Source organism: Bos indicus, chromosome 1, assembly GCF_029378745.1.
Source record: "Bos indicus isolate NIAB-ARS_2022 breed Sahiwal x Tharparkar chromosome 1, NIAB-ARS_B.indTharparkar_mat_pri_1.0, whole genome shotgun sequence".
Lineage (NCBI taxonomy): Eukaryota > Metazoa > Chordata > Mammalia > Artiodactyla > Bovidae > Bos > Bos indicus.
The window spans coordinates 43,557,452-43,629,540 of NC_091760.1; the positions used below are offsets into that span (position 1 = coordinate 43,557,452).

General features: G+C 39.5%; 2 protein-coding genes and 1 non-coding gene across 7 annotated transcripts; 1 reads left to right on the forward strand and 2 right to left on the reverse strand.

The window, feature by feature from the left end:
* Positions 1-17,195: 17,195 nt before the first annotated feature.
* On the reverse strand, positions 17,196-24,537 carry CLDND1 (claudin domain containing 1). Of its 5 annotated transcripts, none has more exons than XM_019967747.2 (6): positions 24,411-24,491; positions 23,236-23,286; positions 22,700-23,009; positions 20,232-20,342; positions 18,712-18,849; positions 17,196-18,591 (listed from the first exon to the last, which is right to left on the reverse strand). In XM_019967747.2, exons 3-6 carry the CDS (start codon positions 22,989-22,991, stop codon positions 18,371-18,373), a joined length of 762 nt encoding a protein of 253 aa, XP_019823306.1. In that variant the 5' UTR covers positions 22,992-23,009; positions 23,236-23,286; positions 24,411-24,491; the 3' UTR covers positions 17,196-18,370. The 5 variants fall into 5 exon arrangements, with proteins under 5 accessions (XP_019823306.1, XP_019823439.1, XP_019823387.1 ...); XM_019967880.2 differs by having other exon boundaries at positions 23,236-23,301; positions 24,411-24,474; XM_019967828.2 differs by having other exon boundaries at positions 23,236-23,279; positions 24,411-24,463.
* Positions 24,538-33,728: 9,191 nt separating this feature from the next.
* Positions 33,729-35,265, forward strand: GPR15 (G protein-coupled receptor 15). The gene has a single exon (XM_019967956.2). It carries the CDS (start codon positions 33,729-33,731, stop codon positions 34,815-34,817), a length of 1,089 nt encoding a protein of 362 aa, XP_019823515.1. The 3' UTR covers positions 34,818-35,265.
* Positions 35,266-47,257: 11,992 nt separating this feature from the next.
* On the reverse strand, positions 47,258-47,420 carry LOC139185367 (U1 spliceosomal RNA). Its single transcript, XR_011568994.1, has one exon. It is a non-coding gene; the product is annotated as a U1 spliceosomal RNA (small nuclear RNA).
* Positions 47,421-72,089: the final 24,669 nt, after the last annotated feature.

Consider the following 72,089-nt stretch of genomic DNA (forward strand, 5'->3'; position numbering starts at 1 on the left):
GAATCTATATCAATCCCAAGGAACTAAAGAAACAAAACTAGTTAATCCTGTTTAATGTGTTAACAAGAAAGTAAATTCTATTTTACAAAAGAAAGAAAGCCAAATGTTTATGTGGGGAAGAGTGTATTATCAAATTAGTATGCTAATTTTGGAGATATGAGTCACTGCATGCTAATATGACTTACAGATATATTTTGAAAGATTTTCTTTAGAAGATAAAGATAGAAGAATATGTATGTCATATAGAAAATTTGAAATAAAAATCCAAACCTTTTTATTAAGAGAAAAAATTACTGGGAGTTTTTTAAACTATGATTTCATGGAGAGATATGCATCTGTGTGAAACTAGTTCTTCACAAAACCAGAGATGGAAAATGAGAGGTAACACACCCTGAGACACTGATGGCCATCTTAGGGCATCTAAGCACAGGTACTTATGTCATCTACAAAGGTGGAAGTGAAGTGAAGTCGCTCAGTCGTGTCTGACTCTTTGGGACCCCATGGACTGTAGCCTACCAGGCTCCTCCGTCCATGGGATTTTCCATGCAAGAACACTGGAGTGGGTTGTCATTTCCTTCTCCAGGGGAACTTCTCGACCCAGGGATTGAACCTGGGTCTCCTGCATTGCTGGCAGATGCTTTACCCTCTAAGCCACCAGGGAAGCCCCAACAAAGGGGGAAGCTGGAGCTATATTTGGCATGTTTGCAATAAATCTGGAGATGATTATAATAAATCTTTAATAAATTAATACAATAAATTATTATAATAAATCCATAACAAGTAGACTAAAAGAGTTGCTTGACGTTATCACAGTTAGGGACGACAGGACAAATTGGTTTATCCATCTCTGGATAAAGATTAGCTGAATAGAGATTAGCTCTATGAGTAGGCAAAGAAATGTAATTTGAGGGGCTCTAAACAATTCTCCTAGTCAAAATATTTCTTCATCTCCATAGCAACGAAATATTCCACCATTAGAATGTTGAGACAAACATGGTGAATAGATTTTATCTTTCCTGACAAGTGAGCAAGTAAGAGCATGACTGAACGATTAGGGATGCTGTTCAGGGATTCAAAAATTAAATGTGTTATTCTCCCCTAGTTTAGAGGCAGCCCATGTTCCACATGACTTTCATGAAAGTAGGGGTGCAATCTGCATCCCCAGGGCCTACCTCAATGCCTAGCACCAGCTGAGGTGCTCAAACAGTATATGAAGAAAGGCAGGAAGGAAGGGAGAAAGACAAGAAGCAAAAACTTAGGATTACGGCCTTGAAAGTCCAGGTGTTAAAATGGAAATAACTTCCTCAGAAAGTGTGACTCATTTTCTCAGTAGCATAAAATCAACTCAATCTCTATTTTACCAGCTATTCAGCAGGAAACAGCCCAGAGCGGAGGAATGAGGCACAATTCTAGGAAGCGGTCAGTCCCACACACCAAGGCAAGACCGTGCCCTAAGTATGATACCTGGAAGACTGGGGCAGCCTGAGGATGCCAGGCTGCACGGGAAGAATCAGAGCTGGATGTGGCAGGGAGCAGGGCCCTGAATGCAGTTATCTTAGCTCTGTGCTGGCTGAACACAGAATGTGACTACCCAAAGAGTGCATCACCTGAGCACTCCCTTAAGAATCTCACGCTGTCACAAGAAAAAACATAAGGCTGAAATTTATCATGACAAGAAGTCTTGCAGGGCCAAGTTATGAGCACCAAGGAAATGATGTTTTTTGCATAATTTCCTCAGCAACCTGAAGGCTGTTACACTCTCCACTGTCTCCTCTTCATCTCTTCCTGTAAAGTGTGTCCTCTCTCTTCCTGTCATCATCAGGAAGGCATGCACTGAGTTTAACATTCTCTTAGTGTGGGAAATCATATAGAGCGACACACAGTGAAAAGAAATACACAGGTGCAATCTCTGCTCCTCACAAATTTACCTAATGAAGGACATTAAAATGGAGAAGGAAATGGCAACCCACTCCAGTATTCTTGCCTGGAGAATCCCATGGACAGAGGAGCCTGGCGGGCTACAGACTTTGGGGTCACAAGAGTCCAGCACAACTTAGCGACTAAGCCAGCCAGGACATTAAAAAAGAAAAGAAAATGGTATAAGCTATTTACAGTATATAAATTGAATAAAATTAACTAATGTGCATGAGTGCTGTGCTAAGTTGTTTCAGTCGTGTCCGACCCTGTGCAACCCCATGGCATGTAGCCTGCCAGGCTTCTCTAGTCATGGGATTCTCCAGACAAGAATACTGGAGTGGGTTGCCATGCCCTCCTCCAGGGGAATCTTCCCAACCCAAGCATTGAACCCCATGTCTCTTATATCTCCTGCATTAACAGGTGGGATATTTACCACTAGTGCCACCTAGGAAGCCCATAATTAACTCATATTAATTGGCTAATGTAATTGACTAATATTAAACTAAATAGTTTAATAATAGACTTTCTAAATAGATTTTCCCAGTGGCTCAAATGGTAATGCATCTGCCTACAATGTGGGAGACCCAGGTTCGATCCCTGGGTTGGGAAGGGTCCTCTGGAGAAGGAAATGGCAACCCACTCCAGTACTCCTGCCTGGAAAATCCCATGGATGGAGGAGCCCATTAGGCTACAGTCCATGGGGTCGCAAAGAGTCGGACATGACTGAGAGACTTCACTTTAAACTAAATAGGACTTCATTCTTCATAATACTTTTCCCTCTCAATTTTTTCTTCTATTTAACTAAACATATTTAAATATGTAGCCCCTACTTAGATGGAACTAATTTTTGAAATAGATTTATTACTCTCTTCCTGAGGAAATACTCACTAAGAAAATAAGTCTTATTTGAGGACTGATGAGAGGAAACGAGTCTCAAAATTTAATAATTATGTGTCCTTCTATGTACTCACATCTGAAAAAATGAGTATTGTGGTTAACCAGACTTACAAGCTTAGTTCAAATATTTCAAGAAAGATAAGACATTTATTTATTGATTCACACATCATTCAATAAATATTTGTTAAGCATTTTATTATATACTAGACACTGTGCCAAGCACTGTGTACTATGAGTTAAGTCAAACAAGACTTCTGCTCTCTTAGGTTTTAAGTAATCCAAGGAAGGAAAATGTTAAACAAAATTATTACTGTTTAATAATGCTTAAGAGGATTTAAATGTAATGTATTTTATTACTTCAGTCTCGTTTTATCAGAAGCTCCATGTTCCCTATTGAGATGTTAGACCCCTGAGCAGGATCTGCAGGGGGCAGTCTAAAAACAGATTCTTATAGCATTTAGCTCATCAGTCCCGTCAAAGATCTGTAAATGCCCTGGGGAGTCATCAGAGTATGGAGAAATAGGAAACAGACATCTCTGGGGAGATAAGCTGAAGGCTCTGGGCTTTCCCCCGTCCTACCCACTGTGGTAAGGAGGGGCTTGCCTCCCCCTCATTCTGCTTAGTCCCTTGAGAAGGGACACGTGCCCCCTGGAGCTTGAGGAACCTATGGAAGAATATCCGCTCCACCTTTGAAAAGTTAAAAGCTGTAAGGACTTGGCTAGATGAGGCTGGGCGAAGCCGCGAAAAGTTAGGTTGAGTTGGGAGAGACCTGCATTTCCACTGTCCAGGTATCCATTAGCCGTTCCTGTTACCTGAGGACTGAATGTCTTTCCCCACAGACGGAGCTGACCTGTGGTCCCAATAAAAGAGAACTCCTAAACAACCTGAGAGCACCAGGACCCCAACAGGGAGGAACCAGCCTGCCAGGAAGCCAGGCACTGAAGGGAGAGCGGTGAACAAGACAGCTGAAGGAGAGCACTGACTTCTCACGCTAAAGGAACCACACTAGAAAAGTCTGTGGAGGGCGGCGTCTGAGAAACTCCCCACAGCGGCCCTTAAAAGAGAAAGAGCAGCCCTGTGTGTGGGCCTCCATAGCCCCAAGGTCAGAGGACACCTGAGGCAGCCATACAAAACTGTACTTATTCCTAGTCTACTCTTCCCACGGTTTGACCACAGAGGAGTAGTCGACTGAGGAGGAAAAGTGACTGAGGGCAGAGAGAAGAGGCCGGTCAAGTCTCCTCCCAGCCAGAGGCAAGACTAAACCAGCAGAGCACGGAGTTTCAACTCGGAATGGTGTTTTAGTTTTAATATTTCACGGATTAGACTGATTATCAGACTGGACTGAACTTTTTTGGGTTGCTATCAAAAAGAACTACTTCATTAATTATTTGTATGTGCTCAGGTGCTTAATTAATTGTGTCCGACTCTTTGCGGCCCCATGGACTGCTGCAACACACCAGGCTCCTCTGTCCAGGCAAGAATACTTGGATTCTCCAGGCAAGAATACTGGAGTGGGTTGCCATTTCCTATTCCAAGGGATCGAACCCATGTCTCTTGCGTCTCCCGCATTGGCAGGTGGATTCTTTACCACTAGTGTCATCTGGTAACCCAAAAACCTACCCTAGACTTAATTGATGTGTGGGAAGAATGGATCAGTGGAGCTTAAACAGAGCGATGATAAATAGTCACTCTCAAACTTGGACTTTACTGCCTCCCACATTGAAGAAATTCAGAGCGCTGTGAAAACATAAGAGAGAGGATTAGCCCATGATAGATGGTCAGGAAAAACTTCGCTGAAGAAATAAATATTAAGTAAATTTTGATTAGAAAAACAAATAAGAATTCTTCTAACCAAGGCAACAAAAAATTATAAACATTTTCTAGTACAGCACTTCCCATGAAATGTGCAAAAATCACAAAAGCCTAAGTGGTTAATTTGACAAAAAAAAAAAAAAAAAAACTGCCCCCTCTTCCTCTGTTAGTTCTGCTGCTGCTAAGTCGCTTCAGTCGTGTCCGACTCTGTGCGACCCCGTAGACGGCAGCCCACCAGGCTCCCCCGTCCCTGGGATTCTCCAGGCAAGAACACTGGAGTGGGTTGCCATTTCCTTCTCCAATGCAGGAAAGTGAAAAGTGAAAGTGAAGTCACTCAGTCCTGTCAGACTCTGTTAGCTCGAGGCAGGCGGGGTGGGGGGGGAGTCTCAAAGTTATCCTGAAGGATTCCTTACAGAGCTTTCTCTCCAAAGTATTGAACTTGAGCTTTTATCTATCAGTTCAATTTCTTGCATAGATAATCTAATTTCATATATACACTGTAAAGTAGGGTTTTCTAATAATTTTAAGGGTTATCCAATCAGAAACTTCCCTCTTGCTTTCTGAGGGACTGCTCTTTGCAAGGCTATGTGGGAGATGTTGGGAGATGCAAAGATTAAGTGGGCAATAAAATCAGGAGGGAAGATACTATGTATAGTAATCAATGTTAAACAAGGCAGAAAGTGACAGAAGCCACAGAAGGGGGCTACTCAGAGTGATATAAATGTTCAAAAGAATAATACATTTGAGGTGAACTTTATTCTATTTGGCAAATAAATGGTCATGATTTTTGAAATGATATAACTTCAGCAAGCCTTGAATAAGTGGAGAATTTATTCCAGAAATACAACATAACAAGAAGCACGGATCTAAGAAAGTGCAAACTGGGTACAGTTAACAGTGAGTCTTATTAAAGTAAAAGAATGGAACAGAAAATGTTTCAAAGATGGAACTAGCTAATGCTAGAGTTTGGAGGTGAGACTAAAACTAGACAACACCAGATTGCTTCTAGAGGAGTCACTTAATGTTTTCAGTAAAAGGTTGATGTGATCAAGTCTATGCTTTTGCAAATCAGACCAGCAGAATGTGTAAAATGGATTACAGGAGAGAGAGCTGGCAGAAAGGCTACTGTCACCATCCAGCAGCCTGAACCAGGGGAGGCCAGCAGGCTTCCAGTGAGACAGACATTATGTAGAATCAGAAAGCTTTGGTTAAGGCAAGGGAACAGGAAGAATCAAAGATGATGTCACCACCAAAAGTCCAGCAGATGGGGAAAACATGAAGAAAATGGGAACTGGAGAAATGATGAGAAGATGAGCTCTAATCTGGATATATTAAGTTTTAGATAGCATGAAAACTTAAATATATTACGTTTTAGATAGCATGAAAATATTCAAATGGAGCTACTTTGAAGATAGTTAGAAATTTAGACCTAAGGCACAGGACAGAAGGCAAGACTGAGGATCTGAAATCGTCTGCTGGTTAATTATGTTGTTGTTGTTCAGTCGCTCAGTTGTGTCTGACTCTGTGAGCCCATGGACTGCAGCACACCAGGCTTCCCTGTCCTTCTCTATCTCCTGGAGTTCACTCAAACTCATGTCCATCAAGTCGATGATGCCATCCAACCATCTCATCCTCTGGCATTTCCTTCTCCTCTTGCCTTGAATCTTTCCCAGCATCAGGGTTTTTCCAATGAGTCGGCTCTTCACATCAGGTGGCCAAAGTCTTAGAGCTTCTGTTTCAACATCAGTCCTTCCAATGAATATTCAGAACTGATTTCCTTTAGGATTGGCTGGTTTGATCTCTTTGCAGTCCAAGGGATTCTCAAGAGTCTTCTCCAACACCACAGTTCAAAAGCATCAATTCTTTGGTGCTCAACCTTCTTTATGGTCCAACTCTCATATCCGTACGTGACTACTAGAAAAACCATAGCTCTGAGTATACAGACTTTTGTTGACAAAGTGTTGTCTCTGGTTTTTAATAAGATGTCTCTGGTTTTGTCTAGGTTTGTCATAGCTTTTCTTCCAAGGAGCAAGTGTCTTTTGGTTTCGTGGTTGCAGTCACCATCCATAGCTAATAATGGTTACCATTTACTGAAAGTTTCAGATGTGCTAAACACCATGCTAAGTGCTTTACATGTGTTATCTTACTTAAGCCTCACAACAAACATGAAAAGTGAACCCACTGAGACGTAAGAAGTGCTATAACTTTCCCAAAATTTCTCAAGCAGTAAAAAGAAGAACTGAGGTTATGAGCAAATGTCTAAATCCAAAGCACATGGTTTAGATGTGAAAGTCATGAGTTAACTAGAGAGTAGCTCTGCTAGGGGCTTCCCTGGTGGCTCAGAAGTAAAGAATCTGCCTGCAATGCAGGAGACTTGGGTTTCATCCCTGGGTCTGGAAGATCTCCTGGAAAAGAAAATGGCATCCCATTCCAGTATTCTTGCCTGGGAAATCCCAGGGACAGAGGAGCCACATGGGGTCACAAAAGAGTCCAACATAACTTAGCAACTAAACAACAAGCTCTGCTTGTTTATCTAGAAGGTTCTCCAGTACCTGGGGTGGGGAATTCCTACCCACCTTCTGTGGTGGAAGGAGAGAGAGATCACAGCACCTTCTACTCAAAGACTCAAGGCCTTTCCCTCCCCTTCCTGCTTCCAGGCATCTTCTTACTGCAAATGGGAAGGGAGGGGCACCCCTGCCGTGGAGGTTGGTTTATAGTTAAGATAATGAAATTGGATTCTGCTGCCCCTAAATTGGTCCTGGAAGAAGTATTAATCCCAAGTGTTTGAACACCTTCTAGTTGTTTTTTAGATAATTTCCTATCGTTCGTATCTTTGAATGTGCCTTTAGGTCTTGAGCAAGAAAAATGCCACTCTGCAACTTATTTTAAGTGTTCATGAAAAACACTCATGACTGGCCCTATGGTGTGTGTCCCTGAAATCCACTGCCACCCTCAGTACTTAAAATGAACCGTCCAAACCAAATTGCATTGCATGTGGTAGCAGTTCATTTCAGGAGCCAGAGGACAAGCCACAGGAACCCAAGTTCCTCCTGTTCTCTCAAAGGACCTGGATCCACTCTAAACGAGATAAAGTCAGATTTTTTTGAGGCAGCTAATCTTAAACTGGCACCCCACTCCAGTACTCTTGCCTGGAAAATCCCATGGATGGAGGGGCCTGGTAGGCTGCAGTCCATGGGGTCGCTAAGAGTCAGGCACGACTGAGCGACTTCACTTTCACTTTTCACTTTCATGCATTGGAGAAGGAAATGGCAACCCACTCCAGTATTCTTGCCTGGAGAATCCCAGGGACAGAGGAGCCTGGTGGGCTGCCATCTATGAGGTCGCACAGAGTCGGACACGACTGAAGTGACTTAGCAGCAATCTTAAACCAACAACTGATGTTTAGCAAAATCATTGAAAGACAAAAAAAAACCCCTCAGTGGTGCAGTCTTATTTGGGAAAAAGCATAAAAACACAACTTTTTAGAAATTCTTCCATTTTGAGATGCAAGAATGGTCTATAATGAAGTGCTGTGTTTTGAAATAACCTTAACTGGAAACCAGACTTGCCCCAGCCCTCATCCCTGCTGGCATGCAGCCACAGGACAAGCCATGACAGCTCCACTCCTGCCCAGACTGGAGCCTAACCCCACAGGCCGAGCAGAGGCTGCCTCCTCCCCGTGGGCGGCCTTGTTTCCAAACAAAACCTCATAGTGTCTGAGCTCTTATGCTTTGGGAGCTATGTACCTGCTTATTAATATTTAACCTGCACAACTGTCTATTCTCATCTTTCATCCTCAAGCATTTCTGGCTTGTGTAGAGGTTAACATCAGTCTCATATCTCTGTACTTTCTGGTTCTAATCAAAAGAGAAGGAATGCAGTGAACTGACAAGCAGACAAGGATCAAAGTATTCATTTTCTCTATGGAGGCCTAACACCCTATGGGCTTCCCAGGTAGCTCAGCTGGTAAAGAATCCACCTGCAATGCGGGAGACACTGGTTTGATTCTTGGGTCCAGAAGATCCCCTGGAGAAGGGATAGGCTACCCACTCTAGTACTCTTGGGCTTCCCTGGTGGCTCAGATGATAAGGAATCCACCTGCAATGCGGGAGACCCTGGTTCGATCCCTGTGGTGGAAGATCCCCTGGAGGAAGACATAGCAACCCACTCAAGTATTCTTGCCTGGAGCATCCCCATGGACAGAGAAGCCTGGCGGGCTATAGTCCATGGGATCGCAAACTGTTGGACACGACTGAGCGACTTAGTACAGGACAGCACAATCACCCTACAGTACTTCTACTGGGGGTGGGAGTGGGGTGTGGGGGTGGGGTGGAGGGTTGTAGGTGGGGGTGGTGAAAGTACTCAATTAAAGAAACTAATTTAGAATGAAGCCAAAAGAAATGAGGCTACCTGTTAACTCCAGCCAAATCTGAACCTTAGGACCTGGACTGGAGGTCCTGGAGGTCTGAACTGGAGTGTCTTGGGCCAGCAGGCAAACCCTTTGTACATCCTTAAGCAGCAGTGGTATGATGGATGGGGGCCCATCTCAAAGAGCCCGGTTATCAGCAGAAGAGAGTGCCTGAAAGCACAGGAAAGAAATAGCTTCTAGAAGGCAGGCACCATGCCAGGTCTGTTTACAGAGCCTGTAAACACTGTCTCCTTTTAACAATCTGCCAAGAAGAGAATCTGATATCTTGCTTTTAAATATGGCTTTCAAACACAGTTTTCAAACATAGCTACTCACTGGAATCACTTGGTAGGGTTTAAAAAAAATTATAGTGACCTGGCCACATCCCAGATCAACTGAATCAGAACCTCTAGAGAACAAATCTCTATTTTCTAAAGTTCTCCAGGCAATTCCAATATGCAGCCTAGGCTGAGAACCACTCCCTGGGTTGGCCAGGTCATTACTGGCAAACCCATCCAATCAATGCAGCCAGTCGTAAGCATTTTTGAGTGACTTATTTATGCTGAGAAATTTACATAATCCTCATTACAACTCTAGGAGGTAGGTCTGATAATCATAGCATTTCACAGATGGGACAAGTGGGACTTGGAAAGGCTAAGTGACAGACCTGGGATGACATTTTAGTATATTGAATCCTGAGCTGGATAGGATTCCCTGACAGCTCAGCAGTAAAGAATACATCTGCAAGGCAGGAGTTCCAGGTTCGAACCTTGGTTTGGGAAGATCCCTGGGAGAAAGAAATGTCAACCCACTCTCGTATTCTTGCCTGAGGAATCCCAGGGACAGAGGAGCCTGGAGGGCTACAGCCCACAGGGTCACAACAGTCAGACTTGGTGCCTAAACCACCAGCACTCCTAAGCTGGATATTTAAACATCATATACTTTGTTGCTATCATGCTTCCAGCAATCACTCCAATCAGAGAATACATTTTTTGTTTGTTTTTCTTTTGTAGAGAGAAGTATGCAAGTGTTGGAGAAATCGAAAGGGTTTGTTCTAATATGCTCTCCATAAAGAGAACAAAGTTGAAGAGGAAGAGTACAGGTTTCCAAAAACTAACATTTGTAGAGATTTGAAAAACATGTGTTATGGGACAATAAATAAACAGCCAGCAACAAATGTCAAATGGCAATTTTTAAAAACAGAATCAGCTTAATAGTTTTAAGCAGCCCTCCTTGGTATATTGAGACTAAGAAAACTGGATGGCATAGTTCTGCTGTGGACATAAGAGAAAGAACCATGAAGGTGCCATGAGAGATTATGCGAACAAGAGACTCAAAGCTGCTTGTGTATATCACAATGACAATACAAGCTGATCAGAGATAAACAAGAACAGAGGCAGAAAGACTGGGAGAGGCTGAAACACTGTAGAAGTGAGATAAAGTTCACATCTGAGACACTGAGTCTGAGGATGGAAGGTGATACAGCACCCCAAAACTCAAATATTTTAAAAGGTGAAGATGAGAGGGTAACAGGCAGGAAGGCCAGGGGTCTCCAAACGGAGGAAATAGCCTGCAAGTGTCTGACATTTTTATCTCTCCTAAGCAGCAGGAGGAAACAAACTAGTGATACTTTTTTCCTTCTCTATACAAATTTAAAAGGAGGTATCTCTTAAAATACTGTGTTGCCATAATGACACCTGGTTTCACCTGAAGTTAACTATTCTCAAACCTTGAAATAAACAATGCATTTTTCTTATGGAAATGTTTGCCTTAAGCTATGCTAATGTGCTATGATTTACCCCAAACTTTGTCTTCAAGTCAGTTCCAGCTCATGGCTCAGAACCCACTTGACAAACCAGTGTTATACTCAGATATTGTTCCCCTAATCTATGTAAATAAAACTATTTGTATGGTTTTATTTTCTACAAGATTCAAGTTAATCATTTTATGGCCCAGGATGAACCATTTGGTGCCAATATTATCCCAAAACACATCTTATGGGTAAGAGGCCTGGTGCCATTCTGAGTTTTAAGACATTCCTTTATGAACAGACTGCTAATGACTATATAACATCCAGCTGAAGACTAGCAGGGGGGTACTCTTTCTGTCCCCTTCTGATGCCTATGTCAGAAGCTTTCTCTATCTCCTTTATACTTTAATAAAACTTTATTACACAAGAGCTCTGAGTGATCAAGCCTCGTCTCTGGCCCCAGATTAAATTCTTCTCCTCCGGGGGCCAAGAATCCTGGCGTCTTTTTTCATTCAACAACAATCTTTCATCTTGGGGGCTCGTCCGAGATCCTTCAGGACAAGGTAAGGATGCTTGGAGCTCTAGTTCTTTGTTCTCTTAGCGAACACATTTTCTGCTGTGCTTTACTAACCCTATGGTGTGCTTGTGTGAATAAATGACATGCCCTGCGCTAAACAAGTGAAGAGCCCTGCTCTGCGGTTGCACGGTGATCTCATACGGCTTATGACAAAAACCTGTTGGGGATTTACACTGACCTGCCAATCCCAAGAGGCACCCAATGTCTCCTTCGGGAACCGACCAGAAATGGGCAAAGTGTGTAGACCAAACTCTCCTTTCTTGGTCAAGCTTTTTGGTCTCTGACCATTTCATAACTCCTTGGAAATTAGAAGTACTAACCTAATCTATCGGATCATAGGCTTTCAAGGGACTTGTGATCTATACTGTTACTGTGTACTGTGGCTTAGGTCCCAAACGGATTGGCAATCAGAAAAGTGCCTAGCCTCACTAGGAATCAAAAGTTCAAAAGCTAGATAGAGCTCTACTCCAAAAACATCTCTGAGGTTAAGGGTTACTCAGATTGGGACTGCAATGGTTTTTTCCTTTGGTAACGCTGGCTCTTAGTGGACCAGAGGAGGCTCTTATACTGGTGTGGTGATGGTTGGAAGGAACATCTCAGTTTTATGTTCGTATCAGTCTTATTGTGGTCAGGAATAAACTCAGGGTCATGCACAGGTACTCAGGTGACGAATGTTTCCCCCAGAGGTCTTAACTTGGGAGGCCTTCAGGAAGGTTACTCTGATTGCACCCCGGGTGGCATCAGAGGCAAGCAAGGTTAATGGTGAAGAGCTGGACTTTAGGTAGGGATGCTATCAGATCTACCCCTGGTACATCCCCACCCCATCTCGGTGGTAGAACCGGGAGGGACAAGGATGGTGCCTGCATCGGTAAGGGACAGACTAAGTCCGACCAGGAAAGAAAAGCTTTTGGTGTAGTCTGTCTACACCCCCATCTAGAGCAGGGAGGGACACCTCCGGTAGAAAGATGGCACTGGTCGCTTTTTTTCTGTCTTATAGAAGAGAGCTAATAATTCTAGCCTCACTCCTTTGAACTGTATCTTGAAAAACTGGGATAGATTTGATCCCCAGGACTTAAAGAAGACACACCTGGTCTTCCTATGTGATACTGCATGGCCACGGTATCCACTGGAGGACGGCGAATGGTGGCCAGTTGGAGGGTCTCTTAAGTATAATACTGTTCTACAATTAGACCGGTTCTGTAAGGAACAAGGGAAAAGTTATCTTAAAGGATAGATTTCTCACTCAGTCGGCTCCAGATATCCACCATGAGCTATTAAAACGGGTGTATGGACCAAATCAGCCTTTAGATACTCTGTTACAACTGGCTCAGACAGCCTATTATGGTAGGGACTATGAGAAAAAGAAAGAAAGGCAGAAAAAGACAAAGAAAAAGGAGGAAGCCTTGGCAATGGCTATGAAAAACAGCCTGAAAAAGATGCCCAGAGGGACCCAGGTGAAAAGAGATGGGCTTGCTATTACTGTGGAAAGGAGGGACACCTCAAGCGAGATTGCCCTTAGGCATCTAAGCCTCCCTGGCTCCATGTCCAGTCTGCAAGGGACCACACTGCAGGAGAGACTGCCCCCAGAGGCGCAGGTCTCCAGGGTCAGACTCTCAAAACAATCAGGACTGAAGGCGCCGGGGGGGTCCCCACACAAGCTCCCATCCTAATTACACCTCAGGAACCCCAGGTATTAATAATTGTGGGGGGCCAATCCGTCAATTTCCTTTTAGATACTGGAGCAACTTACTTTGTGCTTACTGAAGCCCCTGGCCCACTTTATTCCCGATCTGCTTCCGTAATGGGACTGTCTGGACGAGCCAAGAGGTATTATTTCAGTTATTCTTTATCTTGCAACTGGGATTCTGTGCTATTTTCACATGAGTTTTTGATCGTGCAAGAATCTCCCTCACCACTTTTGGGAAGGGATATACTGAGCAAGGTCCATGCCTCTGTTTTCATAAATATGGAGCCCTCCCTTTCTCTCCCTTTAGTTGAACAAAATGTAAATCCTAGAGTATAGGCTGATGGAAAATCTGTGGGTCGAGCACAAAATGCTATTCCTGTAGTTGTTAAGCTCTAAGACCTGCAAGTATTTCCACATAAGAAACAGTATCCACTAAAACCTGAGGTTAAGGAACGGTTAAAACACATCATCGAAAATTTAAAGGAGCAGGGACTATTAATTTCCTGAAACAGTCCCAGCAACACTCCTATTTTGGGTATAAAGAAATCAAATGGCAAATGGAGACTAGTTCAAGATTTACAAATAATAAATGAGGCTGTAGTTCCTTTACACCCCATGGTGCCTAATCCTTATACTCTATTGTCTGAAATTCCTGAATGAGCCAAATATTTCTCAGTAATTGATTTAAAAGATGCCTTCTATTCAGTGCCTTTGGCGGAGGAAAGTCAATTTCTATTTGCCTTTGAAGACCCTACACAGCCAGCTTCTCCGTTAACTTGGACAGTTTTGCCCTGGGGATTTCGTGACAGTCCTCACTTATTTTGACAAAGTTTGTCATGGGATCTACAAAACTTTAATAGCTCTAAAGCGGTGGTGTTACAACATGTAGATGATATTTTGCTCTGTGCTGAGACAGAGGAAGCTTGTTCACAAGCCTCAAAAGGTTTCTTAAACTTTCTGGCAGACTGCGGTTACAAGGCATCAAGAGAAAAGGCTCAGCTTTGTCAACAATCAGTTAAGTATCTGGGCCTAATCATATCAGAAAGGGACTAGGGCCATTGGCCCTGAGAGAATTAAACCTATACTAAATCAAAGACAAAAGAGAATTCTCTCCTTAGTTCATATTTTTAAAATGCTGCAAAGATAGAAAATAATATAAATTGGACCTTACAAGTTTGCTGAAAGTGTGCAAACGTTAATGTCAATGCTTTAATTTTGCTAACAGAAATTTTAAGACTAAAAAGGATTTGAATGACTCTTCTTGAAGAGAGCAAATAATTATTCTAATTCTTTATGCAATTTAGAATTTTCACATAATTTGAACCAAGGGAAAAATAAATCTCTTTACAACAGTGTGTTGGAACACCTGATGAGCAAAAGAAAAAGAATTCCTATACATAACTGTGTTTTCTTGTTTTATTTCTCTTTTCAAAGTATGAATCATCACTCCTTTATGAGAAGGGGGCTGAAAGGAGGACAAGAGACTCCACCTACGTGTGCCAGGACAGAGGTGAGCGGAGTTTGTGAAATAATAATTTTCATCTTCAGAACTGTACCCATTACCTACTCCTTTAGCTGTTGGGAAACTTTTCAAAGTGTTGCAGCTGGCAAAATCAGCTTAAGACAACAGGTTGTTTTCATTTCTGGTGAAAGCTTGTTGTTCCATCACTCAGTTGTCCGATTCTTCGTGAACCCATGGACTGTAGCCTGCCAGGCTCCTCTGTTCAAGGAATTTTCCAGGCAAGAATACCAGAGTGGGTTGCCATTTCCTTCTCCAGGGGATCTTCCCAACCTAGGGACTGAATCCATGTCTGTTACACTGGCAGGCAGATTCTTTACCACTGAGCCACCAGGGAAGCCCCTTCATGAGGGTTAAATTTTAAAATGCCCTCACATTATTTTACAGTAATTGAAAATGATTGGATCTATATTATATATGTTTCAACAGTGCTAGCCTGCAATTTAGCAATATCTCTGGGATAAAGAAAAACAAACTCTATTTATTTGGTGTATAGTCATCTCATTCTCACTGGGGTCACCAATCAGTTCACCTGTGACTTAACTCCATCTATCCTCCCTGTGCAACCCCCAGCCCCATACACACACACACACACACACACACACACACAACTAATACTTAGGTCTGGTAAAACTTGAACACATTACAGTTAAATTCTCAAGACCTTAATGTATCATGACCTAGACGGTAGGCACACAATGTTAATTGAACAAATAACTTCTGCCCTTTTTATTGCATCAACTTTTAACTGTGTTTATGTCTATCCTTAAAAATTTTTCTAAAATGAGTTTTTGCTCTAAAGGATATAGAAGACATTATTCATATCATGAAATGAGGTTAGGAACCATAAAATTAAGATCTTAAAACATGTTTCTTAATTCTTAAGTTGCCATAAAACTCACATTCTGAAAAATCTGAAAATTATTTTGCTTGGGGGTTGCTTTCAAAGATTAGCTGAAGAGATTAATAACACATTCTTTGGAGAAGGCAATGGCACCCCACTCCAGTACTCTTGCCCGGAAAATCCCATGGACGGAGGAGCCTGGTAGGCTGCAGTCCATGGGGTCCCTAAGAGTCGGACAGGACTGAGCGACTTCACTTTCACTTTTCACTCTAGTGCACTGGAGAAGGAAATGGCAACCCACTCCAGTGTTCTTGCCTGGAGAATCCCAGAGACAGGGGAGCCTGGTGGGCTGCCGTCTATGGGGTCGCACAGAGTCGGACACGACTGAAGCGACTTAGCAGCAGCAGCACCACATTCTTTGCGACTGATTTTATGTATTAGTTTAATCAAAAACGGTTAAATATCAGTAATTTCCTATAGTTCCACCTGATTAGAATCATCAGATAGCTGCTGCTGCAGCTGCAGCTGCTAAGTCGCTTCAGTCGTGTCCGACCGTGTGACCCCATAGACGGCAGCCCACCAGGCTCCTCTGTCCCTGGGATTCTCCAGGCAAGAATACTGGAGTGGGTTGCTATTTCCTTCTCCAATGCATGCATGCATGCTAAGACACTTCAGTCATGCCCAACTCTGCGCAACCCTATGGACAGCAGCCCTCAGGCTCCTCTGTCCACAGGATTCTCTAGGCAAGAATATTGGAGTGGGTTGCCATTTCCTTCTCATTAGATAGCTGAAAACCTGTAATATTTATACATCAAGTGAAACAATCCAAGCCTTTGTATTCCAAAGAAAAAAGCCTTCGAAGGAGAGAATGACCTTAGCTACTCTGAAATACACTAAAACTACAACACATATTCAGTACCGGGGTTTATTAAGGAAGGAATCTACTGGTGAGGCTCAGGAGTTGGGTTCTGACTGAGCTTCCTCAGTGCACGTGAAAGATGGGTATTAGAATAGCAGTTAGGTAACTCTGGGGTAACAAGAAGCAAAGATATTGTTTAAAATAAAAATCAAAAAATGTCATGTTGGTCATTAATTTAAAAATCCCATTCCCCAAAGAACGTTGTGCTTGTTCACCTAGCTTTTGTACCATCCACAAAACGTGCTGAAAGGCAGTGAAACTTCAAGAGTTAGGAAGAGGCAGAAAACTGAGTAATCAGCCATTTCACAGGCAATAATCTACTGAAGAGTAACATTGGGTTTAAGTCTGAAGCTAACTTAATTATTTTATATAGAACATAAACATCCACAGCCATTAAATGACTTTACGAAAACTAGCCATGTTGGGGCTTCCCTGGTGTCCAGTGGAAGTCCACTGGCTGACTTCAAGCAGCCAATCCACGGGGAAGGGGTTCGATCCCTAGCAGGGGAACTAAGACCCCACGTGCCATGTGGCACTGCCAAAAGATAAAAAACAGGAACAAAAAACTAGCCACGTTAGCAATGATACATAATATTATCATAATACATGATAAGTATCATAATACATGATACTTTGAAAACAGGTCTTAAAACTGAAACATTAAAAAATTGTCTCATTTTCTAGTGGGGGCATCCCACATTTTCTAGAAGAAAAAAAAGAGACCCAAACAATAGACATAAAGACAGGCCTTCAGAGCAACAATGCACTTCCCTCAGAAAATCACAGTAATCCTCATTCAGAATCCTGTAGTGCTTTTTATCCTAAGGTACTGAAATTTAATCAACTCAGACACTATACACAACTCTGAGTCTCTTCTCATTTTTTATTTTTTAAAAAAGACAGATTTAGGATTTCGTAAGAAATTACTGTTACATTTTTTTTAATCTGTCAAGTACTACAGTAATGGAATAAATAAATAAGATTTTTTTTAAGTTCAATGTTTATAGACATATTTATAAAAAAATGACTGAATTAGAAGACATTAAATAATGCTGACACACCAGGAGGGGTTTAGGCAAGGAAAGGCACATCATTCCACCACAAGAGATAAAGACCAGTCGGAAGTTAATGACCAGCCAAAGCTTTAGGTCTTGTGGTAGTTTTCCTAGCTCTGGAGGGTCATTACGGTGGAACCTTCTTTATGGTACTTAGCTGAAATAAACAGCAGTTGGAAAATTTTACTTGGTGACCTCAATGTATTATTTAAAAGAAAGCACTCTTGTAATATGTCTGGTGTGTGAGGAGGGAAGGAATAAAAATCCAAAAAGGTTTGCTGATACTGGAAATCCTATTGACATATTAAAGATTTTTTTTAAAAAGGTAAAATAAGGTTAATCGTCTTGACTCGCTGAACTGGAATTTTTGTAGTTAACAAAGTTAAAATTCCACGTAAACACTCCCTTTCTTTTAAACAGACAGTGTACAGATAAAAAAACTGCAGTATTTCACTTCAGATGAAACTATATGCCAATATTTAGGGAAAAGGATCTTAGATGATTTCCTTATTTTAGATAGCCTAAGTCCTTGAAGACAGCACTATATCTCTGGCTGACTGGCTGTCTACAATAGCAAAGCGAATATAAGTTTTGACAATGATAAGAGGTTTCCCAAAGAAACTGTAAACAGATACAGTTACATTACTGAAAAGTCTAATAGACGTTAGCAGAACTTGCTATGGGTCAACCTCCTACCACCAATTTTCCTCACAAATTTGTGCCAAGACTCTACCCATTTTTCTCTGTCTGGATTCTGAACCTAGATTAGTTTGACTAAAAGATGGAATCACCCAGGTTCCATTTAAATTTTAGTTGTGTTGAGAAACAACTGTCTGCATGAATAAATAAAATGGGTTTTCAGGATAAAATGGTATATCCACACAAAAAAAGTTAAATTAAAAACAATTCAGGGGGAGGTAACGGACAATATTAATATAAAAAAAAAATCATAAAAATGGCAACTGTAAAGCAGGCAGCTTCCCACTCATGCCACACGATATGCCTTCATTAAGGTGTACTCTTTCCGGTTGGTATGAGCAGCCCAGATGAAGAGAGCAGAAGCCATGAACTGTAAGGGAGCTGACACGCAAGCCAGGCAGAAGGACCATCCGAATTCACCAGACACGTCCTCAGGCAGCTCCAGTTTCTGGTGGAGTAGTTCAATTCCAGCAACGTAACAACTCACTGAGCCCAGTGTACACAGACCTTGGAGGAAAATTTAGGGGAAAAAAAACAGCATAGCTAGATAAGAGCATGATAAAAGGCAGCGACATGTGATCCCTAAGGCGACAAAGAGGTAAAACTAAGTTTGAAGAAGAGACCCACCTGCAAGGAGATGGAGAATGCCTGTGGCGATGGTGGGATACAAGCTTCGGCAGATACAAGCACAAAGTCCAATCAAAGCCCCAAAGCACATCAAACCTAGACTAACAAAAGGTAAAAGGAACTGGCAACGCCAAAGATCTGATTTCAAAAGAGAGAGAGAGACAGAAATGAAATGTTACCATTTCAGTTTTCTCACAATGGCAATTTCTTTCATATTCTATTAGAACTTTTCTCAAAAAGGTGAGAATGGGGTACTTTGATATTGAGGCTTTTTTCCTAAAGCACATTGTTCAAAACAGTGCTAACTTTCTTCTGACAAAAGCAAAAAGACACTAATAGTTAACTATTACTGAGGGCTTCCTATGTATCAGGCACTGTTCTATACATGCTTTGTGTATTAAACCTCCCAACATCCCTATGAAGAAGGTACTATTACCTCCATTTTATAAATGAGGAAACTGAAAGAAGATAACTTGTACAAGGTAACACAGTAAGTGGAAGAACCAGACTGGAAGCAAAACCTTCTGGTTCTACATACATATTTAAGTCCTTATAGGATCTCAAGGCAGGAATAACAAGTAAATGAATAGTGATTATAAAAGACCTGTTAAAAGAATATACACAAAGCACAAAGCAGAGGATCTAGTATATACCAGGCACTCAAAAAATGGCAGTTTTAATTATCATAAAGTCCCTCAACAACATTGGGAAAAAAGCTGATGACTTTCCAAAGCACCCCGTTACCTCTTCAAACTATATTAATTATTACCAATGTAGGAACATCAACTCTGAACCAAATTTTACCTTTTAGGGCTAGTTTTACTTTCTGGCACTACACCAATGTCTTTTTTCTAACTTCCCTTCAAACTCTGTTAGTAACAAACTTCCTATGCATTGACAATGCAAAATTGAATACTTGCCATTTATTCAACATCCCCTCTCATGAAACGGTCATTCTTCCGGGCACGTTCCAGTAACTCTAATAGCCTAGAGACTAGGTCCAAATCTGAAGATAGTATTTCCCAGGCAGCCTGACCATCAAGGAACAGAATGCTCTTAACAAGCACTTTCATTTTTGACATCTACACTTTTGATACCACCACCTAAGACTAGATCAATAGTTTTGGGAGGCCTGACACTTAAGTTGACTCATGTAAAGCTTGCAGTCAACTTTTTTCACATATCCCTAGCTGAACACAGAAAAAATGAAGTGTTTAACTTAAATATAGACATTTATATTTATTCCTATAAATTTCCTCTTTAAACAGGCCTATTAATAACATCTTTTTGTGAGTATAGATTCTGTCACCCAGTGTATTAGCTGCTCAACTTCTTATCTGCAATTTGTTAAGTACATATCTAACTTCTAAAATATATTATCAAGAAGACAGAGTTTGTTGGGATAACATTAAAGATCTTATTTCAAGTTGACACAATGTACAATGTCATCTTGTTCCAAAATCAGAGTTCAACAAAAGACATATAAAGTTATTTTCCTTTTTTCCCAACAAAGTACTCACAGGTTCGAAGCAGATCAATCCCACTATTGTGGTTTCCAGGCTCAACAAATTTCTCCATGAACTGCTCATTTAGTGTGAAACTCATGCATTTTGTGACCATATCAAATGACTCTGTAATAAGAAAAATGATTGCTTGTTGCGTTTTTGCTTGTTTTAATTTTAAACATTTAACAAAAATCTGTAATTATTCTCTGAAATAAAAGGTGACGTGGAAAAATGTTCTCAGGAGAGCACCCTCTTTGGCCCTGAGTGACACACAGGACGGACTAATGCCCAAGAGACCAACAGTTCTCAGCCGCAGGTGTGACATAGGTACAGGAAGGCAAAAAAAAAAAAAAAAAGGAGTAAAATGAATGAGAATAGACAGTAAGATGACTATGAAGGAGGAGGGGACAAAGAATAAAATAAACTTTGATCCTTCTCCCCCAAACCTATTCCATCAGTCTTGTTCCCCATCTCAGGTAAACAATAATTTCATCCTTCTCATTCCTCAGACCAGAAACTTTATAGAGTCATTCTTGCCCATAAGCATTTCATCAGGAAATCCCACAGGCTCTACCTTCAACATTTATCTAGGATCAGGCACTGCGCTCAGTACTACCACCCTGATCTGAGGCGTAACCATCTTTCACATGAACTGGTTCAACAGCCTCTTAAGTCTCCTGGCTTCCGTCTTGCCCAGCCACCTGTCTGTTTTCAACACATCTGCCTAGGTGACCAGATTATCTTTGCTCTGCACAAAGCCCCACAATGGCTCCATCACACTCAGAGTAATATCCAAAGTCCTCATCACACCTACAGAATCCTGCCTGATTTGCCCTACTCCCACTCCCAGAATACATCTCTGACAGTCTACCCAACTCTCCCCAGCCCCCTCCCTTCCAGCCTAGGGAATTCCATGCTGGTTCTTGAGTATTTCAGGCATGCTCCCACCACAGGGCCCTTAGAGTTGTTCCGTCCCTTCTAAATTAGTCTCCTTATTTCCACAATTACCCACAGGGTCAACTCCTTCACCTTTATCAAGTCTTTACTCAAGTGGTGTTTTCCTGCTGCAGCCTATCCTGCCTTTACTATTGAAGAACATAACTTATATGCCCACCAACATCCCCTTCCCTATGTACTTTCAAATCCCCTTTATTTTACTCTATTTTTCATAGCACATCACCTTCTACTACATAATTATTTATTCTGTTGATACTGTTACACCTATTTGTTGTTTATTGCCAGTCAGCTATTAGAATGTTAGCTCCCCAGGACTAGGGATTTTTGTTTTTTTCCTAACGTACACCTAGCTCCTAGGCCCTGAACATGAAAGTGTGCAATAAATATTTGTTGACTGAATAATAAATGATTGCTAAGATTCAAGTATCAAGTGTTCCTATGCTCTCATAAATAGAACTGAACATTTTAAATAAAATTCAACCAACTTTCACTCTTTCCGATCACTTTCTTTTTTGTATAAAATCACACTATCATCCTTCTGATGTACAGTATTTTGAGCCTGTTGTGCTGTGATTTGAATACAATGCTCCCCACCAACAGGCCACCAGAACTAGTCATAAATGGAAACAAATTTATAAAGCTGTTACTTGCAAAGAACTCTAAAGCTTCCATCTTAACAACTAGAAATTAAAAATTTTCAATGCTAAGAATGCTTACAAAATAAACCTGAGAGGTAGTTTCTTAATTTTTTTTTATTCTCATAATGCATATTTTTAACCTAAAAACTCCATCAAGATTGTTGTAAACAGGTCTTAAACAAGGAGATTTAAACAGAGTTGGCCAAATTAAATCCTCAAGATTTAGAGGGCAAATGATAATATCTACTAAAACACAACTACATATAAATGACTATTAATTCATATGTGTTGACTTGATTTTGGATACTAGTACTTTTAACAATTACCAAGTATTTAAAATCTTCCAAAGTACTTTACTAATTATTTTCTCATGACATGTGTGAGATTAATACAACTATTTCAATGTGTGGTTAAATAAGTACAAAGATTAAAAATGGCTTTCTCCAAGATAAGGACAGTTACTCATTCAACCAATATTAATGAGTACAATATTAATGAGTACAATTAATTAATGGAAACTGAGGAGAGAAGGTGATAGGGAAAAAGAAATACATAAGATTTATTTCTTTGGGAAGAGAAAGAACCCACAGACATTCTTGTACATAACTGGCCATCATCGTATCACTTTCTCTATTATTGAGTAGCCATTGCAGAAGACGCAAGAGATGTGAGCTCAATTCCTGGGTAGCGAAGAACACCTAGAGTAGGAAATGGGAACCCCCTCCAGTATTCTTGCCCAGAAAATACTATGGAGAGAGGAGCATGGCGGGCTACAGTCCACGGGGTCACAAAGAGTCGCCCACAATGCAGTGTGTGCGCGTGCACGCGCACACACACGCAAACACACACACACACAAAGGAGACAAAAAGTTAAAATAAGACAAATACCTGTCCTTTCTGGCGGGCTATACCAGTACGTGTTTTGGGGTATAGTGATACACCGTCTCCACAATCCCACTGTGCCATTATATCGGAAAAGTGCATCACTGTAAGTCTTTTCATCTGCCTCATCACTAGCAAAGTCATTCCAGATGCTTTTGTTCAAATCGCTGGAATTTTCTTGAACTGGACTCCGATACTCATACCAGAAGTCTGTGCCAATTGAGGCTGCCATGTAGATGGTAGAAATGAGGCTAAGTACACAAGCAATTACAAACGCTGTAGCAAAACGGTTATCCATTCTGGCATTCAGACTGCTCTGTTTAGAAGTTGAAAGAGAAGAAAAGTTAGACTTCAAGGACAAGTACAGATTTTGAAAGGAATTACGTCAAAATCACCCTTTACCCTATTCCCCATCCCATGGCTCTTTAAAGTAATGTATAATCATTAATGAATTAAAAAAAAAAAAAAGAAGCAAGCATGTTTTAAATTAAGTTCAAAACAAAACTCATTATCATGAAAGTACTTATTGAATGCTCACATACCCAGGATGCTACGGAGACAGAAGTCTTGTTCTCTAGTCTATCACCTGCACACTAAAACAGACAACACTGAAATGGACATACACATTACAGATACAAACAGCAGACATGCCCAAAGTCAGCAATGTACCTTGCATACATTTTTAATGACAGACTGCAGAGCATTAAGTGTTCTGGGTCTGAGTGTGAAAAAGGCATAGGAAAAGGAAGCAGAGGAAATCGGCTCCTCCCAGTTTCCTCTGAACAGGGAAACCTTTTAAAACAAGGTAAAGAAAAGAGTAAGGAACTATTTAGAAGACAGCTGAAAATGTCTGTTAGCCCAGAGAGAAAGGTTGTTTCAGGCGCACGGAGGAGCAAAGAGAATAATAATATGCAGTAATGCTAGATACCAATCTGCCCCTAATCCATTAAAGCTAAGCCAAGCTCCCTTCCGCTGTCAAAGTCTTCACTCCTTCCTACCTACTCGCCCCGTTCCTTATACTTTTGAACCTTCTTATCTGCAAACTAAAAGATCCTCAGCCGGAAGGAAAACTCTGAATTAGGCAAATATTAACACTCCAAAGGCGTGGACTGGGCTGAATGGCAATAGTAAATGGCCGCAACACAATGACTCAAGGCGGATCAAGCTGAGTCAAATACTGCAAATATATACCATGAACCGCGCCAAACACCTTAAAAAGGAGCTCGAAAACAAGCTCGCAAACTGGGGTTGCTGAGTTTGGAAAATGGCAAGTGACTCAGGAGAGATCAGAGCAACCACAATCGTTAACGATGATAACTCCAGAAGTTGGGTTTGTATTTTTATTTTTTTAATTATTTTTCATCCTGATGCTCTCAAATGACCTTAAAAGGTCCCGAGCACCAGCAGCGGCGGTTCTCCCAGGCCGGACGCCTGGAGCTGTCACCTCGCGGGTCGCACCCTGGGGCTGGGGGTGGTCGAGACGAGCGGGCGGACTCTGGGGCGGGGCAGCCCTGAGCGGTCCCCGGCCAGGGGCCCCAGATACCCGAGAAGGCCCCTCCCCGGAACAATCAGCCAAGGGAAAAGCCCGGCGATAACCCCCCACTCAGGACCCACACGGTCCGGGCCGCGCCCAGGGAGGGGGCCCCCTCTTCAAACTGCTGGAAACCTCGAACGACTACACGACCCCCGCCCAGCGACGTCGGCCCCGCTCACTCACCGCCCATCCTCCTGCTCCGCCAGCTTCGCCCTCAAGCTCAAACCACAGCACCCTACTCTCTCCGCGCCTCCTCTGACGCACTTCCCTGCAGAGCCCGCCCCCTCCATAACTCCCGCGCCTCCGCCTCCGCCTCCACCCCGGGCCGGGCCTGGCCCCGGAGCCGAGGGGACTTGTGGGAGTTGTAGGAGGGACAGATGAAAAGCTGCGGGGGGCGGCAGACGGCATTCCTGGCGCTGGGCGCGGCGCATTGTGGGAGATGTAGTTCAGCTTCCGAGGTGCGCAGAAGGGAGGTCTGAGCTGATTGTTTCTTATATTTTACTACGAAGGTCCACCGAGTAAGGCGAGGTGTTTCGGGTCACTACGGATCATTAATTGTGACTAATGTGACTCAGATTTTTCCAGTTGTGCTTTCCCTACCACCACCCTAATTGTGAAACAACAATGCGATTATCCTTTTAAAATATTAACCCAATAATTTTAAAACTCTCCTACAGGCTCATTCCCATTGCACCAGGTAGTCTTTCTGGTTTTATGGCTTAAGTTTAGACTAAGAAGGATGTAACCTGACAGAGTCCCTTGGACTGCAAGGAGATCCATCCAACCAGTCAATCCTAAAGGAAATCAATCCTGAATATTCTTTGGAAGGACTGATGCTGAGCTTGAATCTCCAATACTTTAGCCACCTGATGTGAAGAACTGACTCATTTCCAAAGACCCTGATGCTGGGAAATATTGAAGGCGGGAGGAAAAGGGGAAGACAGAGGATGAGATGGTTGGATGGCATCACCGACTCAATGGACATGAGGTTAGTAAACTCAGGGAGTTGGTGCAATGGCACCCCACTCCAGTACTCTTGCCTGGAAAATCCCATGGACGGAGCAGCCTAGTAGGCTGCTGTCTGTGGGGTCACACAGAGTCGGACACTACTGAAGTGACTTAGCAGCAGCAGCAGCAGCAGCAGGGAATTGGTGATGGACAGGGAGGCCTGGCATGCTGCAGTCCATGGGGGTCGCAAAGAGTCTGACATAACTGAGAGACTGAACTGAACTGAACCTGACAGAAGGCATCCAAATAGAATGTAATGACATTCTTCAGGTTTCACATGATTTTTGGCTGCTTTCTCTTAAAGGCAAATGATGTTTTCTCTTTATTGTAGTAAAGCTTCCTTTTTAAATAAATTGGTTAAAATATTAATACTAAGCATCTCAGATATGTCAAAAAAGTGAATACTTTTTAAATTTAGTATGAAAAAGACTGAATTTTGGAGAACATTGCATTAAGTGGATAAGGTCATGAATGACCTCAGAGATTGCAGGTGACTTTACCACAAGGGGCAGCAGAGGATGAGGTGTTTGGTTGGCATCATCTGCTCAATGGACATGAATTTGAGCAAACTGGAGGAGATAGTGAAAAACAGGGAAGCCTGATGCTGAAGTCCATTGAGTCCAAAGAGTTGGACACAACTTAAGCGACTGAACAACAAGAAGTAGGGCACAGAGGCAACGAAAGGATTCTAAGCCTTCAAGTACTGCATAGAAATCCACAAACAAGAAACAGCGACGTCTCTTTAGTGACCCATGTGCACCCAAGAATGTGCTCTGAGAACAGCAAAATGTCAGATTTCTCAACAGATACCTACAGAGACTGGACTTGCCAGGTGGCTCAATGGTAAAGAATCTGCATGCAATGCAGGAAATGTAGGTTCAATCCCTGGGTTGGGAACATACCCTAGAGAAGGAAATGGCAATCCATTCCAGTATTCATACCTGGGAAACCTCATGGACAGAGGAGCCTGACAAGCTACAGACCATGGAGTCTCAAAAGAGTCAGACTCAGCCTATGTACCAAACAACAATCTACAGAAACAGCCAACTCAAGGACCAGCAGGACTCTCAAACACTTCCTCATCCCCCAAATCCCTTTGAATTTGGCCACAGCACAGGGAAAAGGTAGGAGCCCCAATCTGATACTAAATTTCTACCACCCTGATAGACTGAAGGTGTATCATTTGTTTTTCTATTTTTAGCCTTATTTCTTTTGCCAGAATTGGTGAACTGATATTCACATCCAGTACATAATTAAAATAAGGTAATAGCCAAATATAATATTCAAAATTACCGGATTTTCATGTAGGATATCGGATCAAAGGAGAAGTTTGTTAGAGGTACCAACTAGAGAAAATGGTGGAGGTGCTCAGGCAAATTGTTAATGCATAATAAAACTCCTCAATGCATTTTTTCACCAGGAAATGTTTTCATCCACTGGCTTCATTAGAAATTCCCTACCTTCTTTCTCCAGTGAAATGGAACTATCTCTCTAGAGAAGTTACATGGTAAATAAAACCAGGTCAAAGAGAAGTTTGAAAAAGGAAAAGGAAGACACTGCCTCAGTTCACAAACAAGGAAACTGAGCCCAGGGAACAACTGACTTCAAGCTTGAATACTGGGGTGAGCTGACTAGTTTTGTGACATTAGAGAATTTACTTAATCTCTTTAAGTCTCAGTTTATTTTTATCTAAATTATGATGTTGACAATAGCACCTATTCCATGTGATCATTGTGAGAATTAAATGAGAAAATACATATAAAATACCCAGTCTAGAGCCTGGGGCATACTAGACAATTGCTAAACTATTAGTATTTGCAAATATTTGTTCAACACCTATAATCTTTGAATAGGGGCAATATAAACACCTCTTTAAAGCTCTCAGTTCCCCTGGAGGCCGGAAGTAAGCCGTTTGTGTTGGTCCCTGCTCACTTCAGAAGGTTTAGCAACACTGTTTGTTGTTGTTTGTTGTTTAGTTGCTCAGTCGTGTCTGACTCTTTGTGACCCTAGCCCACCAGCTCCTGTGTCCATGGGATTTCCCAGGCAAGACCATTTCCAACCTCTGGACCAACTTCCAAATGGCTAAGAAGGATGCCAGGACCAGATTTTAGGCATCCTCGCTCAGCTTCACTCAGGAGATTCCCAGGCTGGGCTCATGGCATATGAAAGTCCTCATGATTCAGGAGATGGATGTATCTGGAGAGACCTTCAAAGGAGGATGACGCTTTCATCTATCAAATCTGCAGAATGCCTAGAAAACACAACACATTTCAGTCAGCAGTTTAGCATGGACCTGGGAGTGTCTGCACACTTGAGGTTGTGACCTTCCTGCCCACTCAGCCCAGAGGACTTGAACCACTCCATCACACCCAGTACCACCAAGCACACAACCATGTTTCTGGCCTATCTTTACATCTTGGGGTTTCTGTCTTCTATCTGTGCTTGCTGCTCATGTGAATAAGCAAAATAAATACTTAATAAATTCATGCAGTTAAATTTGTTTTCATTTCATACCGCACTGTTTGGGAAACGGTAGCTTGCCTGATGTATTTTCACATAAAGATGATTTAGTGCAACCAAGTACAGATTATGAAATTTAGATTTAAAAGCAAAGTTGGGCTAGTCCTCTGGCTTAATTTGTTAAGGATGGTTCTAGTTTCAGCAAGAAGATATTGTAATTACACTCTACTTTAAATAAACCAAAAATCTAGTTATGTAGATATTATAACTTGTTTTTATTATGTGCTTACAAAAACAACTCTTTATGTGAGAATTCCCTCCAATACAAAACTCCCTAATACACTTAAATATTACTTTTAATTGTACTTTTTTAAGGAATTAAAAACTATATTAAGCAAAATATACATTCCTTGTATTTTTCTCATATAGTTTTGTCCTGATTGTTTTCATTATGAACTTTGGAGTGCAGAAATAAGGAAAATAGAAAAATATCAAGTTCTGGGCTCTAATCAATAATGATCCTCAAACAGATGTATCAATCTTTGAATTTCTTTGTACCAATTCACTATAGAACAATGCAAAGTTAATCAAGGACAAGGCAAATAAAAAGTATGTCCAAAATAGCTCTTTCCTTTTAGTAATTCCTGTCAGATGTTACACAGAAGAACAAAACAAACTATAGCTGTTCAGATATCCATGTTTCTGAAGGACAGAGAATGGACCATGTGTAAATGAGAAGTTTAATTTGTCCTTTATTTTAAAATCATCAATGTGAATCTTTGGTAGATAACCTCTTTCTGGGCCCCAGTGTCCTCATTAGTTAAATGGTTGTACTAGATGATCACTAATGTCACTTAAAGCTGTATAATTTATGAATCATAATTCTGCTAGAAGAAAATGGTTGCTATAGGTCCACAGAAGTGCAGTTTCACTGGAAAATGCATGTATTCTATACCTCCAGCTAAAGTAAAATACAAGACAGAGAGAGTGGGAAATGTAGATGGACAAAGAAAAAGGATGAAAGCTGCATGCATGCTGATTAGAAAAGATACAGCAGTTCAGACCTTTGCTATTTCAACAAAATCAGTAATGATGGAAAATGGAAGCTGTTGGAGAAGTTTGTGAAAAATACTTATTCATCGCAGATGATTCAAAACTCAAGCTAATTCAGTCAAGTTCTACAAACACTTATCGACCACCAATTGTATGCTTGGTACCAGAGACACCAGTGTAAATAAATACAGTTTTTGCTGTACACAGCCTAAACCCAGATTAAATCAACAATTATGAAGAAGCCTGAAGTGTAGGTGCCTAGAATACTAAGGTACTACTGTTTAGGTAAATATGAGATACCAAGAGAGAAAAAAATCCAACAAATGAAGTTGGGGATAATAGCAAATAGGTGCCACTTAATTTGCACTAAATATTGCACTAAACTCTCCTGTCAGAATAAAAATAAATAAATAACTCAGTATAAACAGAGATTTTAAACTGGACTATTTAAATGGTCATACATGTTATGATACTCAAATAAGAAATGGACAAGCAAGTGTTTCTAACAAATGAATATACAATCACTTTATCTGATAAGATTTATCAAAAACAAATAGTTTGCTTCATGATCTTTGCCATTTACCCTGGGACAAATCAGTACAGCATATATGAAGAGATTTCTTTCTACTAGACCATCTGCTACGTAATCTAGTGAATCCTAACTAATATGGGGGTCAGAATGGTTGATAGAGAAGAAACAGAAGTAATATATCACAGTGCCAGTTGGGGTGGCTGTATTCACACAAAACCTCCAATCCACCCGTGAAGCAGTCTGTAAGTCACAGGTATGGCTGAATGATGATAGTAGATCCACTCGGGCAGATGCCTCAGTGACAAAAACTTACTCTCTCTCCATTTTTAACATTTAAGTCAGTTCTGAACATATCTCAGGAATTAGGACACAGAGTAAGGGAGGGTTTAGAAGTCTAAATTAATTCCTAAAAATTTCTGAGATCCAGGCCAGAAGACTTCTAAGAAGTTCAAACTAAGAGGTGATTTTTAAACTTTTTAAAAAAATTAGCCAAAATAATAACAAACATAATGTATAAAGATGGTTAAGATCTGTGAATTACAACAGTGGCCCTAAACTTTAGTGTATTTAAGAATCACTGCTGCTGCAGCTGCTAAGTCACTTCAGTCATGTCCAACTCTGTGCGACCCCGTAGATGGCAGCCCACCAGGCTCCCCCGTCCCTGGGATTCTCCAGGCAAGAACACTGGAGTGGGTTACCATTTCCATCTCCAATGCAGGAAAGTGAAAAGAGAAAGTGAAGTCGCTCAGTCATGTCCGACTCTTCACAACCCCATGGACTGTTGCCTACCAGGCTCCTCCGTTCATGGGATTTTCCAGGCAAGAGTACTGGAGTGGGGTGCCATTGCCTTCTCCGAGCCACTCCTAATGACTCTGATTCAATAGCTCTGGGACAAGGTTTAGAAAGCTACAGTTTAGTAGGTATCCCAGGGGACTCTGACATGAGTAATGTGGTCTAGCATCCACAAATTCAAAACAATGACTTTAAGGGGCCAAAAAAAAGACTACAGTTGGATAACTACTATAACCTTGAGGTAGTGGAATGATATCAGATGGTCTCTGCCTTTAAGTTGCTCATGATCAGCTCAGGAGGTCAGACACCAAAAAACTTACCATGTGAGATGAGGTAATAAGTAGTTTACAAGTAGCATTGTGAAAGGTCTTAGAACATACAAAGGTGTAGGCAATAATCTCTGTTATCAGAAAGGATGAGGGAGGGAGTATTTCTTTTCTGGAAAAATAATTCTTAAGAAGTGACATGTGTGCTGTAATTCAGTTACTGATATTTATAGCTTACTCTTTTTTATTTCTGGTCATCGCCTGTTCATACTGCCTTTTCATATGCTTATGGTGTCCAGTGTTGTTTTTGAGTTTTGGTCTATTTGGTTTCTTCATGTTTATTTCAAAGGGCGTTCAAGGTTAAAAGTGATCATCATTCAGAACTTATTTAGAACTATGACCTCCCCTACTCTATCTAGTCAGCTTTTATCGTGGGTTCTGTCTTATAACAGCTTTATACTCTTTGAGTTATTAAAAGACCAGTACTATGCTGTTTGGGCTTCCCTGGTGGCTCAGCAGTAAAGAATTTGCCTGTACTGCCGGAGCTGCAGGAGACTCAGTTAGATCTCTCTGAGTCTGGAAGATCCCCTGGATGAGGGCATGGCAACCCAATCCAGTATTTTTGTCTGGAGAATCCCATGGACAGAGGAACCTGACAGAGGAGTCCTTAGGGTCACAGTTGGACATGACTGAAGCAACTTAGCATGCATGCTCACAGTATGCAATTTGTTCCCTTTTTTGGCTCAAAACAATTTTCTAACTCAAGTTCCAAGATACTGTTGATCTGTGGTGAGTATTCTCATACTGTAGCATTCTACCACTAATTACCATAATCCAAAGTGACTATATGATAAAGCAAATCATTTTGCCTACAGGTGCTTCAAAGTTTACTGAGGAAGTCAGACTTATTTGAGATAATTGACATCAGCAGGCCAACAAATTTGGAATGCTGAAAGAAAATTTAAGGCCTGAAAAATAAATGTACAGTCAAATGTGATCCTCTGGAGTATGAGCCTAAACTCTTTTCCATTGTTATAATTGTATGCAGAATTCCTGAGATATATCTAAAATTTGTTTAACATTTTAGGCCTACAATCAACATTATCTCTTTAAATAGCAGAACTTCTGGCTGAAGAATGTGAAATTCTAATAGTACAATTAACGTACAAGTAAACTTTAAAATATATATATATATAAAATTGCTTCTTTAATGCAAACACACACACACAGTGTTTAAATACTTGAATATTTTACGTTTACCTCATCAATCCTTGTCAAGTAAACATTGTCCTACTTCAAACTCACAGACTGAGTTATTCTATTAAATATTTAAGGCTTGCCCAGTGGGAAAGATTTCTATCCCAGAAATGTCAAAAAGTTAATTAGCTATATCTCCTCTGCAGCCTATACTTAGGGAAGGATATGGCCTCCCACACTCCCTCAGGGACAACACAGAGCAGCCTAGGACACAAAAGAAAACAGACTGAGGCCCATAAATCAACTCCCTAGTGACTTTCTGGAGCTGCCCCAGATCAGGGGAGCCCTCCCCCTTCCCTGACCCAGACTACAGGTCTGAGACTGAATAGAATATGGCAATAGAACATGGCAGGAGGGAACCCAGCAGGCAGGATCGTTCTCTACAATGTGTTAATTAATTGTGGAAGAAACAAAAATTCAGTGGAAAGGACTTCGAATGTTTAGCAATTATATTTTCTTCTACGCAATAGTAATATCAACCCAAAACTGTAATTTTGAGGGTGACATGAGATGGAGGGACAGTGAGAAGGACACAAGAGTGTGAGGGAGCCTTGAGCTACTTCAGCCAGTAAAGAATTTAAACAGGAGTCAACTTCAGAATTTGTCGTGTTTTACTATGGTCTTCCTAAACAAAAGGGAACAGGTGAGAGAAAAATATGATAGAATCCTTCTGCTACTAGGCTGTCCCTCAAGTGTTTTGAATGAACCTCAAATCTTCCTTTTGTAGTGCTTTCCTTTTATACTGGCCACTGTATCGTAGTGTCAACTAATATATGGTTGTCTGTTGCCAAGTCAGTCATTCCAAAAGGGAAGTTCACTGATGTGTGGAGGCACTTATTGAAAAGTCAGAGTTCAGAAGCTAAAAAATCAGTCCTATCAAAGTGAAGTGTAAAAAAGAGTAGATCAGAGGGAATCTAGAGACCGGTGGAGGATAGTTATTTGAGGGTTCATAAGGAGAATTCCTTCAAGGATATTATTCAAGGATATTAATGCTAACAAAAGGAAACCACGTTTGTTGAATTACAGTAACAGAAAACAATGGAAAAATAGCAGTTTGTGCCTTTCAAACCTGTGTTTGTAAGCTGCATAAATAACAACAGTGCCTGCAATTAAACCCCAATGAATTCATCCTTGCTAAATTATACTGGATCAAAGTAACATTTCCAAAACACCTACTAGGTGCAAGGTACTATGCTAATTGCAGTGAAAAACATTTTAAATAATAATAAAAATACGAGACGTGGTCCCAGCATTTTGGGTATTTTTTAAAACTTACTGAACAAGACAGGATCTGTTATGCATGAACTGAAAGAGCCAAATAAATGAGAAGAAATTAATTGGAATCATGTTTGCCATAGATGCAGACTGGTATGATTTGGGAAAATTTCAGTTTACTCTCCATGCAATGGAAGACTATTGAAAAGTCTTCATATTCCACCAATGATATGATTGAAAAGAGTACCTTGAGCATCACCACCTTAAAATTCTAAAAGTAACAGGAGGCTAGATCAAAAGGGTTCTCAATGTTAGAAAAGCAAAGATGTCTTTAAATTTAAGTAGGTAGGAGAAAAAAAGTTAATTCATCTCCTAACTTTTGAATTTAAAGAAATAAATTGAATACTTTGAAGAAAAAAGCCAAAGAGCACCTCAGTTTTCTGTGTGTGTATGTGTGTGTGTTAGTCGCTCACCCGTGCCTGGCTCTTGGCCGACCCCATGGGCTGTAGCCCACCAGGCTCCTCTGCCCATGGAATTCTCCAGGCAAGAGAATCCCTGGAGTGGTTGCCACGCGCTCCTCCAGGAGATATTCCTAACCCAGGTATTGAACCTGGGTCTTCTGCACTGCAGGCAGATTCTTCACCATCTGAGCCACCTCCTGGGCAAATGCAAATAAAGAAAACCATAACCACAACCACCCAACACCTATCAGGGTGGTGTTCCTTGTGGGCCCTTTCTGAGGATTGGTAGAAACTGTGTTTTTTAATCTCTGTTTTTATGCTTGTCCCAAGATCTTTTAAGGAAGGGGGTGGGGCAGGGGGAAGAGGCAGACGCTGTATAAAAGAAGCTGCCTTGAGAATATTCTAAAACACATACAAAAACTTCCTAGGTTAGGAAACTTACCAGATTTGGCAGCTGATGGACCCAGTGATGGACCCAGAAGCAACCACGGTTTATTTGGAATATCTCTTTGTTACAAGTCACAATCCTGATATTGAAGAGACCCACTCCCATGTTCCTTATACATCAGTCTTCCTTCCGGTCTTCTACACAGCTGTGTTCCTGATTGGAGTGTCTGGGAACCTCATTCTCATGAGTGCACTGCATTTCAAACGGGGCAGCCGAAGACTGATTGACATCTTTATAATCAACCTGGCTGCCTCTGACTTCATCTTCGTCATCACTTTGCCTCTCTGGGTGGATAAAGAAGCATCTCTGGGACTGTGGAGGACAGGCTCTTTCCTATGCAAAGGAAGCTCCTACGTCATCTCAGTCAACATGCACTGCAATGTCTTCTTGCTCACCTGTATGAGTGTGGACCGCTACCTGGCCATCGTGTGTCCAGCCGTATCCAGGAAAGTCAGGAGGAGAGACTGTGCCTATGCAGTCTGTGCCAGTGTCTGGTTTGTCTCCTGCCTCCTCGGGTTGCCTACCCTTCTGTCCAGGGAGCTTACCCTGATTGATGGTAAACCATACTGTGCAGAGGAGAGGGCCACTCCCGTCAAACTGACTTGGGCCCTGGTGGCCTTAATTTTTACATTTTTTGCCCCTTTGGTGAGCATTGTGTCCTGCTACTGTTGCATCACAAGGAAGCTGTGTGTCCATTACCAGCAGTCGGGAAAGCATAACAAAAAGCTGAGGAAATCCATAAAGATCATCTTTATCGTTGTGGCAGCCTTTGTTCTCTCCTGGCTGCCCTTCAATACTTTCAAACTCCTGGCTATTGTCTCTGGATTGCAGCAAGAACTCTACCTGTCCTCAGCTTTTCTCCAGCGGGGGATGGAGGTGTGCGGGCCCCTGGCATTTGCCAACAGCTGCGTCAACCCCTTCATTTACTATATCTTTGATGGCTACATCCGTCGGGCCATCGTGCGCTGCTTGTGCCCCTGCCTGAAGAACTATGACTTCGGGAGCAGCACTGAGACATCAGACCTCACGAAGGCTCTCTCCAACTTTATTCACGCAGAGGATTTTGCCAGAAAGAGGAAGAGGTCTGTGTCACTCTGAAAAGGACAGTGACATTTCAAGCTCTGTTGATGGGATTGAAGGGTTCATTTGTGCCCACGACAAAGAAAGAAGAAAAGTATTGCTAATAGTATTCATATTGCTTATGAATACAAAGAAGTGTTAATTTTTAAAGAGACATCTAGAAAGTCTCGGTGTTCATGGATATAATTAGGTTATATGCTGTTTTTTTGTTTTTTGGTTTTTTTTTTTTTTTTGGTTTGAGCTGAATAGCCTTATTTGACCCTTGCCAGTCAAGTTCACTGGGCAAAATACAACTCTCCTAAGTCTTGAACTCTGAGATAAGGCTCTTGCTTGGACCAGTTCCTTTCTTCATGGGTGTTAATGCACATTCCAGCCTTTTCCTCTCTCAGGAAACTTGATCCACACCACCCTTCATACTGGGCTCCAGAGTGGACTGCATGTAAAGGATTCCACCCAGTTGTAACTGGTGAGAAATATGGTGACAATGCAGATAGTAAAAAACTATAATATACCTGTGCTCAGTAATTACTTGTTCCTGAGTAATGAAGTCAGGTTCTGGCCTTAATCTTTGATCACGCTTAATTTGGTGATTCCATACCACCTTCCAACCTTATCTTTCACCCTATACCATTCACAGTGACTTTGGGCTGGTGAAACCTCATGGGGAAAAAATCGTTCTGTATTGTGTTTATAATTTAGGACTTACTTTACCACTTGGTCTTCAAGAATATTTTGACATAGAATAAGCTTTGACTTTTGTTTTCCTTATAAGATATATTGGTTAAAATGTATCTCATTATAATGGTATAATAACTACTTTTCAATGAGGTTTTACTGTGCTCTTGTTTTCCTTTTAGCCTTTATAAATTAGGATATGATTTTGTTTTAATTACGTTTTTAATTACCTAGTTATCTAGTTATCAAATAAAAATGTTACTACTACTATAATTGGAGGTCATCTAATGCTTAGCTACACCCTCATGCAGATTATCATTTTGTATTTTAATTAAAATGTTAATGCTGCACATTCCCTAGAGCATCATTTGCTTGGTGTATGTAATTTCACAATTTGATCTGATAATACAGGAAGACAGGATGCTCAGTATTCAGGTGAAGGGAAAAATCTGTAACAAAAATGTTACTGATATTTTATATGTAGTTTTTTGAAACTCAAAAACCTTCGAGAACTCGCTCAACTGATAAATATTTACTGAGCCAATTCATACCTATATTCCTTTCAAAACTTTGAAGTTAAAATGTAATTAGCAGCAACCACAAAAGACTTTGCAGCAGCAAGCCTACTATTGTAAATACCTTTTGATTCAAGATAAAGTAGTTTTTTTACCTCCACTGTTGACACAAATGAATTACTATTTTAGTTTTAAATGTTAGGTTTGAAAATCAGAGAAAGCTTCAAATCTTTTCAGAGACGACATAATTCAGGATCATCCTATGTACCTTAATATTAAGAGAAATCTCAAATATTGGGCATCTTCCTATAGTCTGTCTAGAAGTTTGGGTTTGATAAATTGGTTAATTTATTAATTTCTCTTAAACTTTTATTAAATAAAAATATAATTTCATTATAAAAGTGTTCATCTATGTTGTATTAATTGCTATTAACATATCAATTAACACTGATACCCTAACAGTGTTTTAACAAATTATCATAGATATAGAAATAAAAAGACTGTAAATCATAAGAAATAAATTTTCTTGGAAAACTTCAAAAGTGAATTAAATTAATTATTAATTAAAAGTATTAATTTAATTAAAAATTAAATAAGTAATTAAATAGATTGCCAAGCGTTAAGTAAAAACAAAATACCAGATATTTACTTTTCAGAAACAAATCAACAAAAGCACTGTAACTAATCAATGCCTTTGAGAAATGCTACCTTTAGAAAACAGCCCAGTCAATCAGCTGCAGTATTTGTTAGGAAATGAAAAAACCTGGGTTACTTGGTTTAACTTCACCTTTAATGTTGGGACATTGAACAAATCATTTTAATCTTTCATATCTAAATGTCCTGGGTAATATCCATGCCCATAGTATCCTTAAGTTTAAGACTAATAAATACAAGTAAAAAGTTCCTTAAATATTAAAAAGTTATGTAAAATGATTGTTTCTATCATTAATTATTGAATGTTACATAAAAATTTCCAAACTAGATTATTAAATGACTCTTAATCATTTTCATTTAACAAATATTAGAGTTTATCTTACTTCTGTATCATCCCTTTTATTTTTCCATTTTAACACTGAAGAAAATATACTGTTGTACTTTTAAATATTTTAAGTGGATATGCTGTGTGCCTTATAAAAATCTTAGCATATTTTATATTCATAAGGTACCAGTGATGGAAGGAATATAGGCATAATTCTACAGATAGCATAACTGATAGAAAACATTATAAATGTAATTAATATGTCACTATGAAAACTTACCACAGAAAAGCTCTCCATTAAAGCCTGGATAAGAAGTTGTCTGATAACTTATAATTAATTTAAAAATTAAGGCACACACAGTCACAAACACACATTTAGTCCATTTGGGCCATATAGAAAGATGAAAACTAACCTGACATTCCTGGGAGTCCCACAGTTCGTCCTCTCTAACAAGTCAAGATTACCCCAGAGTGAGAACAACACTAAGTAAGAACAGTCTTGAAGGAAGCTATGTGCGTGACTGAAAGGGGACATAAGTTACTAGGGGTCACAAGTTAATTTTTAAATAGATGCAGAAATACACAGTATGATGGGAAGCTGAGTAAAAGAAATCTTCCTCTGATTCATCTCAACTCCTCAAATCATTCTCTATCCCCCCAAGAGATATCAGAAGTGAGAAATGACTTATCAAATGTGCATGCCACAGAGAAAAGTGAGCCTCAGTTTTCCTGCACAGCTCATTCACAAAAGTCAAACAATAATAAAAGAATTACAAATTTGTTTCTCAAAGAGCCCCTGATGGAGCCTGCTATCAAGATGATGCCTCCACCATGAGAGAGAGCAGTGCCATCCAGAGGAAAAGCAGAAGGATAATTCTAACTTGTAAACAGTACTGGATTCAACTGCTTCCCACAGAGCTTGTAGGTTGGATTATCCCTTGCAAATGCCTGTTCTTATTTTCCGTTCTTTTCTTTGAGTCAACATTCTTTGCTTTTATCGATTCTGTGAGTAAGCAGTTACGACTAGACTTTACATGTCAGTAGACAGAGAAAAACTACTCCAGCTCTGACTTTTAATTGCAGATGAGTGCCTCTTGTCTCTTATCTTTGTCAGTTTCTTAACAGAACTACATTAGCAAAATGTATCTGATAAGTGGAAATTTCATCCTCAGATTGATTAAACTTCAACATTTAAACAAACCTTTAAATATCCAATGTGTCAAACTATTAGCAAAGTGAAAGTTCTTATGACAAGTTGAAATACCATAGTATATAAACTCAACTGAAATGTTCATTTATTAATCTAAAAGTGGAAGGAGATATTCTGTTACTTGACAAGCATTATTAACCTAAAAAGTTCTTGGTTTATGTATGTGAGTACCAAATTTCTAAGATTCAATGGCACTTTAAAATTACAGTGGCACCTTTTCTGAGTTGGGCACATATAACTAAGTTGAATTGTCATTGTTTTAGGCAAGTGGCCCATTTGAAGGATTCATATGATACAGTGTTCGTATTATTTTTGTAATGCTCTGCAGACCGAGTAAAGATATCATTGCAGGAGGATTCTTTACCAGCTGAGCCACAAGAGAAGCCCAAGAATACTGGAGTGGGTAGCCTATCCCTTCTCCAATGGATCTTCCCGACCCAGAGTCTCCATTGCAGGAGGATTCTTTACCAACTGAGCTATCAGTGAAGCCCTAAGATATCATCAATCTGACATTATTCAGTGATTTTTTTTCTTTTCTAATTAAGAGATTCAATAATTAGCTAGTTTACTATCACTTCCATATTAACAAGAGTTAGGCTTCCTCTATGAGTACTTCATATTTGTCAATATTGGTGGAAAATTTAGCGTTTTTATCTGCTAGCCTCTATCAACAGAGTCGGACATGACTGATGCAACTTAGCATGCATGCATGCATGCATTGGAGAAGGAAATGGCAACCCACTCCAGTGTTCTTGCCTGGAGAATCCCAGGGACAGGGGAGCCTGCTGGGCTGCCGTCTATGGGGTCGCACAGAGTCAGACATGACTGAGGTGACTTAGCAGCAGCAGCCTCTATCAATTATGATTAGAAAGATTTTATTTCCTTATTACTATTAGTTTAAATGAAATATAAAAGGTACTTTTTGCTAGAATACTTTGTATTTGCAGAAGCTATAGATATTCTTGTGATGTTCTTAGATCAAATAAAATTTTTTCATCAATAATTGTGTGAGTAAAGACTTTTAAATTTTTTTTAAAAAGTTTCTGTGGCAGAGTCTTTAGCAGACAATTCTGCTTTTTTTCCATATAGACAGTGTGTAAGAACTGTCTGTTGTAAAATGCTCACAAATTCTTAAATCTGAAAATTCCAGTATAGCATATAAAATACTCCATACAAATTTTGTAAAGTTTAACCTCTTCAGAGATACTGTATGATGTGTAGAAAATAAAGCAAAATTGAGATCTCAATTCTAAGTATTTAGCCTAAACTGCTAATTAAGTCATTACTCATCCCATCATAGGTCAGTGGTTTAATTTTATACTTTTATGCCTAGACCAGTGGAGTTTCTTGGAAAATAGTCAATATCTCAAACATCAAAGTGTGAGTGCAACGTGTCTATTGTACACAATGCATTATGACAGCCAGAAATTTGTTAATCTAACTGATGGGTTCCTCATTATAATTTATGGATTCTGAAGCAGGTGTACTGCAGTCATCCACTCACAAAACCTCTCTCTCTCTCCCCTCCCCTCAACCCCACATCTCCATCTCTCTCTCTCTCTTTCTCTGTCTCACACACACACATGCAAACACACAAACACATAATGTACAAATACAGCTGATAAATACCCACTGACTTCTGTTGCTAATATTCAGTCTAAAGTACTTGATAGAATGCAAGAAAGGGAAAAATAAGGCAAAGAAAAAATATAGTAAACATAAAATACAAAAGAAAATGTCATATATAAAAAATAAACATATCAACTAATACAATAAAATAACATAATATTATATTGTAATAAGACAATTGATATTGTAATAATACAATAAAAACACAAATGAATTAAAATTTCCTGTTAAAATTGAACCAGTAGCTCATTCTCACAGTCATCTAATATATATGTGGCACTACTAGACTCTGTAGAATGTAAAGAGATAGAGGTAAAATTTACTTCCTCATGGAGTTTACAAGCCTCTAGTTATCTTTTAAATCAAAGAATGGAGTATTACCATCCAACAAGAACTTGATATATGCAGAGAAAATGACAAGTCAAATCACTTTATATAATCTTTTCCAATGTTTAGGGAAAAACCAGTATTTGTCCATACACAAGTTTCTTCATGCAACTGCCATTTTGATATGGTTATTTCCTAAATATCATCCATATTTTCTTAAAGAAAGTGCATCCCCATCACTGGCATCCCCCAATGAAGATACTTTTACTGATCTTAAAGATTTTTAGGTGTAAAAGATTATTTTAAACATAAGAACACCTCTGGTTTCAATTTATTTTCAAACAAATTTAAAAAGTTATGTAAAGTAGATAAATCTACTCTAACCTTGCCCAAAGACCGTGATTTAATGAGATGCCCTCTCTCTTAACCCTCTGTTTAGACCAAAAACAAAACTGACAACTCAGGTGGAGAAGTGGTAAATGAGAAACGAAACTTCCCCCGTGGTTTCATGTTTAAAGCAAAAAAAAAAAACAGATTCAGAGGAGCTGAAGGTAGATGGAAATGGCAACTCTATTTCTAGTGAAAAAGATGTTCATGCAATGCAGATCTGACTTGTATGCATTAATAAAAATAGTTTAAATTAGTAAAGAATTGAAAAATGAAGTCAATGCAGAACTGCAGAACTTACACAGACTTTAGGATTTTAAATTACAGTAGTTTCACTTAGATAATTCAAAGTACTGCCAGTAAACTTATGAAAATATTTAGCATGATAATCAAAGATGACCAAATTAAAATTAAAAAAATAATTTTACCTATTAAGTTAGCAAATATTTAAACATTAAATACTGAAGCTTACCAGAATTAAAGGTGTGGAGTGTGGGCAAGACTTCTTGGGCTATTGATTGAGTATAACTTGATTAAGATTTCTACAGGATTTAGAAAATCTATGAAAAGAAATTTCACTTCTAGGATTTTACCACGCAATGTAATTATGGCAAAATGCAAAGATATAGATTCATGCATTTTTATTGCAGCACTGTTTGCAAAAGAGACTGGTACATATTAAGAGCTTGATAAATAATAGTTGATAAATAACTCCATCTTAGATTACAGATGAAGAAAACAGAATTCAAAGAAATCAAGTTTCACATAATTCTTAAGGAACTGAATAAAAAATGAAACCTGATTTCAGTCAAACTGAAGCCTATGCAATTTCAAAGCTCATGCTTTTTCCACGATGCCATATTTTTTTCCTCTGATTCCCTTACTCTTTAATAGACTCTGTTAACAACCTTCACTTGTTTATTATTTTTTCCAATGCAAATCTCTCAAATCACCAAACCCTTTGTCTGTTCTTGACTAACATTGCCTGAGGGAGAAGGAAGTTCATTTTACTGAAAGTTTGTGTGGTTTTTTTTTTTTTCAAAAGAAAAACATTTTCTTGTAACAAGTTTCCCATGATCTCTTAATTATGACGTTTCAGAAACAGCATCTTCCATCCAACAGTCACTAAAAATCCTTATCTAGAAAAACAGATACAGGCTGCATGTAAGAAATGGACAATTATCTATTTTACTCCCCCTCCCACCCAACCCCACACTAAAGGATAGTAGCATTATGACAGAGGTTTTCACAGGAAAACACTTTTTTTAAGCGTGAATAGGTACTAAGTAAGAATCATAGTTTCATTTTCTTTATCCTTCAAATGTTTCTAGTCCCAGATTTCTGAGAATATACCCATAGCAAGAGTCTGAGTGAACTCCAGGAGTTGGTGATGGACAGGGAGGCCTGGCGTGCTGCGATTCATGGGGTCGCAGAGTCGGACACGACTGAGCGACTAATCTGATCTGATCTGACCCATAGCAAGAAAAAAAGTAAATCTAATGCCAAAGCTCACGCTATAGACAGTGTGGGCAATGCAGCCTAACCTGGTCCAGAAATTGAAGTTTCACCCATCTTTCTTATTAAGTGCTATTCATTATGCCAAGAAGCTGCCCTGATCCGTGTGCAGAAGACATTCAGTAGCCAGTGCTCCTGTCTTTCAGGAACTTTGTTTACACTTTTCAGAAGGCACATTTATATAAATGGCTTCCTGATTTCAGTAGGGACTCTCCAATGTAGCTTTGAGAAACACAGAAGTTTCTCAGATTAGGAACATTATTGTTGTTGTTCAGTCACTAAGTCATGTCTGACTCTTTGCAACCCCATGAACTGTAGCATGCCAGTCTTCTTGGTCCTTCACTGTCTCCCAGAGTTTGTTCAAACTCATGTCCATTGAATAGGTGATGTCATCCAACCATCTCATCTTCTGTCACCCCCTTCTCCTCCTGCCCTCAATCTTCCCAGCATCAGGGTCTTTTCCAATGAGTCAGCTCTTCACATCAGGAGGCCAAAGTATTAGAGCTTTAGCTTCAGCATCAATCCTTTCAGTGAATATTCAGGGCTGGTTTCCTTTAGGATTAACTGGTTTTATCTCCTTGCTGTCCAAGGGACTCTCAAGAGTTTTCTCCAGCACCACAATTCGAAAGCATCAATTCTTCAGTGCTCAGCCTTCTTATAAACACTGTAAACTTACAAACATTATAAACTACCCCAAACATAAGGTAAAAATTTGATTTAAATTTACAATAAATAAGAAATAATATTTACCATGCAGCATTTTTAGGAAGGGGAATTAAGAATGTTACAACGTAAAATGATAATAAGGTTAATAATTACTGGCCCACAATTAAGGAAAAATAAAATATGATTTTTAAGCATAAGAGAGCATGGTACTCAAGTATTAAACCTGCTATTTATTTTTAACGCAAAGAATAATTACTTCAGCTTGCTTTATTTAGGGAATATATTAAAATGTTAATAATGGTTTTTTTATATAGTAGAACCAAGGACAGATTCACTTTTAATTTTAATTTATTTTTCTTTACATTTTATGAATATTCTATATTTCCTATAATGAATATGTATTTTCTTTTTTAAACTTTAAAATAAAAGATGCTGGAATAAATGGTCACATGTGGCATAAAATACACATTAATATTTTGGTACAACTTTGCGTCTTCCTCTACAGTCAAAAATAGGGATTTTTTAAATGTCATGTTCAATTTTAAATTCCTTATTCGTAACTGGGATGATTTGACTCTGGACAAAGTCTTACCAAATTAAAGCTCAGCCAAGTCGCATTTGTTCTCATATCAAATGCAGCAAGTAATTATTTGGGTCAAAGATTCCAATTTCCTTTCCTAAATTGACTTGCCCATTAAGTTAAATGTCAGCCTAGTTTGAGTACGTAGGTGCAGTTTTTACATTATTTTTTGCGTATTTTAACTTTTTGATTAAGTGTAAATTAGAACTGGTTCAACAGAATGATAGTTGACTATAGGTCTTGCCAATTAATTTCAAATGCTCTCTTTCAGAACATTTGCAAATAATATGATATTTCTGGAAAAAGTGAAAATATTTCCAAGTGAAAACTTTCTGAAATACAAGTAATGAACTTTTTATTTGAGCAGTCATACGAGAATGAATGGTGACTTTAGCATTTTTCTACTTCACTCGGATTTACCTACAAAGTATTGTAGCATCGTTGACATCTGAATATTGTTTACTAAGCTCTCAAGGAAGGAGAACCACTGGCCTAACATCAATTTTCCATTGTAACAGTACAGCTCTATTACCAAGAAAAATGCACAGGGAAGATGACTCATAATAAATATCTACAACTCCCAACGATCTATAAAGTGCTTCACATGTATTAACACACTTAATTTAATCCACGCCACCCTCCTCCCTTCCCCTCTTTTCTCATAGCAGTCAGACCCTCCATCTCAGTCCAAAGGTCTCTCCCTACCTTCTCTAGCTCCATCTCCAATATATCTCTTGCCTATTCTTGTCTTGAGGTCTGCTTCTCTGCAAACTAGAGCTAACATAGGAAGAAAACTTCTTTTTTCTTCTGAGAGAATAAAATTTTCTGAAGGTTCAAGAATTCTTTGGGGAAGTGCTTTCCTTACTGACATGTCAAAATAGAGCATGCTATACAATGGAATAACAAGCATTTTATGCATTTTCATACTTCATATATAAAATCATACATAAAGCAGAGAATTATAAAAGTGTGCCTCTGATAAGTATCTTGATTATCTGGCTTAAGGAAAGTCCTCAATGACACCTTAAGTAATAGGTAATAATTCTTAGTGCTATAATGATAAGTAATATTGTGGCTATTATTGGAGTTTTCTTGCACCTTTCTCCCACTTCCCTGGAAAATTCAAAAGAAGAATGCCTTAAAATAATGGCATAACTACAAAAGTATAAAGTAATATAGTTGGAAACATAAGGGCTTTAAAATCAGAAAATTTGAGTTAGAAACCATAACAACAGACCACTAGTAACATCGATATGAACTTGGACAAACTATTGACATTCTCTGCCTCAAGTTTTTACCTGTTAAATGAGGATAACACTGTTTTCCATGGAGTTGTTGAGATAGGTCACACAAATAAAGTCTATTTTGTTTTTATATTATTTATTGATCCTATATGCAGGAACATAAAAATATATATTTTAACAAATTTTAATTTTTAGTAATTTAATTATGAGGACTTAAAATGTATCAAGTTGTTGAAGTGTATATAAATGTCATGTAACATTATATATTAGTCATAGTATATACATACCTAAACAGGTAGACCCAAAAAATCAGCATCCTCATTCACAGCTAGTAAATTTATTTTCGCTCTTGGGCAACAAATTTTATCAACTATGTTTGAGAACTATTTTTATTCAAAGCATTATAATATATTTATTATTTAGTTCTTGCTAGTGCTATAACAGAAAATATCTTTAAAGCAAGAAGAGGATCAGACATAGATGTCTTTCCTTAGAAGTCTCTGTAAGTAAGGTTTTTCAGCTGGGTTAATTAACACAGTTGTATATGTATATCTATAACTCTATCAGAAATTATATATAAAGAGGGAAGGAGGAACTTAAGGATTTACAAAGCCACGGTTTTGCTCTGAAGATAGAAGAAAGTGCTAGCTACAGGCAAGAAGTTCCCTCTGTGAAAGTCAAAGCCTTTCTTGGCTTTGACATTTTTGATGAGTTAAAGTGCAGAAAAACCTACAAATGTAGATCTGCAAATGTTTAAAGTACTTCATCAAACAAAGATCAAAATATCACATATATTTTATTTATGTCTCTATGTAGAGAAAATAAGAAATATAGTAGTCTTCCCACTTGCCTATAATTGTGGTGCTTAACAACATTGCCCTCTGGGAGAAACAACTCTGTTTTGGGGCAGGGGGTGTGATTGGCAGAGGGACAAGTAAGGGAGTGGAAGATAGGGAACAGCATCATCATTGTTGCTGATTTTCCATTTATTTTAGCAAATAAGATGACTAGCCAGCTGAGAATGTACAGTGTTGGGAAGGCTTCTCAGGGAGAGTTAGAACAGACAGGTGGAGCCTAGGAGAAAAATTCACCTTCTCCAACTGCACTTCTGCTGCTGCTGCTGCCAAGTCGCTTCAGTCATGTCCGATTCTGTGCGACCCCATAGACGGCAGCCCACCAGGCTCCTCTGTCCATGGGATTCTCCAGGCAAGAACACTGGAGTGGGTTGCCATTTCCTCCTCTAATACATGAAAGTGAAAACTCAAAGTGAAGTCGCTCAGTCGTGTTCGACTCTTAGCGACCCCATGGGCTGCAACCTACCAGGCTCCTCCTTCCATGGGATTTTCCAGGCAAGAATACTGGAGTGGGGTGCCATTGCCTTCTCCAGCTCTACCCTATAAAGACACTGACCCAGTGGGAGAGGGGAATGACCTCAGAGTCATTAACCCCTCTATATCCTCCACCATTGGATAAGCCTGCCATGATTGGCTTACTTCAGCCACTGAACCATCTTCACATGAATGCATGACTTCCATCTTCAATTTTTCTTTAATCATTTCTGTTTTTGTGCTGCTCCACTTTCCGTTAAAGTAAAAACAGCACTAACTTTTTAACTAAATCAAAGATGCTTTAAATTCTATGAAGGCTTTACAATTTGCAAAAGTTTCACACACATGATTTCATATAATCCCATAATAATGTTTGTTTGTTTGTTTTCTCCTACCCTATGTTGCCACTCCCCTTTCCCTCTCCCCACTGGTAACCACTGGTTTGTTCTTTCTCTGGGTGAATCTGCTTCTTTTGTTTTATTCACTAGTTTGTTATATTTTTTAGATCCACATATGTGATACATTCAGAGAAGGCAATGGCACCCCACTCCAGTACTCTTGCCTGGAAAATCCCGTGGATGGAGGACCCTGGTGGGCCGCAGTCCATGGGGTTGCTAAGAGTTGGATACGACTGAGCGACTTCACTTTCATGCATTAGAGAAGGAAATGGCAATCCACTCCAGTGTTCTTGCCTGGAGAATCCCAGGGACGGGGGAGCCTGGTGGGCTGCCGTCTATGGGGTCCGCACAGAGTCGGATAGACTGAAGAGACTTAGCAGCGTGTGATACATTGTACTTTTCTTTGTCTGACATATTTCACCTAGTGTAATGCCCTCCACTTCCATCCACGTAGCTTCAATGGGCAAAATTTCATTCTTTTCTATGGCTGAATAATATTGTATCACGTGTGTGTGTATTCAATTGTATGTATGTATATATATACATACAATTGAATCTTCTTTAATCCATTCATCTGTCGATGGACATTGTTTCCATACCTTGGCAATTGTAAACAATCCTGTTAAGAACATTGGGTTGCATGATCTTTTCGAATTAGTGTTTCTGTGTTTTTCAGATATGTACCCAGGAGTGGAATTGCTGGGTCATATGGTAGTTCTATTTTTAATTTTTTGAGAAACCTCCATCATGGTTTCCATAGTGGCTACACCAATTTACATTCCCCCCAACAGTGTACAAGTGTTTCCTTTTCTCCACATCCTTGACAACATTTGTCATTTGTCTTCATTTTGTTAATAGCCAGTCTGACAGATGTGCAGTGACAGCTCACTGTGATTTTGACATGCACTTCCCTGATGATTAGCAATCTTTTCAAGTGCCTGTTGGCCATCTGCATTCCCTCTTTGGAAAAATATACATCCACTTCTTCTGCCCATTTTTTCCCCTTCGGGGAAAGTGTAAATGCAGTCCCCTCTACCACAAGTTATGCAGCCGAGTTTCCCATGTTTGGAGAAATCAGAGGGGTCAGCACACCCAGAGTGCAATGGGTAAGTCTCACCTGGGGCAAACCACATTCGTGATCATGGTAACTCCCCTGCCAGGTAAGTATCCCATTTTTCAATTTTTTTAAAAAATTTCTTTTTGTATGAGCTATTTATATGCATTTAATATTAACCCCTTATTTGTCATATCATTTGCAAAAATTTTCTCCCATAACCCCTCCTATTAAGTAGATGGTCTTTCTGTTTTGTTAATGGTCTCCTTTGCTGTGCAAAATCTTTGAATCTTAATTAGGTCCTATTTGTTTATTTTTGCTTTTATTTCCTTTGCTTTAGGAGAAGGATCCAAAAAACGTATTGCTGTGATTTATGTCAAAGACATAAATCTGCCTATGTTTTCCTCAAGGAGTCTTAACATGTTAAAAAAAAAATGAGTTTTTAATATGATAAATGATTGTTTTTCCCCCTTGCTTTACTATAAAACACAGAGTGAGACACAATAAGAGAATCCTCATGGCCTTTAAAAGTAATGTATTCAAAATTTTCAATGTAAAAATCTAGTTAAATTCAGATCCAAATTGTTAGATTTATTGTGCCAAATTTCAAATGGAAATGTGGTTCTCTGCATTTTAAAATGTATAACAACTGTTTATAATATTCTGTATAATACAGACATATCACTATGTGCATGACAGAGTTAAAGGCTTATTTATGCAATTTTTATAGAATACAACATAAACATTTCTGTCAAAAGGACTTGTAAAATCATCTACCTCAACCCACTCATTTTTCAAATGAAGAAACTAAGTGTAGAGTCTTATTCAGAAGCAAAAGTCCTTTGTGTTATTTTAAAAAATCATTAAGCTGATACACATGGGTACTATTATAAATGTTGTTAAGATAGTGATACATTTCTGTTGCTGGTGGTAAGTAGCCACCCCTGAGTACTCTAAGTGCTCACCTCTCCTGGCCTTCGGTCATCTTTCCTAGGAGCTCCTGGGCCCTTCAACATCAACCAACTAAAGGGTTAACCCTGTGTAAGCAGGAGGCCCGTGGGAGACAGGTTCCTCCTGAAGTGGTGCCCATGAAGATGCAGGCTGTTAAACAGTTGTGAGCATCACCCCTGCCTGCAGTCAATGACAGAAACTTAAAATTCCCAGCTGCATCGGACACCTGTCAATTGAGCCAGTGTCCATTCCGATGCTTTACCCCCACCCTCAGGCAGTCATCTGCTCCTTCCCACCCAGCTCATGTGTTTTGGTAAAAGCTGAACCTACTCTCAGGCCCATAGAAAAGCCTTAATAGACTTCAGCTCCTCGGTTCCTTCCACACCTAGGCCACAGCCACCACAGGGTGAGCATGTGACCAGTTAACTAGGCAGTTCAGAGTGTCGGGTCAGCATTGCTATCTCCCCAGCTGGGCTGCATGGAAACTTGCAACCACCTTATTAACAGCAGGGGGGCCAGTCAGAATAAAATTAACGTGGTTAACAGTTAAGAGACAAGACAGAAAAACAAAGCAACACAAAACAAAATTTTAAAACTGAGTTTTTACTGGCATGGCTGAGCTGCTAGTTCAATGAACCTAGGTCCTCCCTACATCTGGACTTTCCAGTCACCTGAACTTTACTCTGTTGGTTGTTTTCTCTTGTTGTTTAAGCCCATTTGAGTTGAGTTTTATTTCAAACCTCAAAAGACCTCAAAGTTCCTCCAGCAGTTTTGCGAGAATTCTACAGTACAGCACTTAAGTTAAATATATCACAAAGTTATAAAACAAAACAGAATTTCCCAAAATGTGTTCCAAAGAACATGAACTGTAAGAGAAGTTAATAGTTATTATGGTCCTGGAGAGGAACAGCTCAATAAAGTCAACTAAAATAGACCTGGATCATCTCACAAAGAAGATTTGTGGTGTACTCAAAATATAACTTTTATTTTTTATTCTTACCTAATCTTTTTCAAATGTATTCATTATAGTAATTGCCCCTTGCCTGAAGACCTTGGGAGATTTATTGACTTTTCTACTTATTTTGGGGGGAAGACTTTTACATCTCAAATCACAACATTAATTCAGAAAACAAAATAACTTTGTTCTTTTCTTCTCACCATTCACTTAATAGCCAGCTCTTTGGGGAAAGTTGGGGTGGGGTAAGTGCCAGATTTAATAGATTAAAATATGAGATGCCTAGTAATATTTGAAATTCAGACAAATGACATATATTTTTTAATATAAACATGTCCCAAATATTGCATGGGATATACTTATATTTATAATTAAAAGTGTTCGTTGTATACCTGAAATTCAAATTTAACTGAAGATCTTGATTTTTTTCTAGGAATGGTAAGTAAAAGCAAGGAGAAAAGGCAAGGGGAGTTATAGTTCTTTGCTGAATGACTATGTTCTTTGGGCATGGGGGATGGTGAAGGTGACTCATATGAGCCAACATTCATGTTCTTTAAATGTTTCTTCGTAGGGGAACCTCCCCAGCATCAATACTCAAGACTTGAGTGATACTCCTCATTCCCTCAGGATGTCTACGTCCCCTAGTCCATCAGCTGGGAGATATAGATTTGTCCGCACCAGATATAGATTTGTCCCCATACATCTTTGGCCCTACACAGCCTGGCCTCCAAAGTGGCAAAGCACTTGAAACAGTGCCTGACACAGAATATGTGCTCAGTAAACATCAACTGTTATTAATAGTAGGAGTTATCAGCATTAGTAGCAGTATAAGCAGTAGTACTGGGGTTGCCTAGGTGACAATTTAAAAATGGCAAACTGAGTTTTGATTACATTGAGACGTGTCATTTTGCAAATTCATGTGTTTCTGATTTTACTGGTCTAAAAAAGTAAATGTTTCCATACATTTGAGTATGGCTTAGTGAATCAAAATGCCTGTAGAGTCCTTAAATAATACTATAATTTTCGTATCCTCTTGTATTGAGTTGACCAAAAAGTTCATCTTGGTCTTTCCATAACATCTTACAAAAAACTGAAATCAAACTTTTTGGCCAACCCAATATTTTAGCCATGTAAAACCTTTTTTGAAATGTAGACATTTTCACATAGTTAGAAGATATATAATTAGAAATTATTTTGTATCTTTTATTTTTAAATAAAGTGAGATAAAGTGTTAGTCACTCAGTCATATCCAACTCTTTGTGACCCTATGGACTATAGCCCACCAGGCTCTTCTGACCATGGGTTTCTCCAGGCAAGAATACAGGAGTGGGTAACCATTCCTTTCTCCAGGGGAATCTTTTCTACCCAAGGATTAAACCCAGGTCTCCCTCATTGCAGGCAGATACTTTACCATCTGAGTCACCAGGAAAGCCCCATCCTCTTTTAAAGACAGGAGGGTGCTTAATCCAAAAGAAACAAATATTATTAGTAACTTTGGATAAAAATATAATCATTACAAAACACAACATTGTCTATCTTCTAACCAAATTTCCAAAAAAGTGCACTTTTGTTTTGTGATTTTTCAACTTTTGCAGCTCTGCCTGAAGCCACAATCTTATGACTTGGATCACAAGATAAGCATCCCGCTGTCATTAATTTTTAAGCAATGTCTCAGTTTCACATGCAACCCAGAAAGGGCAGAAAGAAAAACAGCAAGCCCCACCAGCATGTGCCTCAAGATCACTCATTTTAAACACACAGTTGTATCCTAATTTGCCATAAGCAGCACGCCAAGGAAAGGTGGGCTCTAGATGAGCTGGTGAAAAATCCCCATCAGAACGATTGGGTCTGAGTAGTTCAGCAATCTTGAGAAGCAATTCCATTCAACTTCAACAGACTATTTTGTCACGGTATGAGCTGTGTCCCCCTCAAAAAAGATGTGTTGCCGTCTTAACCCCCAGCACCTTAGAATGTGACCTTATTTAAAGAGAAGGTCTTTATAATCAAATTAAAATAGGGCAATTAGGGTAGGCTTTATTCCAGTATGACTGATGTCGGTATAAAGGGGGGAAATTTGGACACAGACCCAGAGGGCTTTCCCAGTGGCACAGCAGGAAAGAGCCTACCTGCAATGCAGAAGATGCAGGAGATACAGGCTTGAGCTCTGGTTCAGGAAGATCCCCTAGAGGAGGGCATGGCAACCCACTCCAGTATTCTTGCCTAAAGAATCCCATGGACAGAGGAACCTGGCGGGCTACAGTCCATGAGAACACAAAGAGTCGGACACAACTGAAGTGACTGAGCATGCAGATGGACTATGATGTGAAGTGACTCAAAGAGAAAATGGTCATCTACAAGCCAAGGAATGCCAGAAGCTAGGAGAGAAACCCCCAAACAGACACTTTCCTAGACCCTTCGGAAGGACCATGGCCCTGCTGACACCTTGCTTTCAAACTTCAGGTCTCCAGATCTATGAAACCACAATTTTCTGTTTCTCTAAGCCACCCAGTACTTTGTCATGCTAGACCTAGGAAACTAATACAGCGTATGAAAGTATGTCCTTCCAAACATCCAAATTACTAAAAGTAGCTGTTCTATACTTTTTTCTGCCAGCTTTTGATAGCTCATCAAATCTCAGGTTCTGCCCTTTGAAGTTAGTAGAAATGTATACACAAAAGAACCCTACAAAATGATGATACAAGGGAGATAAAATGAAAGAATGCCATTTCAGTATTTCTAATTTTTATTCAAATGGTTAAGAAAAGTATCTCTTTTACTGAAGGGGGTCACATGCATATTCTGCCTCTGAGATTGCTAGATTAAAAAAAAAGTACTCTTCACTCTTTATTTATTTGGGGGCAGGTAGGGTATTACTTTCCCAAGCAGGGAAACCTGTGCCCCATGCAGTGGAAGCATAGAGTCATAACCACTGGACCACCAGGGAAGTCCCCAGACTGCCACATTTAAAAGTAAAATATTAGTGTTAGAGACCAGGTATATTACATTAAGAATAAATTTTAATTATAATGAATAATCCTGGGATCCAAGGATTGACAGCAATTCTTGAACATTTATTGGCTCCACTCAGAGGATTATTTCCAGTAACTAACAGGTCAGAGCTTAAGTCCAGCTCAGCCTTGCACACACGGCCTCTGAGTTCCCCTGGAGCCCTCATTTACTGGGCGTGACTAAAGCAAAGCAGGGGAGGAAGTGCACAGCTTTCTTAAGCTCCCTGCCTCATGCATAACCCTGACTATTTGCTGAAAACATCCACACTATTGGAAAAAATAGCAAGAAGTTTTGTTGGCTGGATTGTGGTAGGATTCCTGGAAAAGCACAGTCCTCAAAGCTTACCTGAGAAAATTCTCACAGGAGTTAAAACAGTTTCCCTGTTTTGTGTTTTTCTCTTCTCCCTATTTATTCTGCAAAACTCCCCATGGAGGCCTTTGTCCCTCAGACCTCTAATCTGAATAGCATCACCTGTTAAGCCCAAAGTGTCTGGACAGAGAAATTAGACCAGGGAAAACAGGACTTCAGGTTTCTAAGACTGGGATAACCACAAGCTGTGGTGGGGCTTTGCACGAGCCCCTTCCGCATTGGCTACAGAAACCTCAGATTCTTATGTGTGAAATGAGGAAGTTGTACTACATGGCTTCAAATAACTCTTACAACTTAAAAACCCTTTGACTTTGATTCTTTTTTTTTGTTTTAATCTTTATAGACATATAGTTGATTTAGCTTCCATGGTGCCTCAGACTGTGGAGTCAGTCTGCAATGCAGGAGACCTGAGTTCAATCTTTGGGTTGGGAAGATCCTCTGGAGAAAGGAATGGCTACCCAGTCCAGGATTTTTCCTGGAGAATCCCATGGACAGAGAAGCCTGGCGGGCTATAGCCCATGAGGCTGGGAAGAGTCGGACACAACTGAGCGACTAAGCACACACACACACGTAGTTGACTTACAACGTTGTGTTAGTTTCTGCTGTACAGCTAAGTGAATCAGTTATACATATACATGTATGAATCTTTTTAAGTTTCTTTTCCTATATAAGTCATTACAGAGTACTGAGTGGAGTTCCCTGTGCTGTACAACAGATAACATATGATATCACTTATATGGATATCTAAAAATGGAATCCAAAAAGTGGAGTCTAAACAAATGATACAAATGAACTTATTTACAAAACAGAAATAGAGTCACAGATGTAAAAAACAAACTTGTGGTTATCAGAGGGCAAAAGGGGGAAGGAATAAATTGGGAAATTGGGAAATTGGGATTGACATATACACACTACTATATATAAAATAGATAACTAAATAAGGTCAGACAAATATCCTATGACTTTTATTCTAAACTCACAAGGGAGCAGGGCGTGGGTGCTACAATGATGCAATGACCTCACAACTTAGGCTAATTTTAAGAAGAAAAGGAAGAACCCTGACCGAAGAGATGGTGATGTTACCAAAGGAAAGTTAGAGGGGTTTGTGGTAGATTCCCAAGGAAAGTGCTACAGTATTAAATGATCCTACCTGGAAATAGAGAAGTAAGACTTCCAGCTGCAGCAGACCAAGCCATTCCCAGGGAGTGGGTCCCACTGAGCCAGCAGGAATCATCACATGTTGGGTGATCCACCAGTGAACTCTCTCTCTGTCTCTGTCTCTCCCTGTCTTTCCCAGATTGCTCTTACTTACAAAACTCTCACCTCACACTGAGAATGACTCATATTCTTTCATGAGCTCAAGTAATATATCAGGATTCCAGGAGGAAAAAGATGGTAACTTCAAATTAAGATAATTTAAGAGGGGCTTAATAAAGAAAGATCACAAGGTATAGGGCAGTAGCCTGGGATTGGTACCAACAGAGCTTATCCATTCAGTTCAGTTCAATCGCTCAGTCATGTCCAACTCTTTGCAATCCCATGGAGGATAGCACACCAGGCTTCCCTGTCCATCACCAACTCCTGAAACTTGCTCAAATTCATGTTCATCGAGTCAGTGATGCAATGCAAATTTTTTGGTGTGGGATAGGTATAAGTATGAGAAGTGGACGACAGAGGATGAGATGGCTGGATGGCATCACTGACTCAATGGACATGAGTTTGGGTAGACTCCAGGAGTTGGTGATGGACGGGGAGACCTGGCATGCTGTGATTCATGGGGTCACAAAGCACTGGACACGACCGAGCGACTGAACTGAACTGAACTGAAGTATAAGTATCTAACAAGATTCCTTAACCCCAGAACCCCACATTGTTCCTCCACCAGAGATGGAAGAGTTGGTAAAAAATAAAAAGTTCTAAAAGTTTGCTACTTGTTATTCTTTGTAATTAAATACATGAAAGACTGGTTTTTCTTTGGATACACTCTGTGTTTATATTAATACTTAACCCGTGACCAAACGTCTAGACTTAAAACTGGGGGGTGAGGACTTCCCTGGTTGTCCGGTGGTTAAGAATTCGCCTGCCAACCCAGGGGAAACAGGTTCAATCCCTGCTCTGGGAAGATCCCACAAGCCACAGGGCAACTAAGCCCATACGACACAATTACTGAGCCCAGGCACCCTAGAAGCCATGCTCCACAGTGAGAAGCCCATGCTCTGCCACTAAGAGTAGCCCCTGCTCACTGCAACTAGAGAAAGCCCGCATGCAGCGGTGAAGACCCAATACAGCCAAAAATTTGAAAAAGCAAAAACAAAAAACTGGGGGAATTCACTCTAGAATTCATTCTCTCACAAATGCCCAGCATTGCTTCAGGAGGCCACCAGGGTCAAACTTCTACAGTCTTACCACAGGTCTTCTTTAATCTGAGAATCTTTCACTGTGTCCTGCTTTATCTGGTATGCTTATCTTAAAACCCCAGCTGGATCAATTCTCTTAGTTGTATTTCTACCCAAAAGAATAGCAAAATTACTCGATATCTAACCTAGGATAGCAAAACGCTTCCATTCTTCACTCTCATATACGCTCAACTGATGTGACTAATCGACCGTTTCTCATTCCTGGAAACTGTAAAATATGGTACTGAGTGTCTCTGTCAACAAATTCTGCTTCTGTTTCCTCCCTTAGGAAACAGAATTTTCAAAGTGATATGAATATGTTCTATAAAAGCCTTGTTAAGACCTATTGCAATAAACCATTACCATATAATAATAGCTCACTCCCTGTAATCACCTTCTGCCAGCTTACTTATATATCATGCTTCTCCTTCTCATCTGCTTCTCTTAATCTTGTAACATCCCTGGTGTTAAGGACTAGTCACAACTAATTAACATTTATCCTTCAGGTAGCGTATGCTGTAATCACTGTGGTAATCAGTGTGTTTTCTTACCGGAACGCTGTTTATAAACAAAGGCAGAATTCTTCCACTTCTGACTGAAAAGGGCCAACTGAGGCAGGGAGAACATCGCCTAGGGGGATATAGCACTCCTCTGTGTCTTACGCTTTGTTGTTGCTCAGTCCTACTCTTTGCAACCCCACGGACTGCAGCATGCCAGGCTCCTCTGTTCAAGACCAATCAAATCAAATCCTGGAATACCAAAGCTGGGGCTGGGGCTGGGGGTGGGGGTGGGGTGGCCGGGAACCTTTCTTGATGTTAAAAAGAGGTAATTTTTAAGATAATAAGAGACAGTTAAAACAAAGAACTTGTCATGTACAATTGGTAACATAAACTAAGATTAGCTCCAAAGGAGCATAGATAACTACGTGCTGGTTGACTTCATGCTTATTCATTTATTCAGCAAATATTAAGTACTCCCAAGCCAAATATTTGCCAGGCACTGTTATCAGCATTGTTTACAGGCTCTTCCTAAACTTCAGAAGTTGTCTGGAGGGCAATCACCAGGTCATTGCACACATTAACCCTGAATCAGTCTGCATCAGATGGGTGGATCATAGATTTGCCATAACTTAATAACATTAGGAGAAGGCAATGGCACCCCACTCCAGTACTCTTGCCTGGAAAATCCCATGGATGGAGGAGCCTGGTAGGCTGCAGTCCATGGGGTCGCTAAGAGTCGGACACGACTGAGCGACTTCTTTCGCTTTTCACTTTCATGTTAGCAGCAATAAATTGATTTCTTCAATTACATAAGCATAATGCATCTAATACAAACCTTTTGATCTGAGTTATTACAAAGAATGTATAAATAGACAAAAATAAATACTGAAGTCCTACTTCTTTACCTGACTAAAATTCCGTTTTTTTTTTTAAAGGCAAATGCTTTGGAAAAATACATAGTTGGCTTTGTCTATGCTTTGTGCTGGGCTAAACCAGTTCCTCTAATATCAAAGCTTCCTTTTCCACCAACTTGATCCACTGTCCTGTTGCCCAAAGTTCTTGTCCCCACAACTTCACTTTACCCAGTCTGATGACAAGACACTGAACTCCTGCAAACAAGAAAGAATGCTTGTGGGATACTATAAGTGACTAAATAATTTCAAAATGCTATTGGTTTGTTTTCTTTCTAGAGTATACATAAACAGTAATGAAATTTCAAAGGAACTAAAATCCTTCTCCCATTCACTACATAAGTTAACACCTCCTTTTCATACAAGTGATCATGTACAAAGCTGTTCAAAAAAGTAGTTTAGATATGAGTTTCATTTAGAATTTCTCAGCTGCATATTTTGTCTTTCACCTATTATTTGACAATTATTTTAATATATACACCATTCCCAGTACTTAAAACAAGAAATTATGATTTTTTAAAAAACATAGTTAGAAAAACAACAGAGGAGAAACCGGTGGGTGAAGAAAAAGTCATTGAAACAAAATTTATCTCAAGAAGAAAAGGAAACCAACAATGCAGCATTAGCAAAAATGTCTTTCTAGAATTATACTTGTTGATGAGGAAATGACTGAAAATCAGGAGAATAAACATGCCTGCCTTCTTCTACTATTCCAAATACCTTCTCTTATACATAATTATGCAGAATCTTACCTTAAAGAGGAAGATCACAGGCTACTATATCACTGCTTTTTTGTTCAAACTAAAAATCATATCTTTGTGTTTTTTTTTTTTTTTTAAAGTTAAGTGAAATTCAGAAAGACAGATACAAGGCAAAGAGAGAGAGCAAAGAAGCCAGATTCCTGCCTGTATGTCTGAAAGAAGGATTTCTGAAAGGTTTTATTGTATTTTATTTTTTTGAAACCTTTTCAGCTCTAGCTAAAGCTGAAGCTAGCCTGAGCATCGCGTGCCATTCTTGAAGGGTCCTTGGGGCTGACTCATTTGTTTTATCATTTCTTGTGAAAACGAGAGGTGGCAACTATCACTGGAGAGCAAAGGGTGACTTGGTGACTGATCTCTTTACCAAGCTGAGGGAAGCAATCACACGCGAGGTTCAGAAGCTCCCCACTCCCTGAGAAACCCAGCAGCTTGGTAGAAAGGGAGTAAATTCTATACAAGCAGACAGGTGGTAACTGAGAATACAAACATGAAGAAAAGAAGAATAAACATCTTTTTCAGAAATATATACTGCAGTAACAATCAGAATTATTCTACTTCTCATTTATACCCTATGCTCTTAACTGTAAATAGTGCAATTTAAAATAGAATTGATCGTTGCTCTGTGTTTTAAAACTTTGCTCCCTTTCTAAATGCATCACTTCACTTTTAACTGTCCTTAGAACCTTCATAGTTTACTTCCTCTAAAATAGGTGCACTTTTAATAGAACGGTGGGGGCAAAAGTCACAAACCCACCCATAGGACCAAGGAGTGAGCAATGGGAACAATGAGCAGGGGAAGATAAAAAGTAGTAAATGCCCTAAAAGAAGTCACGGGAAAGTCAGGGATTCTTCTTTCCAGAGTCAATGGGGCTTGACTTCTGATTGAGCTGAACTTCAGAAATAGACAGTAATGTCTTCTCTCATGGATTTGGGAAGGAAATTCTTGTTGTTCTTTAGATGCTGAGTCATGTCTGACTCTTCAGCCCTATGGACTGTAGCCCACCATGGGATTTCCCAGGCAAGAATGCTGGAGGGAGTTGCCATTTCCTTCTCCAGGCAATCTTCCTGACCCAGGGATTGAACCCACATCTCCTGCATTGGCAGGTGGGTTCTTTACCACTGAGCCACCAGGGAAGGGGAAGCCCTGGAAAAGAAATGACCAAAACATTTGTGGAATACTTCTTGGGATAGGAGTGAGGACAGACAGACACTTTACAGACATATATTTTTAATCTTTAAAATATCCTGGGGAAGTAAATATTATCTCAATTTTAAGATGATAAAGTTCAGATGCATAGTTAATGGAAAAGGAGAGAAAAACAGGTAGACTGACTCCCATTGTCAATCTGCAGACTAAATGTTTCAAAAGCACATCTGCTTTCTTTGTGACTAATAACCAACATATTTTTATTAATTCAATTACTGAAGCATGTCCTCCTATAGTAACTGAATTTATCTTCATTAAAGCACCGATAGGATGTTCTCTCAGGTGAGAAAAACGAGTCTCAGGGTGTTCTCAAGATCACTCATCCTGGAAATTATAGTGCCAAAATCAGAGCATAAATCCTGTGCCCTCAATTCTTCTGCTTTTTCAATCTTTCCCTTTGCCTTTCATCTCTGCTCCCCTCCTCTCCTTATGATTCATGAGAGGGCTGTGATGTTCTTAAACTCTCACATCCACTTGCAGCCAGAATTGAAGCTTCAGCCCATCAATTTTACAGCTTGTCTCCCTGTTGAAAGCCAAGGGTCCTTACGAGAGACAGCACTTTAATCTTTCATCCATCATTTGCACTTTAGTATGACAAAGGGATATCAGTTTGTCTTTAATAGACTTATTTCTTAGGGTATTTTCAGGTTCACAGCAAAATTGAATGGAAGGTCCAGAGATTTCCCATGTACCCCGTCCCCCACCCATGTTATGTTTTCAACATCCCCTACTAGCGTGGAACATTCGTTACAATTGATGAACATAAATTAACACATTGTTATCACCCCAAACCACAGTATACATTAGAGTTCACCCTTGGTGCTATATATTTTGTAGGTCTGGACAAACGTATAATGACATATATCCACCATTATAGTATCCTCCAGTGAGGTTTCATTGCCCTAAAAATCCTCTGTTCTCCGCCTATTCCCCTTCCTTCACCCTAGCCTTTGGCAACCACTGATCTTTATACTGTGAAATTAGTTTTTGATGGGAGGGGGGAATGAAAACTAAAACAAATGAACAATCAAACACAGAAGACAAGAGCATTTAGACTCAAGGTACACGGGTTGATGTGAGTGGGGAAACTGAAGACCTAGACAGAAACTCAAGCAACTTTATAAGTAAGTTAGACACACCTTTCGCTACCCCACCCATCCTCACATCTTGCTGAAGACTCAGCTCAGTGGATTTGAAACAGTTTTAACAGTGAAAACCTATGTTGAAATAAAAGCTTATATTTTTATACATAATATAATAAGAATGTAAATGATATATGTTAGCGTGCACATTCAGCAATTTTAATGAAAGTTATAGTCTTACATGCCCCCCAACATCTACCTCAGCTGACAGCATCCAGTCTATTTTTAAAATTTCAATTTAGTTTAATGGTATTGAGATTAAAATCCAATTCATAGTAACAAATATTTGCAAATGGTTCTTTAAAGGAATTCACACTGCAGTCTAGGACTACATCCATTAAACTGAATCAGAAGTTTGGAACAGCTCTAACAACTTGTTTGCATTTTTTAGTATAAACATAAAAGTCTAAGACACGCCTAAAAATGTACAGTCAGTATTAACAGCATTTATGTCAAAATATTATCAAAATATGACCAAGTTATGTGTTCAGTTGCTTTTATCCAATTGTATCACATTGCACGGGAGACCCTGGTGGGCTGTCGTCTGTGGTGTCGCAGAGTTGGACACGACTGAAGTGACTTAGCAGTAGCAGCAGTGCTAGTCCTTAAGGAAAGAATTCACCAAAAAGCATTCCTGAGTTTTTCCAGGAACATGATCACTTAAGTATTATTATGGTGTAGTCTTAGTTGTGCATAGTCATAGGCTTAAATTTTTAAATGACTAGTACAAAGCTATAAACCTTTCTAAGCCAAGGGTACATCTGTAAGAACTACATATGAACAGAGCCAGGGAAAACTCTGGGAAAGAAGACTATTTACAAGAGCTAGCCTTGCCAAGTATTAAAAAATACGATAAACCTCTAGTAATTAAACTGTGTGGTGGAACAGATAATCAATGAAAGAGGCCACAGGGTATAGACATAGACCCAAATACATATAGAAGACATGAATATGATCAACTTGAACCCTTCAGTATAGAAAAAAATGAATTTGACACATGGTGGGGAAGTTACATGGGAGCAGGGTGGAAAGCTGGATTTCCCACATTCCTTATGTCAAAATTCATTTCTGGTGCAGGGATGCACTGAAACTGGCATACAGCCAGCTGACAAGAGGCAACTGTGCACATCTTTTTCTAACTCTGTGTTAAGTAAATTTACATAGATAGCTTGTAATTGATCATGGTAGGGTGTTTACACTTCAGAAATTGACAAATATTACAAATCAGGGCTTTTCTTTTTGTTTCTTGAGATTCAATTTTCCAGTCACCAGTTCTGGGAGGTTAAAAAAAAAAAGTAAGATATGAACCAGAAGATAATGTGAGTATTTTTCTCTTAATAATTTTAAAAATGGTAGAGAAAACTTTTTACAAAAATCCAAAATACAGTTTACTACAAAAAGTAAAACCTTCTACTCTGAAAAACTTCTGTAAGTAATACCAAAGTTAAAATGTCAAAATGGGTGAAAATATGTACACAGATAAAACAGGGCTAATTTTCTTAATATACAAAGAGTGCTAACAAATTAATAGGGAAAAGAGTAATTCAATGTAAAGATGATTGAAAGACATCAATTGACAGTTAACAGAAATATTAAACTGTTCAATAAATACATGAAAAAACTGCTCAACCTCACGCCTAACTAAAAAATCCAAATTGAAAAAAAATTTTAAACCTATACAATGGCCAAAATTTAGTGTGGGTTGTGATGATGAGGGTAGATACAGGGAAGCTTATTCATTCACTGTGAGACATGATTAAATTAAATTTTATATTGTTAAGTGAAATTTAAAATTCACATTTGTTTTAATTTAATAATTCTACTTCTAGGAATTGGTCTTAAAGACTTTCATAGACTCACAAAAGTAAGACAGGGATGATTGTTATGACTGTTTGGATAAAAGTTATGTATCACAGCCTAAGAAATTACCCTGAAACTTAAAAGCTTAACATCATAACAAACATTTATTTCATGCAGTGTCTGTGTGTCAGGAGCTGGAGAGCAGCTTAGCTGGGTGGGTATCTCACGAGGTTGTAGTCATGGTATGAGTGGAGGCTGCCATCATCTGCAGATTGACTGGGGCTGGAAGATCCAGTTCCAATGTGACTCACATTCATGGCTGACAAGTTGTAGGAGACCTTAGTCCATCACCCCAAAGACCTCTCAGTAGGACTGTTGCAGTGTCCCCAGCACAGGACAGCTGGCTTCCATCAGAGTGACTGATCTGGAAAACAGCAAGCAGAAGCCACAGTGCTTCATAGGATCTAGTCCTGGAAGTCACACCTGACCACTTCCACAATATCCTAGTTACACAGGTCAACCCAATTCAGTTAGGGAACTGTATACAAGACGGCACAAAGACCAGGAAGAAAGGTCATTGGAGGCCATCTTGTGAGGCTAGTTTACACCATTTGGACTAACAAGAGAAAAAAATTAAAAAGAATCTCAATATTCATTAATAAAATACTGGTTAAGATTTTAACTTAATAAAATGTTATAGAATCATTGAAAAGAAGGAAACACCCTATCTCTGCTGTGATGGAAAAATGCCCAAAATATAAAGTATGTAAAGCACATATCTATACTTTTATAATAAGATTCCCTTGATATTCTTATAAAAATAGGCATGTATGTACAATTACATACATAGGAGCATGAAATATCTGAAACAGTTTACAAGGAGAGCTATCAGTGGGCAGTGGAACTGGGTGATAGTGGTTAGGTATATATAGCTTTTTATTGTATGCTCTGAACTTATAATAGAAATGCTTGAAAAAAATCTTACTGTGCACATATATCACATTTATAATTTTTAAAACTAGTTAACAATAAACTCCACAGATATTACAGGACAGACAGCCAAAGGGGGACATTATTTTACCCAAGCTTAGGCAGACTTCCTTCAGATTCTAGCTCCTGCTTGGAAGAGCTGAGTAGATAAGCAGGGCAAACATAAGATGGTTTACTGAGCTGAGGACTGAGTACTGCCAGTCTTCCAAGTCTTCCAGTCTCCAGCCTCTGCAAAGCTGGATTAACAGGAGACAGGAACTGTCCCCAAAGTAGAAATGTGTTCTGTGGTGGATGGCTTCCTATCTGAGGCCACAGGGGCCTTTGGAGCGTCTGGCAGCTGAGATGTGCAGAAATGGTAGGGTTTGCAGTAGGCAGCTGTGACACAGGGTCACACCACCCCGGAACACCTCTTAACACCTTGATGTTAGCAAACCTTGGCTCCAGTGGATTTCCAAAGTATCTGCTACCCGCTGGGGCATGTGAACACCTGTCCTGGAAGATTTTCAGCTGCTGGAAGTTGAGTGATCACTCCTGCTGGATTATCTTGAATGGGTTGAAGCCCAGGAAAGCCCATGCTCAGTTTATTATAAGGCCAAGTTTGGGCTTTGAAGCCTAGAAGACGTCCTCCACTGGGTTGATAAAGAAGATAGCTGAGAATTGTCTACAGCAACATGAGAAAAATGGAGTCATAGGGTTTTAAGGGAGCCTCCTAAAAGCTTATATCAAATGCCAATAATACAATGATAATAATTATTAAAGGTGCATCTAACATTTGTGTGGTGGTTGGGGTGGGGGGGTGTTAGTCGCTCAGTCATGTCTGACTCTTTGCAACTCTATGGACTGTAGCCTGCCAGTCCCCTCTGTCCATGAAATTCTCCAGACAAGAATACTGGCATGGGTTGCTATTCCCTTCTCCAGATCAGATATTTATTAAGTGGTTATTGTTCACTTACTAGTCATATCCATTTTCCAAGTTAAAAAGCTGAGAACTGGAGAGGCTAAGCAAACCTCCCAAAGATATTATGCACCCTTTTTTTGAATTTCGGTTTGACAAATAAGGTGTATAACATACTTGGGAAAGTTGGTTAGCCTCTCCAGTTCTCAACTTTTTAACTTGGAAAATGGATGTGATTAGTAAGGGAATAATACTGATTAGTAAGTCAGCCAACAGCTGATTCATTGGTTAAAGTCCCTGATGCTGGGAAAGATTGAGGGCAGAAGGAGAAGAGGGCACCAGAGGATGAGATGGCTGGATGGCATCACCGATGCAATGGACATGAACTTGGGAAAACTTTGGGAGATGGTGAGGGACAGGAAGGCCTGACGTTCTGCAGTCCGTGGGGTCACAGAGAGTTGGATACAACTGGGTGACTGAACAACAACAAAGCAAACTTCCCAAGGATATTATGCACTTTTTTTTTTGAATTCTGGTTTGGCAAATAATTCAAAAATGTACTTAAAAAAAAAAAAAAAAACATGGAATCAAACATTTTAAGAATTCATGAAGCACTTCTGCCCAAGGAAATAGAAGAATGCTGCTAGTTAACCCATGACTGGAAACCATCAGTGGAATTCACAGAAGGGGAGATTTCTGTTCAGTATAAAGCATAAGCTTATTCAGAATTAAACTAGATTTAATTAAATAGGTTAATTTTCCTGAGAGGTAGTAGGCTCTCCATCACTGGGAATGTTTAAGCAGAATCACAGTTACTACTTGTTAGGTATAATACAGAGAAATGTGAGCAGCATACCATTGGCTTCTATTTCAAATCTAAGTTTCAATGTTCCTATGAGAATAAAGGCTTCACTTTGTTATGCTTTGGGTTGAATTGAATTGAAGCTTCTAATTGCACAAGGCTGGATAGAGTATATTTCTTGAGATTGAGAGTATAAACATTTAAGTACTTATTATATGCATGGCATTGTTTAAAGTGCTTTACATAGATTAACACAGGTAATCTTTCATAACACCCTAGTGAGGTACATGTTATGTACACAAGATTTACCTAAAGATTCTAACCTCAAATTCTGGGTACCAAGTCCATGCTCTTCAGCACTCCGCAATGTTTATGCTCTGCGTAGTGAGATTGTTGCAATTACAAGACCCTTCAGGTAGAGAAGGTTTAGCTAAGACACTGCAGATAAATGAATAAACAGACACAGGAAGTGGTTTGTTGCATAATAGGGAGTTTCTATCCATGTTTCTATAGTTACACCACCAAACCACAGACTGATACCAAGAAAAAAAATCAGTGCGAGAAAACCCTCGATATCATTAACATTCCTTGATTCTGAACTCAGCACAGATCAGCTTAATCTAAAATTTTTAGTTTAGTATGGGAAAAGGAAAATAAGGAGAAAACAATGAAAATAGCATTAGTAGAACATAACTTTCCTACCTTTTGTTTCTTTATTTTTTCCATAACAATAGGATTTCTTTTCATAGAGCAACATCCATAAGACATTTACTGTCCCTTATTGAATGCAAATCACGGTGAGTTGCTGGTGGTACCGGCAATGAGAGGCAAGGTCTTGACTGACATCTCTGAGCTTCCAACAACTCAGTAGTTCAGTTCAGCCTCAAAACCAGACCTCTGGAGGCCTGAGGTCGGAAGAACCAGAACACTTGGCTCTGGGGTGTTGAGCAAATACTTCATTCACCCTTCAGTTTTTCTAACATATGTAATAGAAATAATAGTACCTCTCTCAGAGGATCCTTTCAAATATTGAATAAGTTAACTTGTGTAATTTTAGAACTCTGCCTGGCACATAGGCACATAGAAAATCCTCAATTAGCGTTAGCTATTAATATTAGCTGGTGTGAGGGGAAATGGAACATTTAAGTGTAAATCTAAACTTGCAAAGAGATGTTATGTTACTGAGTGGCATGTGAGAATCAGATGAGAGTTACAGATACTAAATACACCTGGGTTCAAAGTGGAGTGAGATGGTTACCGGTGGGAGTGGTAGGGGCCACTGGGGCAGACTCTCAAGGCGAGGAGAGGAGAGCCAAGAAACGGATTCTTTTGCCCACTTTTGATGTGGCATACTTTCAAATTCTGTCACAAGTAAAATTTTCTCAGCTAATCTAAGGTGGTCTATGATATAACACTTGACCACAAAGAAAAAAAAATAGAAGAGAATTAAAAAGTTAAACAATAGGTGGGAAACAATGATACACAAAAGAATTAAAATGCACTAAGAAATAACATGTTATTTCCTTCCCAAATAAAATATATGTACATATAAAAATATGTGCTTAATATTGATATTTTGATATACATGTTAATAAATACCTATCACTGAATAGTTTTTCACTCTTCCAGCTAAATTACTCCATCAGATTACTCAAGTTTCTTAGCTTTAAAAATAATTATTATTTTTGATGTTGACCTGACAAAGTGAAAAGCAATTGACTGAGGCATCTGTCTGTATAATCTAAACATATGCACATCTATATTTTTTACTGGGAGGGGAGTAAGTAACCTGCAAATGACTAAACTCTTCTTCCTGACTCATCTCATCTACTCTTCTTCTGACTTTTAAAATGATAACTAATCATTTACTTTGTTTTCTTTTTATGAACTATCTGACTTGTTTTAATGTCTTCAGTACACCTTAACAGATTTACTAAATACGTACTGTCTGGATGCACTCGACAGTTTACAGAACTCTTTCCCATGTACTCTATCAGTTACCTCTCACAGTAATTTTGAGAGGAACACGTTACTCATTTGGTTTTACAGATGTGGTAACTAGAGTAGAGTCTATGTGAGTTTCCCTGGATCCCACAGCTTTGACTGGTCTGAGATCTGGGCTCAGGTGGTATGGGAATATTAGCAAAAGTTTCAGAAATGATTGTTATGCCTTGAAGAGTCCTCGTCAGTTGACTGGTTAAAAAAAGAAAAGGGGAGAACAGTACAGACTTATATTTGAGTCTCTGTCTATAAATTTTTTGTGTTGTTATTTGTCTTTTTTTTTTTTTTTTTGCTTTCCCTATTGAAAGTTATTTTTCCTCACAAGCTTCTGAAGCCTGCCAGAATTAGCAACTAATTCCTGCAACTCCTGATTATGGTCTGGTCTCTATTCTTCAGGTGAGTAAGAAGGGGAATCAAGCAGAGACAAACTGGACTGCTGGGCCCTTGGAAATCTTCCCAGGAATTGTCCTATTGTTTATCCTTATAGCTTTATCCTCATATCCTTTATAGCTTCCCTTGTGGCTCAGCTGGTAAAGAATCTGCTTGCAATGTGGGAGACCTGGGTTTGATCCCTGGGTTAGGAAGATCCCCTGGAGAAGGGAAAGGCTACCCACTCCAATATTCTGGCCTGGAGAATTCCATGAACTGTATAGTCCATGGGATTGCAAAGAGTCAGACACGACTGAGTGACTTTCACTTCACTTTTTATCCTCATTAGGGATGAAAGTAAATTGTTAAAGCTGCAGGCCTGTGTATTGGCATCATTGGCCCCAGAAAATGTGGCCAAGGCTGGCAAAGCTGCTTCCTACTGTACAACTCTTCAGCATAAGTGGTGGCTCATGACAATAGACTTGCAAAATGTAAGGAGTTTTTACAAAGAGCTGGGCACCAGGGTTGTTGGAGGAGAGATTAGCAGGAAGCCCAAGATAACTTAGGAGCCTATTCATAAGCAATTTTTGGCCACCAGAAAGAATGTTCACCCAATTCTGGAAATAGGACCTCATGGCCTGATGAACTATGGACTTCTGAGTCTCATGAGTGGAAGGAGTAAGAAGAGTGGATGAAGAGAAACTTCATGGTTTAGGGGGAAATGGGAGAGGAAAAGTAACCCCTTAAAAAGGCAAGTGGATGGTAAAGGCAAGGAAGGAGAAGATTTCAGTGGTATGATAGTTAATTTTATGTATCAACTTGGCAGGACCATGGTGCCCAGTCATGTAGTCAAATATTATTCTAGATGTTTCCATAAGTGTGTTTTTCAAATGAGACTAACATTTAAATGAGTGGAGCTTGAGTAAAGCAGATTGCTCTCCATAATGTGGGTAGGCCATTTCCAATCAGCTGAAAGCCTAAACAGAACAAAAGCCTGACCTTCCTGAGCAAGAGGAAATTCTGCCAGCAAATGGCCTTCGTTGTTCTTTATTTATTTAGTTTCACCAGGTCTCAGTTAAGGCATGTGGGATCTAGTTCCCTGACCAGTGATAGAACCAGGGCCTCCTGCACTGGGAGCATGGAGTCTTAGCCACAGGACCACCAGGGAAGTCTTGGCTTTCATTTGACTTGAACTACAGCACTGTCTCTTCCCTGGGTCTGCAGGCTGATGGCATTAAAACTTAAACTGCTTAGATTTGTCAGCCTCCATAATGCCATTATGGAGCCTATTCATTAAGTTTCTTAAGAGATAAAAGATATGTATCTCCTAGGCAATGGCACCCCACTCCAGTACTCTTGCCTGGAAAATCCCATGGATGGAGGAGCCTGGTAGGCTGTAGTCCATGGGGTTGCTAAGAGTTGGACATGACTGAGCAACTTCAATTTCACTTTTCACTTTCATTCATTGGAGAAGGAAATGGCAACCCACTCCAGTGTTCTTGCCTGGAGAATCCCAGGGACGGGGGAGCCTGGTGGGCTGCCGTCTGTAGGGTCGCACAGAGTCGGACATGACTGAAGCAACTTATCAGCAGTAGCAGCAGCATAGGTTCAGTTTCTCTGGAGAGCCCTCATACAGGTGGGTTATAGTCCTCAGCCTACAAGGAGGGGATTTAAAACTGGTGAACAAAAACCAGGGATTGTGCACCAAGCCAGGTGTGACTCTAATTGGCAAGTATTTCTATACTGATCTCACCTTTGGCTTCTTAATTTTCCAACATTAGTTTTTCCTTGCCAACTTTTCTTACTTTTAATTGAATACATCCTATTATACTTCATATGTTATTATAAATCCCCTTCATTCCTTTTTAGGATGTTAGAAGTATAAATAAGTTAATAGATCCTCATCATTTGAAACCATGATTTAAGGTTAGATTTAGATTACTACCTATAAGGAAGAAAGGAGTACATCAAGACTGTATATTCTCACCCTGCTTATTTAACTTATATGCAGAGTAATCATGAGAAATGCTGGGTTTGATAAAGCACAAGCTGGAATCAAGATTGCCAGGAGAAATATCAATAACCTCAGATATGCAGATGATACCACCCTTATGGCAGAAAGTGAAGAAGAACTAAAGAGCCTCTTGATGAAAGTGAAAGAAGACAGTGAAAAAGTTGGCTTAAAGATTAACATTCAGAAAACTAAGATCATGGCATCCGGTGCCACCACTTCATGGCAAATAGATGGTGAAAAAGTGAAAACAATGACAGACTTTATTTTGGGGGGCTCCAAAATCACTGCAGATGGTGATTGCAGCCATGAAATTAAAAGACCCTTACTCCTTGGAAGGAGTATTCTTAGATAGCATATTAAAAAGCAGAGACATTACTTTGCCAACAAAGGTCCATCTAGTCAAAGCTATGGTTTTTCCAGTAGTCAAGGATGGATGTAAGAGTTGGACTATAAAGAAAGCTGAGTGCTGAAGAATTGATGCTTTTGAACTGTGGTGTTGGGGAAGACTCTTGAGAATCCCTTGGTTGAAGATCCAACCAGTCCATCCTAAAGGAAATCAGTCCTGAATATTCATTGGAAGGACTGATGTTGAAGCTGAAACTCCAATACTTTAGCCAGCTGATGCGAAGAGCTGACTCATTGGAAAAGACCCTGATACTGGGAAAGACTGAAGGTGGGAGGAGAAGGGGATGACAGAGGATGAGATGGTTGGATGGCATCACCGACTCAACTGACAGAAGTTTGAGTAAACTCCAGGAGTTGGTAATGGACAGGGAGGCCTGGCGTGCTGCAGTTCATGTGGTCTCAAAGAGTCAGACACGACTGAACAACTGAATTGAACTGAACTAACTGAAGAACAAAATGATGAGGAGATACAGAATTCCAAGTGCATGTGCAAAGGAAAGTATTTTGGTAAAAGAACAGAAAGAACTGAAATTAATTCAGAGGATAAACATCAAACCACAGATATGGAAGCAAGAACCAAAAACTCTATATTAAAAAAAAAAAAGATGAGTAACAAAAGGGAAATGAGTTGTTAGTAGGCCTACCTAAATTTTTATAAAAATTATATAATTAAAAATATTTTCTGGTGTGAGAAAAATTAAAGGGTTCAAGGATATGATACAAGTAATGAAAACATTGCTATGTTGTCTTCATACATATGCTTTTCAAAATGTGTATGCTTCTTATTCTAAAATATTTTTCTAAATTAAAAAAATGCAGATAAAATTTCATGCTATGTCAATAAGAGGACTTTAGGGCTTTTCTGACTATCTGTGATTACAGAAAGACACTAGAAATCACAAGGAACAAACAACAGTGAACTCAGAATGTCATACCACAAAAGAAGAGTAGGAATCACCCACCTGCCCACGCGAGGATCTGGCCTGGGTGAAACATTGAGAGTAAGCCCACATTCAGGAAGAAGCATTCCCCATCTAACAACTCATCTTTCCTAAATAGAAAACATCTTTCAGTCTGATTTCCTTGCTCTCCTGTGGCGCATCTCACACCGATCCAACCATGAATTAATAACATTATAGCGGCAGCACACAGATTGTTTGATCAACAGTCCAGGGAGGAGGCCAGATTACTTGTTCCAAGTCCCACGCTGGCTCATTACTTCCACTGAATTTCCTCTAATCTGGAGGGGATCAAGGAGGAGCAGTCAGGAGTCATGAGCTTTTCATTAGGTAACTTTCCTTTCATTTCCATTTCATATTCTACTGATTGCCAAGGAAACCATGTTGAGGTTTTCAGCCACTGGTAGCAAGTCCTTCAAGTTGTCACTAAAACATAATTTGAAGAAAACAAAGTAGATCTATAAAAACGGAAATGTTTATTATTTTTTTTAGGTTTCTTTCTTTACAAATACAACTCTGCTCAAGTTCCTCTATAACTCATGAGATGCTTCTGTGGTTAAGCCAGAGGGCTGCTATGTTTAAAAAATACAACCCCAGAAACAGTGGTCAAGTTGTTAGATGGCCACTGATTTCAATATAACTTCTAATCTCCCAAGCAGAACCTTTAAAGAAGTCACACATCTGGGACATTGTCTAGCACCCACCCTTTGAAATGCCTTCCCTATATACATTGATATGTACGAAATCTGTGATTTTTTATGACAAATAGTTTTACTTATTAGTATAGACAGAAAAGACACTTTAGTACCACACTGAAAGTTCTATGGATCTTGAGTATTAGAACCTGTTAAATAATTCTTTCCTAGCATATCTGACTCTTAAACTAGTTAGAAGATTCCGTGCATTTAATGAATCTTAACATGAAGTTAAAAACAGGAAGAGGTCTTTAAAACACTGATAAGGTAATGGCAACTCACGATAAAAAAAATCAATACCAAGGAAACCAGAATTGAAAGAGACACATGTACCCCAATGTTCATTGCACCACTGTTTACAATAGCCAGGACATGGAAGCAATCTAGATGTCCATCGGCAGACAAACGTATAAGAAAGCTGTGGTACATATACACAATGGAATATTCAGTTCAGTTCAGTTCAGTCGCTCAGTCATGTCCAACTCTTTGTGACCCCATGAATCGCAGCATGCCAAGCCTCCCTGTCCGTCACCATCTCCTGGAGTTCACTCAAACTCATGTCCATAGAGTCAGTGATGCCATCCAGCCATCTCATCCTCTGTTGTCCCTTTCTCCTCCTGCCCCCAATCCCTCCCAGCATCAGAGTCTTTTCCAATGAGTCAACTCTTCGCATGAGGTGGCCAAAGTACTTGAGTTTCAGCTTTAGCATCATTCCTTCCAAAGAACACCCAGAACTGATCTCCTTTAGAATGTACTGGTTGGATCTCCTTGCAGTCCAAGGGATTCTGAAGAGTCTTCTCCAACACCACAGTTCAAAAGCATCAATTATTCAGCGCTCAGCTTTCTTCACAGTCCAACTCTCATATCCATACATGACTACTGGGAAAACCATAGCCTTGACTAGATGGACCTTCCTTGGCAAAGTAATGTCTCTGCTTTTGAATATGGAATATTACTCAGCTATTAAAAAGAATGCATTTGAATCAGTTCTAATGAGGTAGATGAAACTAGAGCCTATTATACAGAGTGAAGTACATTAGAAAGAAAAACACCAATACGGTATATTAACGCATATATATGGAATTTAGAAAGATGGTAATGATGACCCTATATGCGAGACAGCAAAAGAGACACAGATGTGAAGAACAGTCTTTTGGACTCTGTGGGAGAAGGCAAGGGTGGGATGATTTGAGAAAATAGCACTGAAACATGTATATTATCATATGTGAAATAGATCACCAGTCCGTGATACAGGATACAGGGTGCTTGGGGCTGGTGCACTGGGATGACCCAGAGGGATGGGATGGGGAGGGAGGTGGGAGGGAGGGTTGAGATGGGGAACACATGTAAACCCATGGCTGATTCATGTGAATGTATGGCAAAAACCACCACAATATTGTAAAGTAATTAGCCTCCAATTAAAATAAATTTTAAAAAAAGACAAAAAATTTTAATAAAATAAATCTTCTCAAACTTCAAAAAAAAAAAGAAACAACTATATGATGGAAAAGTATACAGAATGATAAGGGTTTTGAGATCTTAAATAAAATGTGAGATCTTAAAAAAATTCACGGCCTTTACTTTTAAATTAATCTGATAAATGTTAGCAGTTAAAAAATCAAATAGGATGGGGAACACATGTATACCTGTGGCAG

What these genes read in the sequence shown, in the direction of transcription:
- CLDND1 (XM_019967828.2), bottom strand. An exon ending in TAGCCCGCCAGAAAGGACAG is followed by an intron (nt 20,343 to 22,699) that starts GTATTTGTCTTA and finishes TTCTTATTACAG; the next exon opens with AGTCATTTGATATGGTCACA. An exon ending in CATTCTCCATCTCCTTGCAG is followed by an intron (nt 18,592 to 18,711) that starts GTGGGTCTCTTC and finishes TTTTCCTCCAAG; the next exon opens with GTCTGTGTACACTGGGCTCA.
- GPR15 (XM_019967956.2), top strand. Translation starts at nt 33,729, where the DNA reads ATGGACCCAGTGATGGACCCAGAAGCAACCACGGTTTATTTGGAATAT.